The following is a 72,089-nucleotide window of genomic DNA, read 5'->3' as shown; positions in this document are numbered from 1 at the left end:
TATTTTGAGCTGAAACTTCACAGACACATTCAGGAGACACCTTAGACTTATATTACATCTTGTGAAAAAGCATTCTTGGGCACCTTTAAAGCTCTTCATAGCTTTTATTGGTTACTGACTCAGGAGACTCAGCAATTCTTATGCTTTCAGACATCTGCTTTTGACACCGTTGATCATAATATCTTACTTTCCCAACATTTTGTTGGTATTAATGGTACTGCTCTGAAGTGGTTTAGGTCATACTTATCAGACAGGACTTTTTCTGTCCACCTTGGTGACCATGTTTCCCCATCAGCACCCCTTCCATTTGGAGTTCCTCAAGGCTCTATTCTCAGCCCAATGCTGTTCTCCTTGTATATTCTCCCATTAGGGTCAATTCTCAGGAAATATGACATTTCGTTTCACTGTTATGCAGATGACAGACAAATTGATCTGCCACTAAAACGGAAAAATGCCAGTCCTTTAAAACTTCTTTTTGACTGTCTCAAAGACATTAAAGATTGGATGGCCTTAAATCTTTTACATTTTAATGAGAACAAGACTAAAATCATTATATTTGGTCCAAACTGTACTAATAAGACCTCTAGCATTGATTTGGGCCCCTTGTTTCCCTATGTTAAATCCACTGTTAAAAACCTGGGGGTAATAATGGATACAGATTTTAAACTTGACAAACAGATAAACTCAGTAGTCAGGTCAAGTTTTTGTCAGTTAAGGCTTTTATCTAAAGTTAAGCCTTTTTTGTCATTTAATGATTTTGAAAGGCTTATACATGTTTTTATTTCATCACTTTTAGACTATTGTAATGCTCTCTATGTTGGTGTCAACCAGGCCTCTCTCTCACACCTGTAGTTTACGGTGGCCGAGAGAGCTCAACGCGCTGCAAATGAGAAAACATCTTCATCAGTTTGACAACACATGCGCTGCAAACTCCACAACACTTACAAATAGTAAACGCGCTGCAAATAAAGAAAACATCTTCATCAGTTTGACAACACATATGCGCTGCAAACTCCACAACACTTACAAATGGTGAAACGCGCTGCAAATAAAGAAAACATCTTCATCAGTTTGACAACACATGCGCTGCAAACTCCACAACACTTACAAATGGTGAAACGCGCTGCAAATAAAGAAAACATCTTCATCAGTTTGACAACACATGCGCTGCAAACTCCACAACACTTACAAATAGTGAAACGCGCTGCAAATAAAGAAAACATCTTCATCAGTTTGACAACACATGCGCTGCAAACTCCACAACACTTACAAATAGTAAACGCGCTGCAAATAAAGAAAACATCTTCATCAGTTTGACAACACATATGCGCTGCAAACTCCACAACACTTACAAATGGTGAAACGCGCTGCAAATAAAGAAAACATCTTCATCAGTTTGACAACACATGCGCTGCAAACTCCACAACACTTACAAATGGTGAAACGCGCTGCAAATAAAGAAAACATCTTCATCAGTTTGACAACACACGCGCTGCAAACTCCACATGTTTTCTTTATTTGCAGCGCGTTTCACTATTTGTAAGTGTTGTGGAGTTTGCAGCGCATGTGTTGTCAAACTGATGAAGATGTTTTCTTTATTTGCAGCGCGTTTTTCTTTTTGTAAGTGTTGTGGAGTTTGCAGCGCATGTGTTGTCAAACTGATGAAGATGTTTTCTTTATTTGCAGCGCGTTTACTATTTGTAAGTGTTGTGGAGTTTGCAGCGCATGTGTTGTCAAACTGATGAAGATGTTTTCTTTATTTGCAGCGCGTTTACTATTTGTAAGTGTTGTGGAGTTTGCAGCGCGTGTGTTGTCAAACTGATGAAGATGTTTTCTTTATTTGCAGCGCGTTTCACTATTTGTAAGTGTTGTGGAGTTTGCAGCGCATATGTGTTGTCAAACTGATGAAGATGTTTTCTTTATTTGCAGCGCGTTTACTATTTGTAAGTGTTGTGGAGTTTGCAGCGCGTGTGTTGTCAAACTGATGAAGATGTTTTCTTTATTTGCAGCGCGTTTCACTATTTGTAAGTGTTGTGGAGTTTGCAGCGCATATGTGTTGTCAAACTGATGAAGATGTTTTCTTTATCTGCAGCGCGTTTTTCTTTTTGTAAGTGTTGTGGAGTTTGCAGCGCATATGTGTTGTCAAACTGATGAAGATGTTTTCTTTATTTGCAGCGCGTTTTTCTTTTTGTAAGTGTTGTGGAGTTTGCAGCGCATGTGTTGTCAAACTGATGAAGATGTTTTCTTTATTTGCAGCGCGTTTACTATTTGTAAGTGTTGTGGAGTTTGCAGCGCATGTGTTGTCAAACTGATGAAGATGTTTTCTTTATTTGCAGCGCGTTTACTATTTGTAAGTGTTGTGGAGTTTGCAGCGCGTGTGTTGTCAAACTGATGAAGATGTTTTCTTTATTTGCAGCGCGTTTCACTATTTGTAAGTGTTGTGGAGTTTGCAGCGCATATGTGTTGTCAAACTGATGAAGATGTTTTCTTTATCTGCAGCGCGTTTTTCTTTTTGTAAGTGTTGTGGAGTTTGCAGCGCATATGTGTTGTCAAACTGATGAAGATGTTTTCTTTATTTGCAGCGCGTTTTTCTTTTTGTAAGTGTTGTGGAGTTTGCAGCGCATGTGTTGTCAAACTGATGAAGATGTTTTCTTTATTTGCAGCGCGTTTCACTATTTGTAAGTGTTGTGGAGTTTGCAGCGCGTGTGTTGTCAAACTGATGAAGATGTTTTCTTTATTTGCAGCGCGTTGAGCTCTCTCGGCCACCGTAGTAGTTAGTGCAAAATGCAGCAGCTCGACTTTAAACGGGAACATATTTCGCCCATATTGTCTTCGCTACATTGGCTTCCGGCTCATTTTAGGATTGATTTTAAGGTTTTAATGCTTGCTTATAAATCTTTAAATGGCCTAGCAACTTACCTTTCTGACCTTATACAATTGCACATTCCATCAAGGTCTTTGAGGTCTGCTGATCATATGCTGATGAAAGTTCCTAGAGTAAGACTAAAGCACAGGTGTGATCGTGCCTTTGCAGTAGCTGCACCTAAACTCTGAAACTCACTACCTTTGTCTGTGAGGATGGCCCCTAATTTAACTGCTTTTAAAAATAGTCTTAAAACATATTTTTATTCTTTGGCGTTTAATACAGTCTGAGAGCTGTGGGGATGTTGTTTCCAAATTTGTAATGTTTTGTATATTGCCCTTTTTATTGTTGTTGTTTGTTTTATGACCCTTTAATATGTATAGCACTAGGTCAACTACTGTTGTTTTTAAATGTGCTTTAGAAATTAATTAAACTTGAAACTTGAAGGTAGTGTTTCAAAAATGAATATTAAAAAGGGAAAAATGACCAAGGTTATAAAATAGATGATAACTGCAGATTGACCTGGTAGCAAAAGAAATTCGGGCTTGCGCTGTACTTGTACACAGTAAAATCTCCAGAGTTAAATCAACTCTGCTCAGAGTACATAAGGTCCCTCTATAAATAGTGTTAAAGTAACACTGAAGCAGAGTTAAAGTTAATGAGATAATTAAGTGATTAATAAAGCTCTTCTTGTGTTTCTCTTTTCTTTAGCGATTCTGCTTGTTAACAGCAGGTGTTCATCACTAATGCACAATTATCACTTAATTAATTGCTTAATTATCTCATTAACTTTAACTCTGCTTCAGTGTTATTTTAACACTATTTAGAGAGGGACCATATGTACTCTGAGCAGATTTGATTTAACTCTGGAGATGTTGCTGTGTACGCAGTAAATTATGTCTGTTGTTCACACAGCCATTAGCTTTGATAGGCAAGGCATACAAGTGCCTAAACCTGAGAGTTTTGGGGATAAGTGGACAAAGCAAAGTGAATGAAATGCTTTTTTCCCTCTTATACTTTTTGACACTAAATGTCACGGAAGTCAACAAATATGGACTAACATAACAGATGACAAGCAATGTCCATTTCAGCTGCTGTTGGAACATGGACTGGAAAACACCTGTAGAGGCACCAGAACTGAACCATGCAAAATAAATGGGGTTGGGTGTGACCCAGTTTCTAAGGTCACTGAGGAAGTCTATAAAATATCTGCAGTCTGAAGTCATCAGTTAGCATTCACGTTCATCTCAACGGTCTGGTGCAGGACCCTGCAGATTTGAAATCTCCCATCTTTGCTCATGGCGGCTCATGAGCAATAAAAGTTTTGAGCCAACAACCTGAATCAAAATGTCAGATGACTGACTCTGGAAAAAAACAAGTGACAATCCTGAGCTGCAGCAGAAAAATATAAGTCCATTATATTAGTGGCAAACTGTGTCGATTAAAGCATACAAGCAAATATTATACGCTTAACATTACAGGATTAATCTAAGCAAAATAATAATAACAGGATAATTGTCATTTCTGTTCTTTCATCAGGAGTTTTGTTCTATATGCAGCAGTGCATGTCTGTATTTTTACTCTGAATGGTGACAACTGATGCGTTGTCCTACTCTCGGGAAATGGATTCCCGAAGAACTGTACAAATTTTAATATTGGAGGAATTTATCACCATTAGCAGCATGACTGACACAATGCCAGCCGTACTTGTTTAGATGACAACCAGGTCTCTTGAGATATTTGTGTGTGTGTAATTCTTAGCGAAAAGAGAAAATTCATATCCATTGTAAATTTGCCAACTTAGGTCTTCAGCATACAGGCTGTGGGCTTTTTATATATTTATTTATTTCGGTTAGAGGGTAAATCCCAACATGTTATACCAAAAACAAACAGCTATGACCACAATACATTTAATAAACAAAATCCATCAATGTGACATTCAAACCTTTCATTATACCTCAGATCTTCTTCCCTCCTTTTTCTTCATTCCAGATCTCTCTATTGCAGTCATATTCTCACAGCAGCAGAATACTGTGTTAAAGAGCTAAATACAGCTCTTTTCATGCTTATTTTAGTCAAGGGCTATGACTGTCAGTCCAAATCTGATTTTTGTTCATATCTGATTAAAATCAGATTTAGCAAGTGTGAATGTCAGAAAATGAAATGGCATGAAATCCACTTCAAGCTACATTCATATGTGGTTTAAAATAAAATGCATTTCTGAAAATCTGTTTCAGTCTGACTGCTCTGATCATATTTCTCATGGTTTATGTGACTTTCTCATGCCATGTAAAACATAAACATCAGACATTGTTATAGGAAACAAGCTGATTGTTGTTGTTTTTGGCGTATGCCTGCCAATGCCATTGCCATAGAAACCAATGCAGATATTCTCGAAAATAAAAGAGCGGCATGGACACACAAAGCTGATCTGAACAGTTGTGATACACAGTGCAGACAGTCAACCATTTCAGATCAGATTCCAATCGGATACTTACATAATCGGATTTGGACTGACAGTGTGAACAGCCAAAGAGAGTGACAACCACATTCTATACAAACAAAGTAAAGTGGTCTTGAATTCAGTTTAAACGTGCTGTATGAATGAAGCTGGAGTCAAAAACTAGTTGTCTGTTGAGTTGTTGACATATGTATGATAATGTATCATATAATTATTTATTTACTGCCAATATTGGAATTATTATTATTATTATTTATCAAAGAATACAGACTCTGTTGCTATGAGAACAGAATTATTTACCTGTTTGTTTTGTGACAAAAAAGCACAGGTCATTGTGTCCATCGAAATGATTCAGTCTCCATCTGAAATTTCAAAATTACACGTCACCATTTGTTAAGATCCAATGTGATTTTCTTCCTCCTTTTATTGTTGTGGCTTTATGTGAGGGATATTCTTGGATATAAAAACTTCAATCATCCTAGATAAACTCTGGATGGTAAAAGTTCATAGTCGTCACAGATATGTTCTTTAATAGACAGTTTGGATGTCTGTTTTGAATTACATTAACAAGAGTCAGATTATTATTATTATTATTATTTTTATTTATTTTTTTTTCCAATGTTACCAGCCAACTTGTATAATTCTGTCTTCACCAAAACTAAATTTTGATTCTCATTTGGTGCTTGGCGAGTGCTAATTTTGGACCCTTCCAACAAGGTCCCCTTAATTTAGACTCTCAAAAAGTGTGTTCGTTAAAAAAGAGAGCAGCCTCTCACTCACATATGCACTTTCTCTTTCTCCCTCGAGCCGAAAAGTTCACAAATACAGTTGGAGGAACTCTGTGGTTACCAGGCTTGTTGTAAATTGGAATTGAATCCCATTAATAAAAGCAATTGGATTTAAGGTGAGCCACTTGAGTGGACGGATCGTGATTTAGACACTAATTAATCAGAGAAATAAGTTTGAAGATTATGCTAGAAGATAAGATCATTAATTCTGGGACGTGAGAGTTGTGGGTGAAGTCTGCAAAGGTCACACATGACAGCGTTTTAAGGCTCTGACTTTAATGAGAGAGAAATGGATGAGAGACCGTGTGGACACAGCATTTATTAATACAATGGGAATGAGGCCAGAGCTTTATTACAGCACCATGTTTGTGAGTGAGAATCGAAGTGCGTATGTGTGAGTGTTCATTACGTCAAGTATAAGCGTGTGTGTGTGAATAAAAAGAACAGGAGTTTGTGTGGGTGAGAGAGAGAAAGTCGCAATTGTGGACACGAAACTTCAGCTTGTGACCTTTACGTTTCCCCATCTGTGATCCATGCTTCATTTGAGTGGGGGTAGAATGGGCCGTTACTCTCACCGACACTAATATTGCTCGCTCTCTGAGTGTTTCATCTAAAGCAACTGGTTCGTCTTGTGCACCCTGCGGCTGTGGATGAGCACTTATCACTCATGACACATTTCCTGTATCACAGCCACATGTGAAACATGAAATATATTAGGGTGAGTTACCTTTGCAACCTGAGAGAGAGAGAGAAAGAGAGAGAGCTTGAGGGGTGTGCGTGAGGGCTTGTGTCAAACAGAAAATGCTGGGTAAACGTTCTGTCACACCTGTCTGATATGGAAGAGAGAAAGAAGAGATATCATGCTTTCTTTCCCATTTAAACTTTTGTAAACTGAGGCACAAAAACAGAGGGTTTAAATACACAAGGGCTAACAATCTAACAAAATACACCTGGGAACAACCAAGACTAATGAACAGGGGAGCCAATGAACAAAAGGGCTAAAGGACTACAAACATGGCACAAGAAACACTTAAATCCAGGGGCAAACACAGCGCTGTAAAAAATAATTGTTGGTTTAACTTAACCCTTAAATCCATGACTGTTTCAATCATTCTTACATATTCGGGTCTTTATCGACCCGGATCTATATCTAACACGGAAGGATCTCTACCTGTCGCGATAATATAAAACTCCTCTGATATTAGAGTAACAATTACAGAAGAATTAAATAAAGCGTATTTTGTTACCTTTTGGAGCTTGAAAGGGCTCCGTTTGTGCAAATGTTTTATGCCATCGTCACTGTCCTCGTCAGAGCTCATTTCCCAGTAAATTTAGCAAATAATGGGCTTGTTTTATGTTTGAGGTCACGAATATGAGTCCATTCGTGATCTCAAACATATTCTCAAAACTATATAATTTTCAACATCTTCAAAATCAATATTTCGATCGCTAACAGCTTCACCAGATCAATCCAGTAACAGTTACAGTCATATTTGATTGCGTTCAGTACTTGCTCTGCAGTAAATCACTGAGCCATTTCATGTTTTTCTTATTATTTCGTTTTCTGTCTAAATGAGTTGTCACCTCAGCATTGTGTATCAGACATTGCCACCTTGTGGAATAAAGGTGAATTGCACTTATTCCGTCATCTAAGATTCAATTATTGTTGTGCAGAAAAAAATATACGTACACTCATACACACCTCGGGTCGTTAGCGACCCTATACAATTTTTACAAAAAATAAATACAAAAATAGGCATTCTTTTATAATTTTATGATTTTTCTCTTGTTATATTCTTTATAATGAATTGATTGAGGAATACCAAGAAGGTTGATGTCTAACTTTAAAAAATGAACGAGGAGGAGGGTAGTGAATGAAGTCCCGGGTCACTAAAGACCCGAGATATGCATTTAAGGGTTAAAAAAGTAAGTTACCTGGTTGCCTTAAACTTTTGATTTCATTGAAATTAAAAATTTGAGTTAATACAATGAAGGCGATTGGTTTAATCAACAGAAACTCAAAATATTATGTTATCTGAGCCACATTAATTATCTAAGATGACTTGACAAAAGAAAAAATGTTGTGATAACAAAACATTAAAATATTTTTTACAGTGAGGGGACCGGTAACACTGGCATAACTTCACTGCAATCTAGACCTGAATTGTTTAATTAAAATATAGAGAGTGTCTGAAAATATAGTTTAAATATATTTTAATTCTTTTTAACTTAAATGATGATAAATTAAATAATTTTATCAATTTATAAAATATTTGTATACTATTGTAAAGAAAATATATACACAAACATCTATTTAAAATAAAGTGTTCAAAGTTTTGATAGTGAGAGAAGTCAGGGGAATGTATCCGAGCAATATACGCTTGACTCAAATACCCTTGTGAGCACCTCACTTTCACTGTAAAAATAAAAAATTAAATAATAATAATAAAATGTTGTTTCAACTTTAAAAAATATTTGCTCATGCTGCCCTAAAAATTTAAGTTTAGTCAACTAAGTTTTAATAAGTGACAACTTGGATATTTGAGTTGACTAAACTTACAGTTTTAAGGCAGCACAAATACTTTTTTTTAAAGCTGCAGTCCGTAAGTTTTGCCTCTTTGGCGCCATCTCTGTTTGAAACCTGCAATTGCAGTTTGTAGAATAATTATCTTTACGTGGGTTGTGCATTGACAGGGCTCCTCAGTGTGGATGAATCTAATGTTTGCTGTCAATCACCATACTTCGGAATCACAGATTGTAGTCTTGGAAGTATGATCAAAATAAGAATTTTCACCTGAAAATGTCATCTGAACAAATCTACCACTTTTGTTCTGACTAACTAAGGGGGAGAAAGCATTACAGTAAATCGCACTGCCAATGGTGATTAAATCTAAAAATCGCTTAGCTCAGATCACGTCAAATCGTGCAAATTATTATTATTTTTATCCTTTGTTCTCAAATTGTTAATGTTAACAACATCAGCATTGCGAGACTATGTGTATTTAGTATTAGCGTTACCTGTAGATTTCAAGTCTAATCTCTAACGTTAATTTGTCATATCATACAATCCGCCATCAAAATAATAAGTTTAATTACTGCAGCTGCTGTGAGAAAAGGCTATAAATGATCCGCCTCACATAGCCTACTAGCTGGGACTCGTTCTATATGTATACAGTTGTGACACGATGCAAAGACAAATGGCGACATGCTCGAATTTCCCGCGAAAACTCACCAGTATCACCTGAATTCTAAAACATTATTACAAGCTTACCGTTGTGAATCAGGCTAAGGTAAGGAGAACGCTGGCTGGTTATGTACATGCTAAAAAATTGATTTTGGATCATTTTTAACCAAAAAAAAAAAAAGATACGGACAGCAGCTTTAAACTTTTTTTTTTTTCTTTTTTTTTTTTGTAAGCTTAAGAAGATAGTAGAAACCAATGGTCCTAATGATCTACTTAGGCTTGCATAACTTTTTGGGAAATTCAACTCATGAAGCACAAGAGTTTTGGAAAGGATGTTTACCACTCTCAGTGCATTAAAAGCATTTAAATAGTCAGACTTTAATAGAATAGTCAGAACAGTCCTTGACCTTTTGAATTTTGTAATTCTTGAGAATGTGTGGCGTCTTCCTGAAGGCTGTATTTACTGGAGTTTACTAAGGGTGCATTGCCACGTTTGATCGACTGTGACCTGCAACTGTTTGTCTTTTGTGCTTTTGCATAAATGTGTGTTCTGAATGTGGAGTCAAATGCCCAAAGGATTTATTTGGTCAAAAACATCACATTTCCTCAGCAGGAGATGTATTATATTTAATACAGTGACCTGATGCATTTGCACAATTGAAATTATTAGGTCAAATTACAATGTTTAGGGCTATCTTATGAATATTCAACAACGTTCTATGCTGTCAGAATACACAATGAGAGTGTTCATAATAGGATTGATGCTTGACTTTATTTACAAAGACACAATTATGGGCCCTACAGTCTTTGCATTTGTGTTGGGCTGTGTTTTTCCTCTCTCTCTTCTCTACATGCATACACACACAAACACACACAAATCTCTTATCTGCCTGAGTCTTCAAACAACTGGTCTCATCCATCACTACATATCATACTGACAAACTAATAAAATAAATAATATACCGAAAAATATGTTACACAAATTACACCTCAACAGACAAATAAAGCAGACTGAACATCTCTGAAAAGAATTTCCTGGTATTTTATCAGCAACACAATCTTATAGAAAAAAAGTGTATGCTTTTTTGTAATTTTAAAAAGGCATCGGGCTTAGCTCTCTTCTTCTTCTTCTTTTTTTTTCTTTTTTTTTTTTTTTTTCAAGCTAGACTGCCTACAATGTTGGTGTAAGTAATTATGGCTGTCAAATGCAATTTGTTCCCTCTATTATTTTAGCAGAGAAAATAACGTGTGATATGATGGCCTAGATGAGCTGTTTTGCTTCCATAAAGCTCGGAAAATCCAAAGGGACTGAGGTTTCATGGAAGGGACTTGTGATGCTTTAGCTGTCTTACCTATTTCATAAGATTACCCTCCGGAGCTACCATTTCAGAGAGCATGATTTCCACACGGTCTCTATTTGCTGGATTTATCTTCCTTCTCTGATGTGGCTAGAAGTTTGACACCTTAGATAACTTTATTTCAATTTTTTTAGGAAAGCAGAGGACACATTCTCCTTGAAATCTTGTTTGATATTTAACACGTTAAAAAAGTCTTTAAAAGGCAAGATGTGTAATATTTTTGATGTTGAAATACTTTCTGCTATCCCAGATTAATGTGCAGTGACATAATAAACTGTTTATTGGATGAATTGCACATAAAAGTGTAAATTGGATGGATGGAGAAGGAAGGAATACACAGGCATAACATTATGACCACCTTCCTAATATTGTGTTTGTCCCCCTTTTGCTGCCAAAACAGCCCTGACCCAACGAGGCATGGACTCCACTAGACCCCTGAAGGTGTGCTGTGGTATCTAGAACCAAGACATTAGCAGCAGATCCGTTAAGTCCTGTAAGTTGAGAGGTGGGGCCTCCATTGATTGAACTTGTTTGTTCAGCACATCCCACAGATGCTCAACTGGATTGAGATCTGGGGAATTTGGAGGCCAAGTCAACACCTCAACCTCATTGATGTCCTTCACAAACCATTCCTGAATCATTTTTGCTTTGTGGCATGGCGCATTATCCTGCTGAAAGTGGCCACAGCCACCAGGGAATACCGTTTCCATGCAAGGGTGTACATGGTCTGCAACAATGCTTAGGTAGGTGGTACGTTTCAAAGTAACATCCACATGGATGCCATGACCCAAGGTTTCAGACACATGCACCTGGCCATCCACGTGATGTAGAAGAAAACATGATTCATCAGACCAGGCCACCTTCTTCCATTACTCCGTGGTCCAGTTTTGATGCCCACTGTTGCCGCTTTCGGTGGTGGACAGGGTCAGGGCACCCTGACTGGTCTGCGGCTATGCAGCCCCATATGCATCAAACTGTGATGAACTGTGTATTCTGACACCTTTCTATCAGAACCAGTATTAACTTCTTGAGCAATTTGAGCTACAGTAGCTCGTTTGTTGGATCGGAACACACGTGAATCAATGGCCCTTCACCACAATTCCTTCCTTGGACCACTTTTGATAGATAGCTGCAGTTTTGGAGATGCTCTGACCCAGTCATCTAGCCATCACAATTTGGCCCTTGTCAAACTTGCTCAAATCCAAACGCTTGCCCATTTTTCCTGCTTCTAACACATCAACTTTGAGGACAAAATGTTCACTTGCTGCCTAATATATCCCACCCACTAACAGGTGCCGTGATGAAGAGATAATCAGTGTTATTCACTACACCTGTCAGTGGTCATAATGTTATGCCTGATCGATGTAATTGTCATTATTTATCCAATGAATGAAAACCACTTGAGGCATTAATCTCATGTGACTAGTTACTCTGAAGACAGTAAAATGACATAATCAAAATGATGACAAATTTCGCTAGCTTCCATTTACTTACTGTGCCTGTGGTGCAGAAATTCCGCACTTCAAATACCTTCAAACTGGTGAATCTAGTAAACATCAACTTTTACTGCAGGGAATGCATTGTGTGGAGCAAGACAGAGTATTTTTGTGTTGTAAATCAGCCATTTAAATTCATTGTGGTTCTTAATCGGTTCCGGTCTTGAGAATGAGAACTTAAAGCACATGGACAGATGTTGATGCACGTTCACACCCCCTCCTCAGACCCGGTGCGTTGTTGCTGGCAGGACGAGGTGGAGGTAGACACTCATTCCATTAGTGCTGCCTCTGCAAATTCCAGCTAATTTCATACACATCAATACACATTAGCATACCACTCTGGCACCGGCATTCAGGAAAACACTGCACTCAAGAAAGAGACCATGAGGAATGGGAAGGTGTAATGGGGAAACAGAGAGAGAGGCAGGATAATATAAACTGATGATGCTTTTACAGTCTCTTTCATTAAATGCGTAAATAGACTGAAAACACATGATTGTAAATAACACGCCGGTAAAGAGACAGCTAATTAAGAGAGACTGCAATGAGGACGGAGAACAGGAGAGGAAGGGTGACTGATAAAACAGCTCGATTATCTTCACACATATCAAAGTGAACAGCTCATCTTCTCTGTTTACCTCCATTAATATACATGCATTTGCAAATACACAGCATCCATTTAAGAACTTGCAAGCATACATACTTTATTTACTAAATCAATGTAACCTTAAAGTAACCCTAAATTTGCTCTCCATTTTGCATTCTCTATGGAGAATTACTTTGAGAGAAACATTTTCAAAACATCACTTGCATGCTTTACTGATGATTTTGCAGAACAGAAGGATGGCAGCTTCTGTGTCACACTTCTCTCATGGCCACCATCTCAGTGGGAACTCTACAGTGTTGTTAGCAGTTTCTCAGTTTATCTAACCAGCATCCATCATAATCATGCTGACATAAAGTTTCGAAGCAACTGTTGAAAAGAAGGTTGAATCTGCACACAATGATTTATGCTTTATCGGAGCTATTTTGCTGCTGATCAATCTATCAAAAGTCAGCAATAATAAAAGAAAAAAATTATAAAAATGAAATTATGAATCAATAATAACTATTATATTTTGTTGCGCCAAAAATGTACAGCTAAATTTAAAATGGTGACCATTAAGTTGTTATTGTTGTTTTTCATTATGATTTATGAACCTAAGGTATTTGAAATGTCAAATTATACTGTGTTTTTGAAAAGAAATATGTCAGATTCTTTCACCAGTAGGTATTACTGTTCCCAATATAACAGGACATGATAGCAATTTTGTTTTAATTATTTGTGAATCCGATTGGAATCTGCACTAAATTATTGACTGTCCAGACTGATATGTGTATCCTGTGGTGCTCTTTTGTTTTCTGGAATATTTAGAGCCCGAGCACCGATGCTATGTAGGACCCTATTGTAATTGCTCAGTCAATTCTTCTTCTTCTCTGGAATGAATCGCATTTTTGAGGGCCTAAACGTGCTTGAAAACTCATGAAACTTTGCACATGTGTCTGAAGTGGTGATAATTTACGTCTGATATGGGTTTCAGAAATAGGTGTGGCAAAATGGCTCAATAGCGCCACCTACAAAATTGCAATTAAGTGCCCTTTGCGCTACGTTTCACGTACAGGTATGAAATTCAGTAGACACGTGTAACAGCCCAATACCTACAAAAAAGTCCCTGGGGTGCAAAATCTGTAAACCCAACAGGAAGTGAGATATTTTGAATTGTCTCTGTAAAATTTTTGCAGTTTTTGCCATTTCCAGATGTTAAACAAACTCCTCCTAGAGATTTTATCACATAAACATCATATTTGGTCAGTCTAATCTAAAGGCCTTTGTGACGTTAAATTGCGAAGAGTTTTGCTATAGGGTGTGTTCGTGGCGGCCTGACAAAATGCGATGTTTTGCCATGAAACAGGAAGTTGTTGTTACTCGGGCATACAATGTCCGATCTGCCCAAACTTTACATGATTTATTAGAGTCCTGGCCTGAAGACATCTATTTGACAATATTCAGTTACAGTCATAGCGCCACCTGTGGGTAACAGAAAATTACATGTTTTACACTGTGATTAACTCCTCATAGAGATTAAACCAGATAAACATCATATGTTATCAGTCTAATCTAAAGGCCTTACTGATGTTAAATTGCAAAGATCTTGAGTTTTTGCTGAAGGGCGTGTTCGTGGCGGCCTGACAAAGCTGTTGTAACTCAGGCATACAGTGTCCGATCTACCCCAAGCTTCACATGTGTGATAAGAGTCCTGGCCTAAAGACATCTATCATGACAATATTCAGTTAGTCATAATGCCACCTGCTGGCAACAGGAAATGGCATGTAATTCACTCCAAGAAACACATTTAAACATGCCATGAAGTAGCAAACATGCTAGAAACACGTTAAATAATGCAACCCTTGGTTAAGTGCTAAAGTATGTGATTAACGCCATGAAACAGGAAGTTGTTGCAACTCAGGCATACAATGTCTGATCTGCTGCTCCAAACTTCACATGTTTGATAACAGTCAATATGCAGTAATAGTTAAAGTGCCACCTGTTGTCAACAGGAAGTGTGGCACGTCGAAATGACTTTGCCATATTTCTCCTGTATTTACGCGCTTACATGCATGTCGCCCACTATTCACTGTTTTACTAAGGCCACCGGGTGGCAGTGACTCCAGGTGTGAGGGCCCTTTTTATTGCTTTTTTATGGCAATGATGTTGTGTTGGTAGGCATATGGCAAAAAAACAACAAGAACATCAGCAACAAATGTGTAGCCGCCACGCTGGACTACTACATCATCTTGGGCAGCGGCAGAAACGCAGGAAGCTGGTATGCGCGGCTTTATTCCGTGCTGTCTTCACCGGTCTCAAAATTCAACGTCTCCATTATATTGTAATTTTCTGCTCGACCGGTACTTTGCAACAACAAAAGCTTGTTTCTGCAGCGATAAACATAAACCACATGAAATCCGAATACTGGGTCAAACTGAAGTGAATTTCCAGAATACTTTAATTTGAATAGGATTGATATATAAATGTAGCTCAAAACGGATTTGAAAAAAAAAATTGCATTTCAAGTGATTTTTTTTTTTTTTTTTTGACATTCACACTTGCTAAATATGATCAGATTCCAATTGGATATGCACAAAAACTAATTTAGACTGACAATCTGAACTGAAGTATAGAAGTATTGCAAACATAAAGCCTTGCTTCCTGTTCCTCAACTTAACACTCATTGGCTGCGTCCGAAATCACATACTCTCTTGAGTAGGTACTAGTAAAGTGTCTCGCCGGATGTATTAGGTCATCCAGGTACTTATTGCCTACTTCTGGGTACCTTTTGTCATATAGTGTTTTTCGCCTGCTATATAGTAGGGAAGTATGCTATATAGTAGGGAAGTATGCTATTTTGGATGCAGCCATTGATATGTTGCACATAAATGGGTAGCAATCAAAAATCTGTGTGTATCTAATAACCAAGAAGAATTCAACTAGAATGACTGAAAAAAAAAAAAAAATCAAATTTCAAAATGGCAGAAACTACTCAGGTGGATATTCAATTTTTATTATTACAGCCAATGCCACAGTTTTGTTTTAGATACATTAATCCAACCATGGCAATGATAAGTCATCAATGGTTCTAACTGTTTTTTTTTATTATTTGTTTGTTTTACTAATACCATAACTAAAGAATAGTTACTTTTCTTAAACTATGATAAATGTATGTAAGGGCAAGCAAAGTAAAAAGTGCGTTGACACAGCAGTTGTAATTATGGCAAGCTAATGTTAAATTGAGTTCCAGCCATCGACTTGGCAAACTGTACAACAGGTCAAGCACGGTGGTGCTGAGCAGGTGCTGTAGTGACAAAACGACTGATCTGCCATTATTCCACCTCGCCATGATGGAACTCTAGAACTTTCCACTAACAATCATGCTCCTGAGCAGCTACAGAAGGCCGGCTAGTGATTTGCCTAAGTGATATTGTCAGTATATTAGCAGTGGATGAAAAGGCAGACGGGAAATCGTTGAAGAGCGTGACGTGCAGGGCGATGGATGGCTAACGTAAGTTTGCGGCTTCCTTACTTTGCTGCTTTAAATTACAGCCACCCCTTAAAACAAGCCAGCCAGAACACATATCCATTAGCATAACAGCTTTGCACAAGTCAACACCTGGCAAGGTTTAAATATTCAGACTGTATGATGAATTTCAAGCGTGAAGGCTGCTTGCATGCTATTTCAGTATATCATTACCATAAGTGATAGCATTGTAAGGGAAAAATCCATATCACTAACAGTTAAGGTGATGGAAACAGGCAGGCATGAAGATAGGCAGCTTCAAGCATTTTGAGCGATGGAAAGAGATGCCTAAAACACAGAAACCTTCTGACTGCACAGATTTTAGAATACTCCTCGAGTCATTTTTCCATATGCCATGGATTACATTAGAACTCGCTCTAAAAGAACTGGCTTTTAATGGGGAAATACAGTGGGGAATTTTTTTAGTGCATTTGTGTGCTGTGATTGCTTATAAAACTACTTATTTGGCTTTTGTTAAAGTTGAGGTGGAATGGAAGTAGCAACAGGTCTTTTCTTCCATATGTTTAACGGATTATCTGGAAAAAAAAATGTAGGCAGGGGACTTGCTTCTATGCTTCAGATTTTGACATGTGTGTGTTTCAGTGGAAGGTTCAGTTGTGACATTTTGATTAATTTTTTATTCATGCCAACTTTAAAGTAAAATCCTCAACACACAGGCGATTTGGGCACACACTCAATATTTACTGTTTTTGCACAAACTGTTTTTGATTTCTTTCTTTTTTGTCGTATAGTCACAGTCATAATGCTCTCTTACTGATACTCAGAATTCAAGGCTAAGGCTTATAATTAAAAAAGACATTTCAAACTGTATCAACCTTTTCCCTTTATAACGTGTGGTTAATGAAAGAGAACGTTTGAATAATCCAAACAGACTTCGAGGTCCAAACAGTCAGAGAGCTCTCTCGGGAATCAGCACTTCAAATAGCAGCTTGCCACAAATGGAGAAAATCTTATTGACGGACACTTTAAAACAGGCAAAGCACTCTCTGAGCTCCATGTTTACAATGTGAAATGCCTGGGGAGACAGAACGCTGCAGGAAGATAGACTTTTATTCTACAATGCACCGTTTCCCATGAGATAGCCGTCCACACATTCAAAAGGGTGAGAAGGAGAGCAAAAGAGAGTGTGAGCTTTTGCACACAATGTGTTATTAAATGTGTGGGAGAGCCCACTAGCGAGCCAGTGTAGGAGGTACGAAACAAAAAAACAAGCTCATTCAAATGCTTGATATAAATACATGGACACTGTCTTTTAAATGGAACTGCTGACATTGGCATGTGTCAAAAGAATATAGCAACGAATGAGGATGTACAAGACATACATTAGCGAACCACGCGAGGAACATTCCTGAACGTGAGGCGGAGCCGAGATTAGCAGGCGACCGCTTACCGCCTAATGCAAAGTTTAATTATAAAGCAGCTCCATTTGTTCCGTGTTCCCTGCTTTGCGTTCCACTCATTAGCCAGGTAGATGAAGCTAAATTAATGGAACGATAAACAGGCACAAACATGCCAGTAAACATCCCTAGCCTGAGCATATTTTAATGGAGTCCCAAGAAGAGTAAAGCAGACAGGAAAAGTGCCATTGGAAGCCCTCCAAACAGAGTTTAGTCACCATGGTGATTCCGTAAAGCGCTCTGATTGAGGAGTGTGAATTTTTAAACGAGACAGCGGATGGTTGCTGTTAAAAACTGGGTTTTGTGCCACTCATCACCATGGCACCCGGCTAAAATGGGTTTACCTGACACATCTGTTCCAAATAAACCTGGCAGGGTCGACTTCCTGAAACAGATGCATTGGTACTACTCTTCCAGAGCTAATTGTAGACTAAGATGATTGGGTTTAATGAACACAGAGAAGAAAGTGTGCATGCTGCGAAAGTTGAGGTTAGACTGTTGAATATTTTTTATTTTATTATAACAACAGCTTTACTAGTATGATGAGTTTTATTTGTTTTGTTGCATGCACAACCCATTGTAAAACTACATACACTATATTGCCAAAAGTATTGGAACACCCCTCCAAATCATTGAATTCAGGTGTTCCTATTACTTCCATGGCTGCAGGTGTATAAAATCAAACACCTAGGCATGTAGACTGCTTCTACAAACATTTGTAAAGGCGAATGGGTCGCTCTCAGGAGCTCAGTGAATTCAAGCGTGATACTGTGATAGGTTGCCACCTGTGCAATAAGTCCATTTGTGAAATTTCCTCACTACTAAATATACAAACAGTCAACTGTTAATGGTATCAACTCCAAGCCATGGAGTTGGAGGCCACGTAAAATCACAGAGCGGGGTCAGTGCATGCTGAGGCGCACAGTTTTCAGAAGTTGCCAACTTTCTGCAGAGTCAATAGCTACAGACCTCCAAACGTGGCCTTCGTGTGGCCTTCAGATTAGCTCAAGAACAGTGCACAAAGAGCTTCATGGAATGGGTTTCCATGGCCGAGCAGCTGCATCCAAGCCTTACATCACCAAATGATGTTTTATTAACAAAATTCGGGAGGAGCAACGTAATCTGACTAATCATCAAGTCATTTCAGCCAGCTGTTAGCAATCAGTAATCAACATATCTACCCAATCAGGATGAGTAAAAGCATATATATAGACACAGTCGACTCACCCATATTCCTCGACAGTTTTACAGCATCCCTCCACCATCCTGTCTCCTCACACTTGCCTGGTTACTTTCCTAACCAGAATACGGGGGGAGTACTTTGAGTTCGGGCCAAAATACAGAGCACGGAGCCCTCTCCTCGGACAGCACGCCAAATACGCATACTACTATGCAAACTAATTACTATCTGACTATTTGTAAGTGTGAACTCGTGAAGTGCAATGCAAAGCGTCGGATGCAGTGGTGTAAAGCACTGGACTCTAGAGCAGTGGAGACGTGTTCTCTGGAGTGACGGATCATGCTTCTCTGTCTGGCAATCCGATGGACGAGTCTGGGTTTGGTGGTTGCCAGGAGAACAGTACTTGCCTGTCTGCATTGTGCCAAGTGTAAAGTTTGGTGGAGGGGGGATTATGGTGTGGGGTTGTTTTTCAGGGGTTGGGCTTGGCCCCTTAGTTCCAGTGAAAGGAACTCTTAATGCCTCAGCATACCAAGACATTTTGGACAATTTCATGCTCCCAACTTTGTGGGAACAGTTTGGGGATGGCCCCTTTCTGTTCCAACATGACTGCGCACCAGTGCACAAAGCAAGGTCCGTAAAAACATGGATGAGTGAGTTTGGTGTGGAGGAACTTGACTGGCCTACACAGAATCATTACCTCAAAATGATAGAACACCTTTGGGATGAACAGAGCAGAGACTGCGGGCCAGGCCTTCTCGCCAACATCACTGCCTGACCTCTCAAATGCGCTTCTGGAAGAATGGTCAAAAATTTCCATAAAAACACTCCTAAACCTTGTGGAAAAAGCCTTCCCAAAAGAGTTGAGGCTGTTATAGCTGCAAAGGGTGGGTCAACTCCATATTAAACCTTATGGATTCATGTGCACGTAAAGGCAGACGTCCCAAAATTGTTGGCAATATAGGATACATTTTTTGCAAAACTCCAAAAACATACCCTTACAATTCAATGCAAATCCCAGCTAAAATAAACCCTAGTGGGAGTAAAATACCAACAGGTTTTATTCCTTTTCACACAAATTATGATTACATGGCCAGATTGTCGATTAATAAAGAGTTATTTTTTGTGCGGTTCCTTGCACAATACTGTTATCCAGAAAAGTTTTAAGCCAAAGTTGTGCATGCACTAGCTGATGTGCCACAATCTGTGCTAGTAGTAAAATGGGTTGTACTGAGAGTACCTAAAATGTAACATTATAGTATAGTTACAATACACTAGGCTATACATAGGCATTAAGTTAGTGTTCTGACGTAGAACCTGAAAGTGCTGCACTGTGTTTACTACATCAACAGCACAGGAGAATGACAGCGAAAAGAAGAAACTGTTGAATACAGTCATTAATTTGTTTTGTTTTTGTGCACAAAAAGTATTCTTGTTGCTTCATAACATTAAGGTTTAATCACTGTATTTACGTGGACTATTTTAACAATGTCTTTACTCCCTGTCTGGGCCTTGAAAGGTGCAATGACGTTGCTGTCTATGGGTCATTCAGAAACCTCTTGGATTTCATCAAAAATACCTTGATTTGTGTTCCGAAGATGAACAAAGATCTTGAGGTTGAGTATTTAATGACACACATTTATTTTTTGGGTGAACTAACCCTTTAAAACTGCAGATTGCCAAAGACTTCAATAACAAACATGTAACCAATCCCGGTAACATGTGGCGCGGCCTGGCCAGGGCTTTTCTCCACTGACTTTAAAATGTTCAAAGCGTTTCTGAGGATACTGATTTTTAGAAGTAGCTGTCTGACTCAGAACAGGGACATGGTTTGTGTAACATTAGCAACACATTATTAGCTGTTTGATAACATAGTCAAGCCAAAGGCTAGTCATATCAATTACCATTATGTGTCCGACGCTGTGTAGAGCTATACAAAACTCATTACCATTCTACATTGACTTGTAGATGATCCTGCAATTCACTCTTCCTATTCTTCTTCTGAATTAGTTTCTGGTTCAAACATATATGCCTGAATTAAACCAATATTTCCACTTGCCATTGTGTAGCGTTTACTACAGTTGACTGAATGGAACAGGTAGTCAGAGCTGGTGTGATTGAGTGGAGGCGGGACTAATTTGCATATTCATAGATCCACACATATTAAAAAAAGCAAGCATGTAGAGTTACATTCAAGCTATTTAAAAAAAAAAAAAGCAAGCATGAAGAAATTATTTTAACAGGGAAGAGTTTGAATATGTCATTCCAACACTCTTTATTGGCATCTATGGTTCCATGATGAACTTTTAACAAGAACTTTTAGTTCTTTTAAGAACTGATCACTGAAAGGTCTTGGGCAACCAAAAATGGTTTTTCTGTGGCATTGCTGTGAAAACCCCCTTTTGGAACCTTTATTTTTTCCTGACTGTACAGGATCTTTACACTGCCTCTCTATTGTGTCAATCAGCTTGCACCATGTATTTGCTCTGCTGTGCAAGTAAATCAATAATCAACACTGACCATGTGATACATTGTTTCCCGCTTCTGTGATTCCTCTGCAAATTAATTTATCCCAGCCGTAAACACACTGTATATTTGCTGCTTTGTTGCGGCTTCTTTGTGGAGTAAAATAGCTCCAAGTTGGCAAATGTAACCATAATTAGATCAAAACACATTGAGGGGGCCCCTACGCACCACAGGGATCCTGTACACCAGTAGAGTGTGAGTTTTGAAGGGACTGGGGCCTGACTAATTCAGCAATTAAGTCTAGTGAAAGTTGGCAAAATGGCTAATACCTTTAATTGTTTTTATTATGCTAAACTGCAGGTTAAAGAAGCTACAGTATGTTGAATATGTGTGAATGTAAAGAAAGCTATGATTTCAGACCTTGAAAATGCATAAAGTGAATCTCTCGTATCTCTCAGCCACATCCTTTTAGTCCAGCTATCCATACAACTTTCAAAAGCTGTGGTTCCCCCCTCCCCCTCCACCTGCCTCTCCCTCCTTCATTATTAGTATGAAAGGAGTAAACGGCTTGTGGGCGGTAGCACTCCAGGCTAGCATCTGCTCATGCTCGACCAAGTCTGATGACAAAAAGAAAGGGAAAAAAAAAAAAAAAAACAGACAGCACACATGTGTGAAGATTGATGTGCTCCTTACAGGTCTCTGGTTTCAAAATGTGGATGCTGACAGCAATTTATGCGACTAAAATATGCAAAGGGAAAAACATCATTAAAAACAAAGTCATATACTGGAGTGTGTCGACTTTGTCCACCACAAAATATGCCATTGTTGTTAAAGAGATGTCCTCCAGATGCATGTTATCAGTACAAACACAAAGAAAAATATGTTTTGTATATATATATTATATATAACAGACTTATTCTACTTGTTTTGCTAGCTTTGGCTCATTTGGCATAAACAACAACAGTCGCTCACTTGGCATGAACAAAACTTCATTTCTGTTAAAATCAAGCTATTCACAGCTGTGTTCAGACTCCCTGTTGTCACACATAGCGCTGCTGGAGGACATGATAGTCATGCATCAATAAGACGATACTGATCATTTGGCCACAAATTATTTCTATATACTGTAAGCACATATATTTATATCCAAAGTGACGCATATAAGAAGGACTACTCTTGCAATAACCAGATTATTCTAATAAAAATGGGGGGCCAAACATTTTTAGAGTAACACACTTTTATTTAAAGTCTAATACATTAATATCAAAAACTACAAACCCTTGATGGGATAGTTCACCCAAAATGAAAATTTCTGTTTGTGGTTCCAAACCCAGGCTAATTTTAAGGCTAATCTTCCCCTATCCGAAAGATTGCCTACGTTACTGCCTGGCATTTGACTAATGAAGAACTTTTAGAAGATGAAACATCCACAATATTAACTCACATTAGTTAAAAAAATAGAACTATAACATAATGGATGTAAAACTGAACAAAGACATTTTTCTGGCTTTCCCTTTTAGATTATCATTCAGTGAAAAAAAAACCTTTCTTGATTTGAGTAGATGGTCACTGCTAGAACAGAGAAAACTTGAGAATTCTGAAGCGCGTCTACACAGAAACAAACACAGGATGTAAGCAGTTCAGAGGCACTTTTAAGAGCAATTTATTTAATGCTTAAATAAGAGAATATGCTGTCCATTTTTCTTTGAAGTTAGATAGCTGCTCCTACTGGCAGACCACATATAAACAACATGTGACAGAAAGAAAGAAAGAAAGAAAGAAAGAAAGAAAGAAAGAAAGAAAGAAAGAAAGAAAGAAAGAAAGAAAGAAAGAAAGAAAGAAAGAAAGAAAGAAAGAAAGAAAGAAAGAAAGAAAGAAAGAAAGGCATGTTATTTCTTTAGACATATTTAAACTTTTTTTTTCCTGTGAAAAAAAGAAAACAATTCCTTAAAATAGCTTCAATGTAACTACACCCTTGTCTCATTTAGTATATATGGATCAATGAATATGCAAATTAGCCCCACCTCCACCCACTTACACCAGCTCAGAGATGAACTCGCTCAACTTTCTGAGGTAAACGCTGCACAATGGTATCGCTCTTTACAACATCGGACACATAACGATAATTAATATGATTATGCTTGTGTTGCTAATGTTACACAAACCATTTTCCCGTTCAGCATGTCAGAGTCAGACAGCTGCCTTCTAACAAATCAGTATGACGTGATTGGTTACAAGGTAGTTTGTGATGTCACAGACACCAGCGATTTCAAACCGCGGGTTTGAGACTGTCTATTTTTCACTGCAGGGAAATATTCAACAATGGTGTTGACATATGAATTTGCACATGGTTTGACTTAAAGCATATTAAAAACACCACATAGACGTATAAACAACATTAAAAACTTGACTTTCACCACAAGGGGTCTTCAAAATGTTTCTTCCTTTCTTTTAATGATAATAAAAAAATATATAATATATGAAAAGGAGAGAACATAAACTTGACACTGAGTGAGCTTGATTGCACACAAGTAAACCTTTTTTGCTGTTTTAAATCTGAATCATGTTCAAAGAAAATCTGCTGTGCCGCAATTTCTGTCCCTTTAGAGATGTGCAATATATTTTGTACACTCTTGGCAAGTCCACAAAGGCAACACAGCCTAATCTTAAATATTCCAGCTTGCCGTAGCTCGCGCTTTGCTTAACCGTCAGCCTCCATAACAGTTTCCATACATCAAAAGTGCCCATTGGACATGTTTACTTACGCAGTTTATGCTAATTTAATCTTTCATTCCACAGAAAACCAAAACTATAGCCCTATCTATAACCTTAAAAAAACACAATCACAATTTATGGCTTGAATCAGCTGGAAAAGCCGCCCATGCTACAGAAAACAACCCATCAAATGCAACGGTAGCTATAATAACCTTGTGTGCTTGTGCATAATTTTGCTTACAATATAGAATTTTTTTAAAGCTACACATATAGGCCTTTTCTGCTTCTGTGATGATGTGATCTGCTGTTTTGAATCTAAGTTACAGACATTTTAACCTCAATTGGGTCAGTTCTGGTATTTCTTAAGTTAGCATTTCTTGATTGATCAAAAACAGATGGTCAAGTACATATCTGACAGGGTCACTGTACACAGATGGTGAGATACATTGATTCAGATATTATTTATTAATTTCTTTAACATGCAGACTATTGCCCGAGGCCATAACGTTGCTCTGAGTGAGTTTGATGCAGGGCGTCAGAGTTTAGCCGTGTGTGTTGGTTTGCATGCAGAAGCAGTCGGACATTTGCTTGCTGTTTGTCTCTCACTTTGGATGTCTCTGCAATTCATCAGCCTCTCACATCTGCTCACTGTCACCTAGCCATTCATCACAAAACACATACACGCACAGGCTCACAAAAGCTTCCTATCAAAACGTTCAAGCACACAATTGTATTGCATCTACATACATCCATTGCATAACCTACAAGGTTTCAGATAAATTCGAGGCTTTTTTGAATTCTATAGCACTCCAACGTAAAGCATAAGCCACAATATAGTAAACACAAAACAAATATAGATGACTAAGTATGCAAGTCATGTAGGCCCTACATGAATTGAAGTTGAGCTTCATACGCTAATGCAATATATTGTAAAAGTGTATTTCACTAAAAATGACAAAAGTACTAAATTTTATGCATTAAATATCAAAAGGAAGTGTGCTAGAACATTGTCAGTACCATCACTGCACAACATTTTTTAAGAAGAGAGGCATCTAATGTCCTAGACACAAAAAAGGATACAGCCTGGTATGATCTCAGTCTGCCATTATTATAAATTGGCAACATTCAAGCATTTCATACAAAGAGCGTAAACAGCTCATATATATACAGTATATACGCATTTAGTGAGTTGTTAATTGTAGACTCACTATGATCAGATCATTGAAGTGAGTTGTTTACTTGAACAGCTGCAAATGAATCGGTCCAATTTTCAAATTGCTCAAACCAATTCAACAGGGTCATAGAAGAAAAATCAGTTCAAAAGAATGAATCGTTCATGAGTCAGACATGATTATCATGTCAGCTCAAAGTAATATAGAAAGATTCCCCTTGTGGTGAAAATCAAATATGTCTCAAGAGAAGCCAGGTTATCCCGGTATATTTTTCTGTTGATATGAAAAATTGTGTAGATTTAGCAGGGTGTATGATATATGTTATGATGAACTTTGTGTCCTTCTCCACTTAGTTGTTCAAAGCATTTGTAAGGATATTGATTGTTTGAAGGCAGCTGTCTGACTCTGACATGGCAAACGGGAACATGGTTTGTGTAACATTAGCAACACATTATTAGCTGTTTGATGACATAGTCAAGCAAAAGGCTTATCATATTAATTACCGTTATGTGTCCGATGTTGTATAGAGTGATACCATTGTGCAGCGTTTACCTCAGAAAGTTGACCGAGTGGATCTCTGAGGTGGCAGTGAGTGAGTGGAGGCGGGGCTAATTTTCATATTTATTGATCCACATATGCTAAATGAGTCAAGGGTGTAGAGTTACATTCAAACTATTTAAGGCATGAAGTTTTTTTCACAGGAAAAATACATAATTTTGGTGATCAAAGATGAGTTTTAAGGGATGGAAATTATTGATTTAAGGAGGACTTTAAATGAAGTAAAACAAATTTTAAAAATATACACAGATACAGATCAAAAATGTAAAGCACAGACACAATAGGTGTCTTCTTAGGCATCAAGACGAATCATTCCATACAGCTAACATGATTCAGCATTGAGCTGAAGTACAGTTTGTCAACCACTGTCAATAGTCCTATTCTGACGGGACTAGTTTTACAGGGGTTGTTAGAGAGATTTGCGTTTCACACACGTACTTCGAGATTTTAATCCCATCCGAATCTGCCATGTCTGTGTTTTTCTCACACAACCTTTGTAAAAATTCCAGAGCAAATTACCTACTGTTTTTCTGCAAACTCAGTGGTCTTCCGAGAAATCTAATCCCGTCCGAATGTGAATGTATGTGATTGCCCATATTGTATTATACGAACGCTTCACCTCATGAGGTTTTTGACCTACACAAGCTACCGTATGTGTACCGATCTTCTGTATGCTATACTTTCATTTAATTTCAATAGGCCTATCGGATGAAAGAATAAGTGATGAAACTAACAAATAGAGCCAAATTGCGGAAATTGTAAAGGCGGCTCATTTTAATTTCGGTGTCAAATAAGAAAGAGAAAGATAGCCTACTAGATTCCGCTGTTTACATGTGGGTTTATTATAAACAGCCACTTGTACAACTTGTGAAGTTTGCATAAATAGGGTTTTTAAAATCATATCAGTATCAGCAGCAGCAGTGATAGGAGATCAACAATATGGCATTCGAATTCAGGACCAAGGCTCTATTTTCACAGCTGAGGCTTGAGCATTACTTCTGGAAAATATTGAAGGGTCAAGAACGGGACTTTTTAATTGCCTCTGACTCAAGATCATGTGTTAGGGTTAGGGTTGAATCCATAAAGACTGATAATAATTGTTGAAATCTTAAAGGGTTAGTTCACCCAAAAATGAAAATAATGTCATTTATTACTCACCCTCATGCTGTTCCACACCCTTAAGACCTTTGTTAATCTTCGGAACACAAATTAAGATATTTTTGTTGAAATCCAGTGGCTCAGTGTGGCTTGCATAGCCAGCAATGACATTTCCATAAATGTACTAAAAACATATTTAAATCAATTCAGTACAGTGGCTCAATATATTATAAAGCGACAAGAATTTTTTTTGTTGCACCAAAAAAATAAAATAAAAAAAATAACGACTTATATATCGGTGATTGCCGATTTCAAAACACTGCTTCAGGAAGCTTCAGAGCGTTATGAATCTTTTGTGTAGAATGAGCGGTTCGGATCACCAAAGTCACATGATTTCAGGAGTTTGGCAGGTTGACACGTGATCTAAAACATAATTCGACACAAAAGATTCATAACGCTCCGAAGCTTACTGAAGCAGTGTTTCGAAATCGGCCATCACTATATAAGTTGTTATTTTGTTTTTTTGGCGCACCAAAAATATTCTTGTCGCTTTATAATATTAATATTGAACAACTGTACTCACATGAACTGATTTAAATCTGTTTTTTAGTACATTAATTAATCTTGATGTCATTGCTGGCTATGCAGGCCTCACTGAGCCATCAGATTTCAACAAAAATTCTTAATCTTAATTTGTCTTCTGAAGATGAACAAAGGTCTTACGGGTGTAGAACGGCATAAGGGTGAGTAATAAATGACATTATTTTCATTTTTGGGTGAACTAACCCTTTAACTAAATTCGATATTTTAAAGAAGGAAAACTTTTAATATTATTTTTTGCTGGGTTCCAAGTCGCACTGGACTTAATAAGAGAGGGGACACGGCTGCCAGGGATGCGCTTGACCTGGAAATATCTGACTGTCAAATACCACCTTCTGATTTTAAACCAGTAATTAATTTATATATCGCTAACAAGTGGCATAAAGAATGGGATGGAAATAAAAATAATAAGCTTAATAAGTATTAAATAAACCCTAATTTAACAAGAAGTACCTTTCATATCTTCAAATCAAGACATGATCAAGTCGTCTTCACTAGGTGTAGACTGGGGCACTCAAGACTTACCCATGGGTTTTTATTAATAGGCAAATTTCCTCCTTTATGTCTCTCATGTAAAGTTCCTTTAACTATTAATCATGCTCTGTTGAATTGTCATTGTTATGATGATGCTAGAAAAAGCTTTTATTCAGAAACATGCTTGCATGGAATATTTCAAAATGTATCACCTGCTTTATTTTAGTTTTTCTATCTTATGTTATGTTGAAAAGTTTTATATAATAATGTAAATTTTGTGGATGATATTGACCTTTTTGTTTGCCATGTAAATAGCCATGATGCTAACATGGTGTAAAAACTTAATAAACAAACAAACATTTTACATTTTATAAAAATTATATCAATAAATAATCGATTAAAAGTTATATACTTCATAAATGATGCATGTAAATACAGCACGTGAGCTTCTGTAATGCCCACATCCACATCACTCACACTCCCATCTCTGTAATAAACACGGAGATGTTAGTCCAACATGAAATGACAGACCTCGAGTGATAAGAATTGTAATTCAAATGTTGTTTAGAAAACTAGGCCCATCCGAATAGGGCTATTGATTCTTATTATCTACTTTTTTTAACGAGATGGATGTTTTAAGACCGCCACTCCTTACCCCTTTTCTTTAATTGAATTAGCTAATAGATATAGATTAATGGCAATTCTCACGGGTCTGAAGCATCATGGGAAACTGGAATGGAAAACAAGTGAGGTCGCATAAAGGTTATGCCTCACAGTGGATATGAACCAAAGCAGCAGTGCATGCAGTGCAAACCTGTGACCAATATACAATATGAGTCACTGAATGTTGCTCCACACACAAAGCGATTTGATGTTTATCTGCCTGGCCTTCAGATACAGTTGACATGGGGCAGCTGTGCTCCGAATGTCCAATGGTGGAAAGGTTTGTTAGCTCAATTCAATTCAATTCAATTCAATTCAATTCAATTCAATTCAATTCAATTCAATGCACATTTATTTGTATAGAGCTTTTCACGGTAACACTTTACAATAACAGTACATGAATAATCATGAACTAATACCTGAATTAATAGTTACTTCAACATGAACTCAAGATTTGTCATGATCATTACTGGGAGTGCCCTTGTCTGCCCTTTCCTTATCATTAGAGGGCACTCCAACCTGGACTTTTGGTTTTCTTCACTTGGACTTCATTTCCTATAACCCGCTTCCCGGACTCATTATTCCGTTATTGCATCCAGCTGTCTTGTGTTATGTCATTAATCTCTTTCTATTTATACTGAGTTGGTTTCTGCTTTTGTTCATCGAGGTTTTGTTTTATGTCACTGGCGTTTGTTTATTTTCCCTGTTTCTGTTATGGACTGTTCGATGGATTTATGACCTTTGCTTGGACGACTATGATCTTGGAATTGTTTATTAAAAGCTGCACTTGGATCTACTTGCCAGTTTCCATGTTTGTACGTGACAGAAAATTCCTTCATGTACAGATCCAGCAGCAGGAGAGATCGGCCTGTCACTAGCGGCTGGAGAAGTCGGGGCTGTCCTCAGGATCTGTCGACGATGAGGCAGCGATGTATGGAGGTGCGGGCGTTCACACAGAAGTTCTGGTCGCAGGCTGAGAGGTTTAGTCACCCAGATGTGGTCCTCAAAGACATTTTTAGACATGTGTTTAGATGACCCTCTGCTGTGGTGGGAAATGGACCTGGTCAAGACCCTTACATGCTGGAATTTTGCCCATTATTTGTATTTCCGGAGAAACGGTTTGACATGTATACTTCCAGCACCTGCTTCTGAATCAGCTCTTTCCAGCCCGTGAGTCCATTCCAAAGCCCGCTCCAGCCCGTGAGTTCACTCCTGAGTCCGCTCCAGCCTGTGAGTCCGCTTCTGAGCCCGCTCCAACCCGTGAGTCCGCTCCAGAGCCCGCTCCAGCCTGTGAGTCCGCTTCCGACCCCGTCCCTGCCCGTGAGTCCACTCCAGCCTGTGAGTCCACTCCAGCCTGTGAGTCCGCTCCAGAGTCCGTTCCGGCCCGTGAGTCCACTCCAGAGACCGCTCCAGTCCGTGAGTCCGCTCCAGAGCCCGTTCTGGCCAGTGAGTCCACTCCAGAGTCTGCTCCAGAGCCCGTTCCGGCCCGTGAGTCCGCTCTAGAGTCCACAGAGGAAGTGGGCACTGAATCTCTGCCTCATCCTTGGAAATGGAGGAGGAGGAGAAGGAAGGCTTCCTCCATCCTTGAAGGCCCGGAGGCCTTTTCAGAGTCTGCTCCAGCCCCGCAGGCGCTTCCTATCAGTCCCGATGTAGCCAGAAGGACTGTTTTCTCGTTTTATGTTCTAGCTGTCATGCTGGCCTGGAGGATGCATTCAGGTTCCTTTGATTGCGGACCTGTTTGCTGCCTGAACCCGCGGTCGTCCCGGAGGAGCCTGCAGTCGTCCCAGAACAGTCCATTGTTGTCCCAGAACAGCCTGTAGTCGTCCCAGAGCAGCCCGCTGTTGTTCCAGAGCAACCTGCTGTCGTTCCAGAGCAGCCCGCTCTCCTTGTCGGTCCTGTCATGGCCAAGAGGGCTGTCTTCACTATTTATGTTCTGGCTGTCCTGCATCCGTGGAGGATGCACTCGAGCGCAATTGACTTTGAAACAGTCTGCCAGCCCGAGCTCGCTGTTGTCCCGGAGCAGCCTGCTGTTGTCCCGGAGCAGCCTGCTGTCGACCCAGAGCAGCTCACTGTCGTTATTAAGCGGCCAGCTCTCCCTGATTTGGTCGCTGAACACCCTTGGCCAGTTCCTCCAGCACCGCCCTGGCATTCAGCTAGGACTTCAGACCTGCTGGAACCTGTCTGGTCAGTTCCTCCAGCACCGCCCTGACACTCAGCCAGGACTCCAGACCCGCTGAAGCCCAAGCTGCACTTGGATCTACTTGCCTGTTTCCGTGTTTGTATGTGACAAGATTAGTTAAGATATGAACTAATCATGAACTAATGAAGAGTGATACTTAACTACGACAGGAGTCATAAGGATTCATGCATGAAAACAGAAACCTTAAATACGTGTTAATATATGTTTGATAATTAATGCATTAATTAACATTTAGGGTAAACTAAATCAAACAGTCTCTAAAAGAAGGAATAATAAATATTTGGACTTTGAAATAAATTAAAAAATGCATTATTGTCACAATTTAAACTACTGACATCAGCAGCTTCATTATAAACATTACTGAAAGGCACAGGATTAGTTTGTCATTTTCACTGATCCTTCTTATCAAACATATAAAATACTAAATACACTAATCCTAATATGTTAATATGTTTTGTGACATTCTTTCCTACCAAACTAAACTACTGTGACTTACAACAGTTCCTGAGGAATCGGTTCCCAAAAAAATAACCAAACAGGAAACATGAACTAAGGTCAGGGAGCGTTTTCTGGGATCAGATTCAGAAGTTCACTTTTGAAAAGTCATCACTTAACTGGGCTGAATACTTATATAGTTGTGCTAGTACATGTGTATTTGATAGTAAGTTAATGATAATCATGAGCTGAATTTGGTAAGTAGTTAACAGTGAATTAACTATGATGTGCCCCCTCAAAGTCATGACATAATTATGCATTAACAAATCATTAGTTGATGTTAGTATATGGTTAGTTAATAATGAGTTAATTATGATTGTGCCCCCTCAAGTAAAGTCATGACACAATGCACTTACAAATCATGAACTAATATATGAATAAACACTAAGAGTGCCATCTTTATTCCTTTACACCCCGGTACAAAAATTATTTATATAATTAAACATATATGGACTTGAAAGCAAGCCATAAACATACCTGTAAAGACACACATAAGGCACATACATGTAAAATTGCGCGCGTCCACAAGCTAATGCTAATCAAAGCATATACATTTAAATGACAAAAATACAAATACAGTTAATAACTACACATAACCTCCTGAAAATCCCAATAAAACATACATGTAAATATGTCTTTAATTATTAATTCGGTTTACCAAAGCAGTCAACATTTATTAGTTTAAAATGCCAGCAACATAACAAACGCGCCAAGAGAACACCTAGCGTGCGCCACTAATGAGTGTCCCACCAGAAACAAACCCTACATACTTTAGTTCCGGGAATAAACTATGACTATTTAGCTATGACTAAATATAAATGAACTATAAAATTCAGAAAATGGTTTAGATCAAATTAAATTTATTAGTGGTAGTTAGTATATTTTCCACATTTGATTAGACAGATCTATGTAATTAATGGCTAAATAATCATGTGCCATTCCAATTATTTGTCACAAAGCTGCAGATGGCAGATTATGATATTACAGTGTAAATTATGACAGTATTAAATCACGTTTAATTCAAATTCAGAGTATTTCTTGTTTACTCTTATGGAGCCTGATTTATTTAGTTTACCCCTAAATGTTTATTAATGAATTAATTATCAAACATGTATTAACGCGTAGTTAAGGCTGCTGTTTTCATGAATCCTTATGACTCCAGTCGAAGTTAAGGATCACTCTTCATTAGTTCATGATTAGTTAATATCTTAACTAATCATGAGTTCATGTTGAGGTAACTATTAATTTAGGTATTAGTCCATGATTATTCATGTACTGTTTTTGTGAAGTGTTACCCTTTTCACAATACATATAGTTTCAAAGCAGCTTTACAAAGAATGCATGTCAACATGTCAACATTTAGAGAATCTGGTATTGGAGGTGACTGTCCGATGTAGTTTGCTAACAATGTAATAATTTAGGCAATTTAATTTACAATCACTGTTAGCAGATTAATTGAATTTAGAAGCAATGAGCTCCTGGAAATGGAATGTGCATGTTGATCCAGATGGTGCATCATCTGAAGTCCTCGCAGGAGTTGTCGTCGCCTCTTCAAAGGTGTTGGTCATCTGAGGTCTTTTAGCTGAATGATGGTCACACTGGACTGATAATATTTTGTTGTTGTTGTTGTTTGTTTGTTTGTTTTAATTGAGATCATTATGTTTTCTTAAAGGCACAAAATGTAATTTTACGATTTCATGGAATCATGGGAGGTGTTGTCTTCACGTCCACAGCCGGTGGAAAAGAATCTGAGACTCGGGCAGCTCATATATGAGACACTTGTTGCACACTGCACTAAGCTAAATCAATATTAGGCATGGTAAAACATGTGGAAGACTTACTGTGTTGAGCTATATAACAATAATTAGTTTTCTGTCGACAAATGTATCCAAAAAGTTGCTCACCTGTCTAATTAAACACATAATATATTAAAGCGTCTTTGGTGTTTCCATGGTTTCTACAAAATAAAGCTGGAAATCGAGGGTAGTGTGGGTATGATGTCATTGATAGGTTAAAATTGCTTATTTCTGTAGATTTAAACATTATTGGAAACATTTGGGATAGTGTAAGTAACAAGTCAACAAAATGTAACATTGTTCTTGTGGTTTTTATTAAAATATCCAAAATATCCTAAAATATTAAAAATCTTACATATTGTGCCTTTAACACAAGTGTTATTATTGTTGACCAAATCTAAAACTAATCATTAAATTATCCGATATTAGATATTTAGATATTAGATGAAAAATAAAAATTATAACTGAAATAAACAAGACATGTCAAGAAAGTCACATTTATTTAAATAGCGCTTTATACAATACAGATTGTTTCAAAGCAGCTTTACAGTGATAACAGGAAAAATGATTTAATGATGCAAACATGGTTTATTTCAGCTGGCAGCTCTAAAAGAAAATTGTCATTTTTCAGCTGAAGTCAGTTCAATATTGATTTGGTTCTGTTATGATGATCTTTTTTAAAGATCATCAGTTATTAAATTAGTTCATTTCATAAAGCAGTTATGAAAAACAGTGATGTTGTCATCCAGCTCAGTTCATTTCTCATCCAATAGTGTCAATGCAGTCAAATCAATAAAATTGTTGAATATTAAGTGCCCCCAGCAAGCCAGAGGCCAACTAAAATGGAAATAAAAATTTAAAATATATAGAAAATTATTTAAAAAAAAAGAAAGAAAATTGACAAAATCACATAAAAAATAAAATTAAAAACTGAAAACATGAAAATAAAAGCTAATTCAAATTAGTAAAAAAAAATATATAATAGTATATAAATAATACACAATAAAACGTGGATGCAACACAATACTGTCTGTCTTTAATTCAGTATGCTTCACCTTTACTGAGAATCGATACAATGCTGGCATCAAGGATTGGAGCAAACAGAGATGCCCTTTAAATCTAAAGTATATATGAATGAGGAAGACACTGTATGAGCTGATAAGTTATTTATGAATGCGTTGAGAGCCTGCCATAATTATTATCAAACCACAGATCACTTTAAATTAAAACGAGACTACTGATCAAACCAGTTTTGGCTTTTCTCTCCAAAAGATTACGATCTCAATTGTACTAGACAAAGTTGATCTTGTAACAAAAGCATTATTATACTTCAGAGAAAGAGCATTTGTTAATTTGTTACTCCTTTTTTTTTATCAAAACCTATAGCTCCACTGTGCAACCATATTAAGAGTGTTAAATCACCTATTAAGTTATAATGAGGTGTGAATAGCTTATTTTCTAAGGGGTTGACTCCCATTGGGGCAACCTCATGGCTCAGTGATTGACAGGTGAGGTGAGTGACAGCTTGACTGTCTTAATTAATGTGCAGGTGCGGGCAGGCACAGGTGCATCTTTCTCACCCTGCGAAAACAGATATCATGGCTAAGACTTCAGGTCTCATTTGACATCCTTTACAGGTGCTATGAAAATAAGCAACTGTAGCATACTTTGATATAAAAATAACATATTAGCTTGTCTTTAAATTCATTAATAGTACTTTATTTACAAAGTGAGATAGCATAGGAAGGGGAAAAAATGTTAAATGTCAAATGAGATTTTTCCTACTTAATATTTATAGGATTAGTTCACTTTAGAATGAAAATTTCCTGATAATTTACTCACCCCTATGCCATCCAAGATGTTTGTTTTTCTTTCTTTAGTCGAAAAGTAATTAAGGTTCTTGAGAAAAACATTCCAGGATTTTTCTCCTTATAGTAGACTTTAACAGCTACCAATGGGTTGAAGGCCAAATCGCAGTTTAAATGCAGCTTCAAAAGGGCTTTTGGCACAAATGCTTGTCTTGCATTGCTCTGCGGTGCGCCGCGTATTACGTAATCATGTTGGAAAGGTCACGCGTGACGTAGGCGGACGTACCACGGTAGGGTGAAAACTCCTTCTCATTTTTTTCCTCCATCTTCAAAATCGTCCGAGACTGTTGTTTTACCTTTTTTGGTAAAGGCCGTTTGACTAAGTCTTTGCACTTTTGCTTTGTAAACACTTGCTCGGTATTTCCACCTACATCATGCGTGACCTTTCCAACGTGATGATCGCATCGCAGGGCTATTGCAAGATGAAAATTTTAGTTAAAAAGTATATAATTTTAACATTTTTTTTTAGAAAATGTCTGATCATTTTGCTGGATAAGAACCTTATTCCTCAGCTGGGATTGCGTAGAACCCTTTGAAGCTGCATTTAAACTGTAATTTGGACCTTCAACACGTTGGTAGCTGTTGAAGTCCACTATGTGGAGAAAAATCCTGGAATGTTTTCCTCAAAAACCTTAAAGGGATAGTTCACCCAAAAATGAAAATGTGATGTTTATCTGCTTACCCCCAGTGCATCCAAGATGTAGGTGACTTTGTTTCTTCAGTCGAACGCAAATGATGATTTTTAACTGCAACCGTTGCAGTCTGTCATTCAAATAATAGCAGTGATTGGGAACTTCAACTATAACAGTATATAAAACTTGCTTAGACAAATCCAAATTAAACCCTGCAGCTCGTGACGACACATTAATGTCCTAAGACACGAAACGATCAGTTTGTGCAAGAAACCGAACATTATTTATCTAATACACCACTATATCCAACTTCGTTCAGCTTCCTGTTAGTGAGGTCAAAAAACACGTTGTGATGACGGAAGTGATGTCTCGCCCATATACTTCAATGAACGCGAGACATCACTTCCGTTGTCAGAGCGCGATCAGACCTCACTAGCCGGAAGCTGAACGCAGTTGGACATAGTGGTGTATTAGAGGTAAAAAATTATATAAATACTGTTCGGTTTCTCGCACAAACCGATCGTTTTGTGTCTTAGGACATCAATGTGTCGTCACGAGCCGCAGGGTTTAATTTGGATTTGTCTATGGAAGTTTTTTCGACTCGTATTGTTCAATTTCCCAATCACTGCTATTATTTGACTGACAGACGGCAGCGGTTGCAGTTAAAAATCATAATTTGCGTTCGACTGAAGAAAAAAAAGTCCTCTACATCTTGGATGCCCTGGGGGTAAGCAGATAAACATCAAATTTTCATTTTTGGGTGAACTATGCCTTTAATTTCTTTTTGACTGAAGAGAGAAAGACATAAACATACTGGATGACATAGGGGTCGAGAAAATTACCAAGACATTTTAATTCTGAAGTGAGCCTTTACGAAATAATATGCCAAATAAACCTCAAAAAGACAAAACTTAATACAATAGACCAAATAGCAGCAAAAAGCAAATAAATAAACAACATTAATCTAAAGAAACATTAAAAAAAGAAATTAAATGTATTTAAGATATTTAAGATATTTAAGAATGTAAGATATTACACAAGGGGGTTATATCATCAAAAATTACCTTCAAAAGTTTATATAGTTTAAGGGCTTTTTTGTTACCCTTGAGTTTAAACTATTTGAAGAAGATCATTAAATCTTCATGGAAAAGTAAGAATGTGGAAGCATTATCAAATAATCTGCATTTATGTATGAAGTAGTTGGCCAACAGCACAATATTGAACTTTTTTTTTTTTGTTTTTTTTTTTTTGAATTTGCATAAATAAAATAAGTGTTCTGATGATTCTATTTCTGCTTCACAAAAGGTACACTCTTTGCAACCTAAATTAAATCTGTGTCTGAGGAAGTCATTAGAAGGATAAATATCATTCATAATTTTAAACTGAACCTCTTTTACCTTTGGTAGAAGTAGGAAAGTGAGAAATCTTGTTCTAATTTGAACCAATTTATCTTTAGGAAAATCAAAAACCAGAGGTCTCTTTCTAACTTTAGGGAAAGTCTCTGTATTTACAAATGTTCTGAAAACTTTAAGACCAGAAATAATTAAATTACTTAGACTTGGAATCACAGGTGAATAACACAATGCACCTTATAGCTGAACCAAACCAGCAGGAATGGCTTTTAACAATGACACATAATTTTTGAGTACAAATAATGTATTTTTCACAAAAATTGTCATAAGGAAATTTCCTTTTCCATCCATAATGTGTATGATGGACCAGACACCTTTATCCATCCAGCCCTGAAAGAACACAGATTTCCTGTTAATAAGGATACATTTATTATTCCACAAAGAACAACTATGGATAAAATTATGTTTGTACATCAGTCTCCAATATAATAAAACTATGAAAAGATGACAAATTATACTTTCATTTTGATGGCTCAAAATCACACCTCAAAAGGAAATAAATGCCTCCAAAAAAAAAAAAAAAAAAAAAAAAAAGACAATGTTCAAGCCTTCCTCACTAATTGGCTTGACTACATCTGACTTTCTTATGTAATGGTGTTTGTTTTTCCAAATACATTTATACTGAATTTGGTTATTCTCGTAATAACAATTCCTAAATATTTTACCTCATTCTTTAATGGAATATTTAACAATTGAGAATCAGTCAGATTATGCAGTACCATTAACTCTTTACTATTTTTCAAATAGATTGCCAAAAATTCAGCTATTACAATACATAAATGCAGACTTGTCAGATCCCCTTGCCTAATACCTAATGTCTAATACTGTTAAAGGGTTAGTTCAACCAAAAATGAAATTTCTGTCATTAAGTGCTGACCCTCATATCGTTCCAAACCCAAAAGACCTTTGTTCATCTTCGGAATATATTTTTTGATGAAATCCAAGAGGTATCTGAACCACACATAGAGGCACCTTTCAAGGCCCAGAAAGGTAGCAAAGACATTGTTAAAATATAGTCCTTGTGACTACAGTGGTTCAACCTTTGTGTTATGAAGCGATGAGAATACTTTTTGTGTGCAAAAACAAGACAAAAATAATAACTTTATTCAACGATTTCTTCTCTTTCCTGTCATTCTCCCTATGCTGTTTTACATTGTAGAGATGTAGTGCAGTGCTTCCAGGTTCCAAATCATTATTTTTGTTTTGCTCTGGAGCAGGTTATGCTCAGAGAGTAAGCTGCTAGGCCTACTTACATACCCTGAATTTGACCTTCAGTTTTAGAACAGAAAGTTGAGGTAATCCGTTTACTTACACTTAAACATACCCGGTTAAGTCACATAACCTGCTTTCTGGAGTATCTTGGCTACTTACATACCTTGAAAGTTACCTCCATTTTTGGAACCAAAAGCTGAGATTATCTGCTTACTTACTCTTAAACATACCTGGGTATGTCACATAACCTACTTTCTGGAATACCCCCCAGGTCTCAAAATTCAAAGAGGTGTGTAGGCCAGCAGTTTATTATCATTTTTGCACTTCGCAACAACACAGCTTTATTTTTACAAAGACATTCAACATTTACGTTTTACGTGGCATGAGAAAATGGCATAGGCAAAAAAGCTACACAAAATCCAATCTGGGATGTCTTTCCCGTACAATGACGTAACTTGCTGCTTAAAGGGTTAATTAACCCAAAAATGAAATTTCTGTCATAAATTACTCACCGTCATGTTGTTCTACACCCGTAAGATCTTCGTTCATCTTTGGAACACAAATTAAGATATTTTTGATGAAATCCTCCATAGACAGCAATTTAACCACTGCTTTCAAGGTCCAGAAAGGTACTAAAGACATTGTTAAAATAGTCCACATGACTGCAGTGGTTCAACCTTAATGTTATGAAGTGACAAGAATACTTTTTGCATGCAAAAAACAAAACAAAAATAACAAATTTATTCAACAATATCTTCTCTTCAGTTTACGTTCAGCACTTCCAGGTTCTACCAAGTGTTGACCAACGCGGTTCACGTGAGCAGCACAATGCTTGCGTGTGATGCTGATGCAGGATCCGACCAATAATGAGTCTATTTTAATGATGTCTTTAGATACCTTTCTGGACCTTGAAAGTGGTCCAGAATATCTTAATTTGATTTCCGAAGATGAACGAAGGTCTTACGGGTGTGGTACAACATGAGTGTGAGTAATTAATGACAGAATTAACTACCTTAATACAATGCATCATTAAAAAAATCAACTAGCTAGTCAGGACTGTTTCCCAAAACCATATTGTCGAAAATTTGTTGTTCAACCAAGTTGGTTAATGATGTCATGCAGGTGGTGGGTAACTTCTTTTAATGAATCTGTTTGAGATTGAATTAATGCTATGTTGTACTGAATGTGAGCTTGCATATTTTGCTTAAGATAAGGATTTATTAAGCCCACATGTCATGCAAACAAGAAACTATGCGTCTAACCACAGCTTGAGAGCTGTCGCTCCAACCATACATCTTTGCGATGCTATTTACGAATATTCGTTGGAAACATGGTTTCAGGAAACACTGACTCATTGAACTATGCAGATAATGACAGAACTTGCGCTCATAGTGAATGGCTAATGATGCTTTCGGGAAACGCACCCCAGAGCGATCAGACTAAAATGGATTTCAAGAAATGCTATTTGAATAGGATTTTTTAAACCTATGTGACCATATGTGACACTGGACCACAAAACCAGTCATAAGTCACACAGGTATATTTGTAGCAATAGCCAACAATACATTGTATGGGTGAAAATTATAGATTTTTCTTTTATGCCAAAAATCATTAGGATATTACGTAAAGATCATGTTTCATGAAGATATTTTGTAAATTTCTTATTGTAAATATACCAAAAAAATATTTTTGTGAGTGGATATGTATAGCTAAGGACTTAATTTGGACAACTTTAAAGGCAATTTTCTCAATATTTTGATTTTTTTTGGACCCTCAGATTCAAGATTCTCAAATAGTTGTATCTCATATATTGTCTTATCCTAACAAACTTTATCCTAACAAAATTGATTCAGCTTTCAGATGATGTATAAATCTCAATTTAAAAAAAAATAACCCTTATGACTGGTTTTGTGGTCCTTCATGTGATTTTTTTTGCTGCTCACACTTGCTAAATATGATCAGATTCCAATTGGATTTTCACAAAAATCAGATTTGGACTGAGAGTCTGAACAAGGCTAAACCGTTCACTGATTTTCCAAGATACAATTAAAAATCTGAGATTTTTAAAGGCCAAATTATTTTAGTGATGATATCCACATTCATTAACTCCATACAAACATAAACTGCACAGGTAAACAAATGTCTCATATGAGTTTATACTTGAATGAAATGTAACAACCAAACCTCCATTAAGTCTCCCAGGTTACAAAAGAGAAACCTCAGAACAACAACAATTTGCTTGCAAAGTAGTGAAAAAGATTTAAGTGATGCCAAGAAATGCTTTGTGTATGACATGCATTTTAAGATTGCCTTGCTGGGGCTGCTTGTTTACTTGAGTGCCACATTCAACTTTGCTCAGATTTTTTTCTCTGTATGTGATCATTCCTGCTTGTGTAGTTATGCTCCATATGGGATGCCCGATTGGTGCTTTCTTTGTTCAAGCTCACAACTGAACAGCAGTAATCTGACTACCGGCATCTGCTCAAGCCACCACTTTCTGTCCCTACTCACCTGCAGCTGCTGATGTGTGCGCACTGTGTATGATTCTCTTTGTGCGCATGTGTGTGTTTATGTTTGTCAGATACATTTACATTTGAAAGAGCTTCGATGTTATCATCCATGCGGAGTCTCAAGAAAATTGGCCATCATCAGTGGGCCTTGTAGCTCTCCCACAAGGATGGATCGTGCACATCTACACACATACACACATGTATACAAAGATGGGCATCTCTGGGTGAGTGCTTCCAAATCAATGAGATATCAGTTCAGTTCCTTTCATCATGTGCTTTCAATTAACATCTGTCCACAAACACATCCACACAACTTATCCTGCAAAACCAATAAGTCCATCGACATGCATGTGCTCTTTTTGGGCATGCAAGACTCTAGAAATAAAAGAAGTATGATTAGCAGTATAGAAGGATATATTTTAGATCCTATCAGTCTTTGGCAGTGCCTTTTAAACTTTTTTTTTTTTTTTCTTAACGAATATGCCTCACATGTTATAACGTGTTATAATGAGAAAAAAAGACACACTAAACATTTCGAAATATGTTTTAGTCAAGCTGTTAAATATTGCCAACACAAAGAGCAGAATGTAAGTAAGTCACTGAGGGACTGACAGTTAGTTTGCATAAACATGTCAGCTGTTGATACTGTTATGCTAATTTCTGTAATTTTATCAAACAGGAATGAGTGAAACCAATTAATACCACAAAATAGAAACTAATATCACAGAAATAATAGAAAACATTGCTAATACATACTGATGTTTGTGTTGTTTCCCTCCAAAATGACATGACTTCCTAAATGATGATGTCATTGAGGACCTTTGGCTTTTGTTATTTAAAAGAATATAGTCCTATAAATTGAATAACAAGTACAAAATAAACAAATAAATAAATAGGGCTGCATGATTTATCGCACAATACAAAAAAATAACATTGAACTTAACCCTTAAATGCATTTCTCAGGTCTTTAGTGACCCGGGACGTCATTCGCTACCCTCCTCCTCGTTTATTTTTTAAAGTTAGAAATCAGCCTTCTTGGTATTCCTCAATCAATTCATTATAAAGAATATAACAAGAAAAAAGTCATAAAATTATAAAATAATGCCTGTTTTTTATGCATTTTTTGTAAAAATTGTATAGGGTCGCTATCGACCCGAGGTGTGTATGAGTGTACGTATATTTTTTCTGCACAACAATAATTGAATCTTAGTTGACGGAATAAGTGCAATTCACCTTTATTCAACAAGGTGGCAATGTCTGATACACAATGATGAAGTGACGTTTCATTCAGACAGAAAACAAAAGAATAAGCAAAACATGAAATGACTCAGCGATTTACTGCAGAGCAAGTACTAAACCCAATGAAATATGACTGTAACTGGATTGATCTGGAGAAGCTGTTAGCGATCGAAATATTGATTTTGAAGATGCTGAAAAATATTTTTGAGATCGCAAATGGGCTCATATTCGTGACCTCAAACATAAAACTAGCCTATTATTTGCTGAATTCACTGGGAAATGAGCTCTGACGAGGACAGTGACGATGGTATAAAACATCTAATCAAACTGAGCCCTTTCAAGCTCCAAAAGGTAACAAAATATGATTTATTTTATTCTTCTGTAATTGTTACTCTAATATCAGAGGAGTTTTATATTATCGTGACAGGTAGAGATCCATCCGTGTTAGATATAGATCCGGGTCAATAAAGACCCGAATATGTAAGAATGATTGGCGAAACAGTCATGCATTTAAGGGTTGAAAGCGATTATCCCTTAAATGCGATTCTTAGTGCGATGACATCGCAAAGGCTGCGATTGTTTTTTTTGTGCACAGCTTGTCAATGAAGTATGTCTCCAAATGCTAGCCCATCTGAAAGCACTGCGAGTTTGAGTCGCTTATAATGTACATTTGAAAAAGCAACACACGTCAAACATCTTTCCAGACATGAGAAGCATTTATTAACATCTTGTCCAACAAAAGGTAACATTTAATAACATGTTTTTACTCCAAACTTACTTCATAACGACAGTTGAGCATCCTTCTGTGAGATGATGTGGCTTCTTACACAGACTAAAGCAGTCGTGTGTTTATTAGTCATGTTTAATCAATCAAAGCGTTTCAGCTATAGCTATAGTATATGATGCCCATAGCGATTTCTTGGAATGACAAGTGTTATCTGCTTCTACTGCAGGGCATATTTGTTTATTATATTAGTTTCTGCGCAGACGGAGAAGCATTTACTACTGATCATAGAGCCGTACAGCTCTGACAAGCTGCACATAAAATAATCACAGCCTTTGCCAAATCGCGTGAGGTTTAATCGCGATAAATCGTGCAGTCCTATAAATAAAGCATGTAAACAAGTGCATTATATCAACTTAACATTAAACCTTAAACCTTTAGCATCACCCCAAACACAGCTTCTATGTAATGGGAATCCTAAACAAAGATGTATATATATATTTTTTGGTTTTACCCAAAATGATTACTAAAACATTTTTTTGAGATGTTGCAGGATGTAGTGGTTTAGTTAGCATTTCTTGTTTGTATTTATTTTTATTGTGTGTGTGTGTGTGTGTGTTATTGTCTTTGTCTTTCATGTCTTTTATTTTGGAGTTACATGTTATGTCTTTTATTTTGAAGATTCTTTCTTTTTCTGTATTATTGTTTCCGCTTTACCAATTACTCTTGTCTTTAGGCCTGGTAGTGGATTATACTGAACATTTGGTGAGTTGTACTTGTTATTTTATTTTTGGCTTTATTTGTAACTCTAATTCTTGTTTTTATTTAGATTCTGGTTGTGATTCGGGTTCTGGTTTATGTTCAAGGTCCCTTTTCCTCATCAAGTTATGTTATTGCAGTTACGTTTTTCTACTATAATTGTTGAATTAAAATTAATTGATTCAGTTTGCTTGGTTTTTGTTGTGTAACCTTGATGCATTATGCCCTCCCTTCATCACACCTCGCTGAATTTGTTGCTTAGGGCACCTTATAAAATAAGCATTCTGAAGAAATGTTGTAAAACACCTTTCCCACTGTTATTTGATTATTTTGATTGATCATATAGAGATAATGACTTTGTTTTTGTGTGTGTGCGCATGTGTTATTGGGTAAGATTGGTATTATTGTTTGGTGTTACTAATATTTTAAATACAGAGAAGAAAAAGTAAAGCACCTTTCATGCTGATCATAAATTTTATAATTTCATACTTGAGTGCTATAAGCATATGTACTGTAGACACACAAACAGAGACATCAATTTGAGCCAAGAACCAAAGGAGCCAGTTGTCTTCAATACGTTGAAACATTTTTCATACAGGCAGTCAGACAAGCCAAATAAATTATGATGTGAAGTAAGGTTTTTAACATGTGTATAAAAGATGTTTAGCACACCTTAATGCATGAGCTGCTATTTTTTAACCTCCGCTTATTCAGAACTGAGAGAGTGAATGTTTTCACTGTGCCTGTGTTTGTATGTTAGAGGCTGAGAATGAATGTTTAGAGACACACATTTCCTGTAAAGCTGTTAAATTTGTTCACCTTAAGTAGAATCATTCAGTATTTATTAACCATTTCCGAGAGCTGGGAAGAGCATTCATGATTCAGAAGAAAACATAGAGCACCTTTCTCCTTCCCATTCAAGGTGTATGGACAGCCTTGGACAGGCTGATAAATCACAGCCTTTTATGAGAAACTTATGATCGATTTTTCCCTATATTGTTCAGTTCTAGAATATTGAGATTTTCTGGTAGCCAATACGGCATGTGTTGAATTCATTTCATACTTTATACTGTAGTTTAAAACTTAATTTTAGACTAAAATGTGGATTCAAATGATCATAGAGGGAAAAAAAAAAGTGGTGTTTTGTGAGAGAGAAACTGAATATGCCTAGATTAATTTGAATAATAATAATAAGTATTGTTTATATTATTATTATACTAATATTTATTAAAATAGGTTTCCACTGCACTGTTCAGTAGGAGTTCATGCATCGAGAAGGTAATACTAAATTCAAAATGAGATTGCATTCCTTGAAAACAAATGCTTATTCACACAGCTCTCTGTCTCTCCCACTCCTACACATTTATTTATTTTCTCTGTAACACAGATAAAGGACTGAACCGAGGCTGAACCACTAAACCTCTCTCATTTGCTCTGTAATTTAATGACAACTTAAAGTTCATAGAAAACAATATATGCCTCCCAAACATTTTCAATTTCTTCCTAATTAAAAATAGATTATCTTGGAGTCTGACATTTATTATAATCATCATCACTGACTTAAATAAACTAATGTAAAAATCCATAAACCTTTATGACACAACAGTGATTTGTTTATGGGCAAGTATATGAGCTGGAGGCTGGCTGATCAATAAGAGAGAATCAGAGCAAGAAGGTTGCCACGTTTAATGTGTTTTTTTTTTTGTTGTTTTTTTTTGTTTTTTCACTTTTCATCCTGTAGTAAACTAGCAAAACTGGACACACAAAAAAATACTACTAATCCACAAATCAAAAATAAATTCCTTCTTTGATCACAACTTTTTCTAAATCTTTCCATTAGCAAGTAAATGTGTCTTTCACAACAAAAAGAAGTCTATTTGTTTTTCTCTTTCTTTTGTTTTGTGGTTATTAAAGTATGATTCTCATTTTTAAAAATGTAGCTAAACAGCCAGAACATATCAAATAAATATTATTTGTCTTAATGCCTTATTGATGAGTGTCACTTAAGAGACACATAACGAGAGATTTATGCTGAACGTAGTTTTGATTTCCATTGTATGTGTGTGTTTGGACCCATATAGAGCATCTCAGGCTTTGCCCGGAAAACCTCATTAAGCTTTAATTCATCTGCGTATCCTATTTCTAAAATAGAGGATTGATTTTTACTTAGTGCGGCAGACCATAAATAATTCTATTTCAGATTTTTTTTTTTCTTTCTTTCTTTTTTGAGTGAGTGAGAGAGAGAAAGACTGTTTGTCTAAGTGTACAACTTTTGCTTAGCATAAAAACTAGAAACACTATTTTGAAATATCTTTTCAAAGTCTTTGTCATTGTGTGCTGCATCTCCTTGAACGCAGCAAGAGCCCGCAAGCTCATCTTCTATTTGTCTGGCTATTAACAGCTGTCAATCATCTGTGCTTGGACGAACAGGCAGATCTCAGAGATGGGACAGTGGGGTCAAGGTTAACTGTCTTACTGTAACGCTTTTGTTTAAAGCGAAGCCGAAGAGAATTTCCCCCATTTTACCGACATTCTGTAAATCTACCCTGGCTCCTTAGTTCTCGTCTCTTTGCCCTCATTAATTTCTTATGAGTTGAAGTTGGAATAGCGCGTGTGTGTGTGTGTGTGTGCATGCACATTTCTGTATATGTGTATAGTGTAAATGAAAAATATGCTGAACGCATCATGTGAGGCCGGTTCTTTTCATTTTTCAAGGTAGGATAAATTCATAATTCATTTGCCGTAACTGCAGAAAGACTGTTTCAACAGGAAAACAGATTACCTTTATGAAATCATGGTTTAACAGTAAAATTACCCAGTTGATGTCATTTGCCTTATCAGGCCAGTGCTGAATTGTCACGACATCTTACATTTGATTTGTAACATTTATACTGTTATTATGAGTTGCAAACATTTAATTTTGTTTATGTTTGCAACACACAGGCTTACCCTAAGCTTACGCTACTCCTATATCCTACATCGGGTCAGAGGTCGCTCTTCCGCCCAAACTAGACTCGCACAGCCGTTGCCGAAAGCCAGTGATTATGGTTTATAAAGTTTTAAATATGGATATTTTTTTCTTACAAAACCGATCACTTGCTTCAGAAGGCATTTATTAACCCACTGGAGTTGTATGGATTACTTTTATGATAGATAGATGTGCTTTTTGAGGTTCAAAAACAGGCACCATTCAATCCCATTAAAGGATTTTTAAAAAATAAATATTTCTGACTGTATTCAGCTGAAAGAAGAAAATCATATACACCTAGGATGGAATGAGGCTGAGTATATTGTGGGATAATGTTCATTTTTGGGTGAACTATCCCTTTAAGAATGATTGCTGATAGTCTTGGAATTATCAGTTAGAATAAGAAAAATATCATAAACGGATATCATAAATCGCCATATTGTTTTCCAAAACTAGCTATAGGAATTTATAGTTCCCATGCAGATACATTATAGCTAATATAATAGCTATTCATTTACTTTATTAATTCTTTCATATATTCAAGGGAACTTAATTTACTTGCAATACAGTAACATTAAAGCAGTATAAATTCCATCAAAATTTATTTAAATTTAAAATAAATGTTAATTTATTTGTTTGTTAAGGAATCTTTATTTACTTGCAATGCAGTAACATTAAAGCTGTGTAAATTCATTCTTTCTTTCTTTTTCTCTTTCTTTCTTTCTTTCTTTCTTTCTTTCTTTCTTTCTTTCTTTCTTTCTTTCTTTCTTTCTTTCTTTCTTTCTTTCTTTCTTTCTTTCTTTCTTTCTTTCTTTCTTTCTCCAGTGCTAATATTTCACTATACTATAGTTGATTTAAATTTAAATTAAACTTAATTTACTTTCAATGCAGCAACATTATGCTGTATAAATAAATAAATAAATAAATAAAAATAGTTTAAGTAAACTTACTCGCAATGCAGTGACATTATAGTTGTATAAATCATTTAAATATTTAAGTTATTTATTGAGGAAACTTAATTTATTTGCAATGCAGTAACATTATAGATGAATAAATTAATAATGTTTTTTGTTTAAGGAAACTTAATTGCAATGTATTAACATTTAAAACTGGATAAAAAAAACATTCATTCAGTTATTCAACTCCTTTTTTAATGGAAAGTATATGTTCTTTTCTAGTATAGAAAAAAAAAAAAAAAAAAGGCTAAAAAAATGCAGTAGCTCATCACTGAAGAACTTGAGATCCAGGATTCAGATCCAGGGGGTGGAGACAGGTAGGTTTAGGGAAATGTCAATTGAGAGGCGTTGGATCCAGATCCAAGGGGTGGAGATGGGTAGGTTTAGGGATAAAGGGGTGGAGAAGGGTAGATATGTAAAGTGGGAGGAGTTGGATCTGGATCCAACCTCACCCCCTGGATTGCATATTCTCAAAAACTGAAAATATGGGCATAACCAGTAGCCTACAAATCTGAAATTTTGAACTAGCTCCGGTGTTTGTTTTGATTATTGTCCATTTATGCAGATAAGTAATCAAAATGAGCTCCATCTGCAACAGCACTGTGTCCATTATGTTGGCTAAAGACACATGATATCAGACAATCAGTTAGAGTTGGAGTTTGATTGATTTTTACTCACTCCGTCTGTTATCTAAAGTTCACTCATTTTTTCCCCACTGCCACTGAGATTCTGCCTCTTCTCTTTTATTAACGGTGAACTGCTCACCTCTTGTCGTACCAACCTCCTCGACCGCGGACCTCTCTGCCTTTATCGGCGCCAAATCCAACACTTCATCCTCGGGTGAACGCCAAGCAATAACGGCAGGGGGAAATAACGGCGTAATCAAATCCTGTGCGAGAAGCGATCTGCCTCCTGTAACCCCGATGATTCCTTAATTTATTAGAATGGAGCTAAAGTGAAGGCAAGCCGAGAGCTGGAGAAGCCTCGAGAGATGTGCAAGGCGTTATAGTGTTTTATTGCTTCAAGTTACCTTTGAAAAGACCCTCATCCTTTTGCACTTAAAGTATAAAAGGCAACTATTTCAAATGAAAACTATTCCTTTTTTTTGAGCTTCTGCCACTGTTGTGCTGTGGCCTGATTTATAGGGTTTTGTATGTTGTGGATCGATGAGTGAGACCTGTGTGCTGTATGGAATGTATTAAAATAAAGACTGAGGTTCCAAGTGTGTTTGGAGATATACTTCATATACACAGGCCCACATGTTTGCACGCTTATGGGATTACACATGTAATATATTATAGGACCCTGGGTATTGCGTTTAAGATATTGAGTTGTGCTTATGGGCAGCAGATTGCACAAAGAACATAAAAATAGGCAATGATCTCAGCAATCTCTAATGGTCTCATGTACTTTTATGTCTTCCCTGAGTCTTATAGACTTTGTGTCAATTTTAAGATGAAAGGAGTGACAGATCTTTGCAAATTCACATAACGCTGTCTTGAATTCCTATATATGCTTGCAATGTCTCCAAATACACTTTAGCGTATTCTGTGTTGGTTGCTGATCTTTAGTCGAGTGTAGGCTCTGAATACCCTGCTCCATACATCATGCAGACCCAAGAGGGAGACTTATTGAGTGGGTGTAATGACCAAACTCTGGATAATATCACAGCTAATTAGGTTTACTGTTAGTCTCAGGCCCAGAGCACCTTATGGGTCAGGGTCAGACTGGTCCTGAGAGAGGGAGAGAGACTAACGGGAGACTTGAATAATGAATTATTTAGCTGAGTCTGAGCATCTTCAGGTGTGCCATGTGCGTAGCAAACCACGACAATAAGTCTTAGCCTAGGTGTGAAAAGAGCCTCCATTCATCCTTACTCATCTGGTCCAGTCTCAGTCTCCACGGACCGCCCACATTCACTGCTCTGATGTGAAATGCACACAAAAAGTCTTAAGGTGATGATACACAGGGCAATGGACAGTTGGCAGCAAGTAATCAGAGAGGAGCAAATCTATTGCCAACCCAATAAATACTTTATTATAAACCCTTGTTAGGCACTTTATTTCATATCTTTTATTTTTTTTTCTTTGTTTTTATTAAATATAAATGCCTTTCTGATCTGATTTGTGATAGGAAAAGGAAGAAGAGCGAGTTTGGCAAAAGGCAGATTCGAACCCGTGTCAATCGCGTCAAAAGCTACTTTCACGTGCCATAACTGAAAAAAATTGATGGCTTAATTAGAGCCTATGCACATTAAATTGGACACCGTTTGGTATTTTAAGCATTAAATGAGGTAAATGAGGTAAATTCCCTGTTTTGGGTTGACACACAACAACTTACCGGCGTAAAAAGATATAAGTTCACTCTCCTTTCTTCTCTCCACTGCCATCCAGGCTGCCATCTTGTTTGATTTTTTTTTTTTTTCTCTCTGAAATCTCCAAGCTGATCACGTGATCGGCTGCTAGCATTCTGATTGGAGGATCTTAAAAAAATTGCCCACGACCGATCTAAAGCATCTTAAAATATCCAGGGGTGCGTTTCCCAAAGCGAACTATGGTCGCAAGTTCCATCGTTACCAATAGAGTTCAATGGGACTTACGACCATGGTTCACCAACGATGCTTTCGGGAAGCGCACCCCAGATTGGTTTCCCATTGAGAATGAGCAGATTCGTTGCTCATTCTCAATGGGAAAGTGCCCAAGCAACATTTCCCCGGCAACATTGCTTAAAACGTTGCCCCGTGTATCATCACCTTTACTGAATCTTTCTCCATTCAAATTTATTTATTTATTTATTTATTTATTTATTTGCAAACAACATTTTATAGCGCTTAATGTCATTATACAATAGATGTTTTACCAGATTTATTTATTTATTTATTTACAGATGTTGTTTATTTTTTTATTTGCAGTCATTTTATTGTGATAGTTTCACTATACTATAGTAGATGTTTTAACACATTGATAGATTTTCAAACATTTTACAGTACTAATATTTTATTATACTAGATGTATTACCACATCTTTGTATACCAGATGTATTTACCACATTATTTGTTTTTAATTATTTTTAGTGCTATTTATATTATATATTTATTTATTTTCTGTATTACCAGATGTTTTTGTTTTATTTAGCTGTTTTATTTAGCTATTTTATAGTGTTAGTTTATTTTTAATAATATTTCACTATTTATTTATTTGCAAACATTTTGCATTATGCAGTATAGATGTTTTACCAGATTTATTTATTTAGCCTTTCTTTTTTTCTTTTTTCTTTCTTTCTTTCTTTCTTTCTTTCTTTCTTTCTTTCTTTCTTTCTTTCTTTCTTTCTTTCTTTCTTTCTTTCTTTCTTTCTTTCTTTCTTTCTTTCTTTCAAACAACATTTTAAAGTGCTAATATTTCAATAAATTATTGTAGATGTTTTACCTGATTGTTATTTTCAGGTTTGTGGCATCATCATGTCTTTTGAAGTTTAATTTGAGACTCTTAAAGGCAAGCAGATCAGTCTACAGGCAGAATTGTACAGTCTCAGAAAAGAAACCAGAATATGTTGGTGAAATAATCTATATTTATTACTTTTGGAGTAAAGTCTGGAGTTCTATACTGCTGTTTGTGGCAACTGCGGCACCATTATTTTTATTTTTTATTTTATTTTTTTTATTTTCTAATATTGTGGGATCTTCTATTTCAGATTATCAAGCCCCTAAATGGAAACATGAACTGTGGTTTGTCACGTGACTTGTCAGAGTCTCTTCCTGTCTAAGTGGGCATTTTAAGCAGCAAAAGTCTGGTTATGCAAAACTAATTCCAGTTTGACCTTTGTCAAGTTTACAGGCAAATGGTTACGCAAACCTGTGTAAAAAAAAAAAAAAAAAAAAAATCCCATCTATTAAGCATATACGACCGGTTTGACTGCACACTCCACATGAGATGTATCTCAATGACAGTCAAAGGATTTTATATGACTCACAAAGCACAGATGGTATGATGATAGCTTTTGTTTATTGGCTATATAAAAGCAGGTACCCAAGTCTGCTAATGTGTATTTAATCCAGAGTGAACGCTAGTGCATAAACCGTTTCATATATTTTTCCAGACCAAAGTGTATTATTACCCGCTCTCACACTCCCGGCATTACTAGAAAACTGCATTTTACTCAGATTGCTTCCAATTAATTGTTTCAGAAGTTGCAGTAATATAAGCAATTAAAGGAGAGCATTTGAGGAGAGCACTCTCGCTGAGACTGGAAGAGAGCTTAATTACTCTGACTCTTTTGATCAGATGCTCATAGAAAACATCTCTCTCGCTCTCTTTCTCTGAATACCAGTCTTCATATGCTGCATTGAAAAGCTGTTTTCTGAGTGTTGGAAGCAGCTAAATCGATGTGAAATGTTAATAATCTCCATTCATTTGGCAGATATGAAACATCAATTCTTAATACAAGCAAGTAGAAAATCAGATGAGCTGGTCAGTAACTCATTCTCTGGCCTCCACTGTTTTTCTTCTTCAACAAACAAACATGTACAGAAAGTCTAAGATACGCCTTTTCTGTGTTGTTTACCTGCCCATTTTCATTCAGCTGAGTGGTATGTGTGTGTGTTTGTTTTTATGTCTGAATGTGGGTCACTGGTGTTCTCAGGCTCTCAGCCCTCCCCCTGTTTACATCACATTAGGTCACTGCATTTTCTGTTTTTATCCTCGATTGATCTGAATGTGACGAACATTACAGAGCTGGAACAATTCAATAATGGAGGGAATGGTCACTGTAATACTTCATGACAAGAACAAAATGAATGTTTTAGCCTTTTGCTTGAATTGACAATATCTTTGTCCGTAATATATATATTTTAAAGCTGCAGTCTGCAATTTTTCCTCTTTGTCGCCATCTCTTGTTTAAAACCTGCAATTGCAGTCATATGCGGAACAGTTATCTGTACGTGCGTTGTGCCTCGGCGTGACTATGTGTATATTAGCCTTACTTTTAGATTTCAATTTCTGTATCCACTCCACAGTCCAAAGTCTTTTGCTTTTTGACTATGGCTGAATCTCCAGTTGTCACTGATGACTGTCATTTGGATCTTTCTGGGTTACAATCCGACATCAAAATGATAAGTTTAATTATTTAAGCTGCTGTTTGAAAAAGCTATAAATGATCCGCTACAAGCAGCGTCCTCACATGATAAAACTGACTAGCCTGAACGGGACTCCTTCCTTTCTGTTTACGGATGTCCACCAGGTCGCTCTTATTATAAAACATTATTACAAGCTTACCGCTGTGAATCAAGACAAGAAAATTAGATAGTTTTGAACACTGGCTGGTTATGTACTTGCTCAAAAATTGATTTTGGATCATTTTTAACCAAAAAAAGTTGCGGACTGCAGCTTTCATTTTTTATTTTGAAAAAAAAAAAAGTAATTTTACAGTTGTTTTTTTCTAATCTAATACTTTTTACAAGCACACACATCAATGTGTATTACGTATCTTAAATGTAAAGGTAATTCTGTCATGACAACTCTCAGAGTGTTTGGCATGGTAATGGATATGACTATGTGAATATTTATGACAATGTTAATATTTATGACAATAAGCAGCTACTGCTGCTGTTGATTATTGCTGCTGCAGAGCAAGGAACTCGCTACTGCCAATACAGTATGTACAAAATATGCTGCTGTGAGCAAGTAAGACATGCAGCTGCGATAGCATACATGAATTACCCGTAGCTGATCTATACAGGTGGAGCTGGGGAAGGTGATGGATTTCTGAAAGGATGCTGCAAACTGAAAGTTGAACAGCAAGTTCATTAGCTGCTGATACAGCAGTAACCAATCAGCTGTGCCCTATAGAGAATGATGTGATTGCAAGCAGACTGAGTTAAGGGATTAGTTCACATAAAAATTAAAATTCTGTCATTAATTTCTCATCCTCATGTCATTCCAAACCCGTAAGACACAAATTGAGATATCTTTGATGAAATCCAAGAGCTCTCTGACTTCTCCATAAACAGCAATTTAATTACCACATTCAAGGCCCAGAAAGTTAGTAAAGACATTGTTAAAAAAGTCCACGTGACTACAGTGGTTCAAACTTAATTTTGTGAAGCGAAGAGAATACGCAAAAACAAACAAAAATAACAACTTTATTCAACAAATTCACCTCTTCAGTGTCATTCTGCTATGCTATTTACGTTCAGCGCATTCAGGTTCTACGTCAGAAACCCGGTTCAGTATTGGTCAGCTCATGCGTCAGCATCACATGCATGCGTCCTTCTGATCACGTTCACGATCACAACAGCGTCGGAAATACTGAGCTGGCGTTCTGCCGTAGGACCTTGAAGCACTGAACGTGTTTTGTGTTCTGAGCGCTTTGTGCTCTGAAGATGAATGAAGGTCTTACGGGTTTGGAATGACATGATGGTGAGTAATTAATGACAGATCTTTCATTATGGGTGAACTAACCCTTTAAGGACCAGCTTGTGCCATCTTTCTATTTATGTATTTATGTTATTGTAGCACAGTTCGTATGTACGGGAAAGAGGAGGCGGGAACCGGCGAACATTCAACATAACTTTAATATAAAATAAACAAAGAAGAAAACAAAAGTAATGCCACACAAACATAATAAAACATAAAATAATATCCAGGCCTGGTCCTCTCTCATCCTTCACTGTCGTCGCTCCTCCTTTTATGCTCCCGGAGCTCCTCCGTGAGGGACTCAAGGCCGGTGCGCCTCCCAAGTGTAGCTCGTTAACTCTCGCGCCACCGGCCTCGCGCCGTTCCCTCACGGCTCTCGCCCACCCTGGTCGCCACATACCCCCATCGCCCCTCGCAGGCGGGGGGGTACTCCCAACTGCGCTCTACTCCCCTGAGTAGAGCGAAAGGAGACGGAAGCAAGGGGAGCAACAGGACGAGAGAGGGGAGAGAGGAAAAAGAAAGAGAAAAAAATTCTGGGTCCGGTTCCCAGACACACTGCCGCTCGGTCCACAGCCTGCCGAGAGGCTTTTCCTCGCGGTGCTATGCGATGGCACTGGATGCTTGGTGGACGGCCCGATCCTCGAACACCTCCTGGTGGCCGGCGATGGCTCCTCCGGCTGAGGGCAGCTGGCAGCGAGTCCCCCGCCCCCTGCTCCTCCCCTTCATGGCGGATGGCAGCAGGCTCTGGCCCACAGCGGACGGCAGAAACTCCTCTGCTCCCTCCTGGACGGCAGCCACCCCACCTCATCCAAAGAGCATGGCATCCGGGTCTCCGTCCCACCTTACATAAGGTTCCAGTACCACCGCCTCGGGCAGCCTCTCGCGGTCTTTACACTCTCACGCTGCCCGAACTCCGCAGCACCGCGATCCCCCTCAGCAGCGAGGGCTCTCCGACAGCATGTCCCTCCTTGCTCCTGGGTTTCGGCACCAATGTAACACAGTTTGTATGTACGGGAAGAAGGAGGCGGGAACTGGCGAACATTCAACAAAACTTTAATTCAAAATAAACAAAGAACAAAACGAAAGTAATGCCGGCAGACCCTCGCGGATGTCTGCTGGCCACACAAACATAATGAAACATAAAATAATATCCAGGCCTGGTCCTCTCTCGTCCTTCAATGTCGTCGCTCCTCCTTTTATGCTCCCGGAGCTCCTCCGTGAAAGACTCGTTCCCTCACGGCTCTCACCCACCCTGGTCACCACAATTATATTTATATTATAGTAAAATTAAATTTTTACCATTTTGAATCTAAATAGAAAGTCAAAGAAATCTATATACCTTTGTTTTGTTTTGTTTTTTTAAATCAGAAAAGCAAAGTTTATCAAAACAAACTTTGAACGTTAGCTTGAAATAAGTCCGGATGGAGGAATGGATGGTTGCTAACAGCTATATGTGAAGTATTTCAATCCCCTTTATAAAAAGACTTCATAAAAAGGTCATAATAGTCTTGTAGGTCAGGTATTTATAAAGGGTTTTCACGTGGCTTGAATAGCAAATGTTGAATGTCATTTGGCACTAATGACTCACTTATTAGAGTATGATTATAGATATTTTTGAGTATCTAACCATATATAATGTAAATATATTAGATGCTATCAATACACAGGGTTTCAGCACAATATTTTGTCTTCTATATTAGTGGTGCTTTTTATCAGTTCTGTGTGTAGTGTGTTTTACATAAAAAGAACCATTGGAAAACGTCTCAGGTTACAGATGTAACCCTGGTTCCCTGAGTAGGGAACGAGACACTGCGTGGTAACGCATTGGGAACCTTCTGCGTGATGTCGTCACTGAAGCACTCATGTATCTAGCCAATCGCGAAGCGAGACGTCAGAGACGGGTGACGTCACGGACCAGGAAACTATAAAGCACACTCGGATGCAGAGCACGCCAGCTTCTAAGTAAGTCTGAAGCAAGCACTTGCAAGTGTGCAGGGGTACGGCAAGAGACGCAGCGTCTCGTTCCCTACTCAGGGAACCAGGGTTACATCTGTAACCTGAGACGTTCCCTTTCGTGGGAACTGTCGACGCTGCGTGGTAACGCATTGGGAACGCAATCCCAACTGAGCCATAGCTCAAGCACTTGCCAAGGTTATCTTGACAGGACAGAGGACCCCGGAATGGAGCCAACATCAAGGTTATAATATTTAATAAATGTGTGCTGGCATGACCATCCAGCTGCATCACATATATCACTCATGGAGACTCCTGACATCAGAGCTTTTGATGCCGCCATACCCCTGGTAGAATGGGCGCGAACATTCAAGGGAGAGGGCTGTCCGGCCGCTTCGTATGCAAGTGAGATGGCCTCGACCACCCACTTGCTCATTCTCTGTTTTGATGCTGGGCCCCCTTTTCTAGGGGACCCATAACAGACAAACAACTGATCTGACTTACGCCACAGGGCAGCTCTGTGGACATAAGTATCCAAAGCCCTTACTGGGCATAACAGATTCAATTTTTCCTGATCCGCAGATTCAAATGGAGGAGGATAGAAAGACTGAAGCACAATGGGGCCTGGGACATTGGTAGGGACCTTTGGGACATACCCCGGTTTAGGATACAGGAATGCTTTCACCATTCCTGGAGCAAATTCAAGGAAAGAGGGAGCAACAGAAAGTGCTTGTAAATCTCCTATCCGCTTCAGAGAAGTGATAGCTAATAAAAGAATCGTTTTCAGAGTGAGGAACCTCTCAGGAACCTCCTCTAATGGTTCAAAGGGAGCCTCAGCTAACCCTTGTAAGACCACAGCCAAGTCCCAGGTTGGCACCCTTGTGCGCACTGGAGGCCTCAACCTCAGTGTGCCACGGAGGAAGCGTGTGACGAGGGGGTCTCGACCTACCGAGATATTCCCCTCAAGAGGAGCATGATATGCTGAAATTGCTGCAACATAAACCTTTAAGGTTGAGTGAGATAGGCCCTCCGAGAATTTTTTCTGGAGGAATTTTAGCACAAAGCTAACAGAAGAAAGGACAGGGTCCGTATTATTGTGTCTGCACCAGGTAGAAAACAAATTCCATTTGTAGGCATACAACTTCCTCGTGGCGGGAGCTCTGGAGTTAAGAATGGTCTCCACAACCTCGGTTGGGAGACCAGCATTTATGAGTCTGGCCCCCTCAGAGGCCAGGCCCATAGTTTCAGTCGTTCTGGGCGGGGATGTATAATCATGCCGCCCGCTTGAGACAGGAGGTCCTGTCTGAGAGGAAGCTCCATTGGGGAGCCGTTGAGTAACGACACTAGGTCTGAGAACCATATCCTGGTTGGCCAGAATGGGGCTACCAGTATTAGATTGGCCCCTTCTCGGCGTACTTTTTCCAGAACTCCCGGGAGCAGGGCGATCGGGGGAAATGCGTACAGGCGCAGCCTCGGCCACGTCTGTACCATAGCATCCAGACCCAGAGGTGCTGGATGTGTTAGGGAGTACCAGAGCGGACACTGGGTTGACTCTCCCGAGGCGAACAGGTCGACTTCCGCTCGACCGAAATTTTTCCATAGGAGACTCACCACTTCTGGGTGGAGTTTCCACTCCCCGGGCCTTGGCCCCTGCCTCGACAGGGCATCTGCTCCCACATTTTGATGTCCCGGGATGTAAGCTGCCCTCAGCGAGAGCAGCTTCCCTTGGGACCACAGGAGGATCTGACGGGCCAAGTAATATAGTCGGCGAGACCGCAGACCCCCCTGATGATTTATATATGCAACCACTGCAGTGTTGTCCGTACGAACCAACACATGGTAACCTCTCAGGTCTGGGAGAAAGTGTTTCAGAGCTAGGAACACTGCCATCATCTCTAGCCGATTTATGTGCCAAGAGAGCTGATGGTCTTCCCAAAGACCCTGAGCTGAGCGACCACTCATGATCGCTCCCCAGCCCGTGAGGGAGGCGTCCGTCGTAAGCATTACTCGACGAGTAGTGGCCCCCAACACGGGTCCCTGGGACAGGAACCGGGGGTCTTTCCACATGGTCAGAGAACGAAGACATCGTTTTGAGACTTTGATCATGCGAAAGGGATTTCCCCTCGGGGAGAACCCCCTGGTCCTGAGCCACCACTGTAGGGGCCTCATGTGCAGAAGGCCAAAAGGTATCACGTTGGACGCAGCTGCCATCAGACCCAGCAGTTTCTGGAACTGTTTTACAGTGAGTGACTGGCCTAACTTCACCCCTTTCATAGCCATAAGAATGGCACTCACCCGAGCGGGAGACAAATGTGCCCGCATCGTGGTGGAGTCCCACACTACACCCAGATAGTTGGTGGATTGAGCTGGAACTAGCACACTCTTTTTGGCATTGAGCCTCAGCCCAAGCCTCTTCATATGGGACAGAACAGCATCTCGATGCTGAACTGCTAGTTGCTCTGACTGAGCTAGAATCAACCAATCGTCGATATAATTCAGTATGCGAATGCCCTGGATCCTCAGCGGAGCCAGAGCTGCGTCCACGCATTTCGTGAATGTGCGGGGTGATAATGATAGGCCGAACGGAAGAACCCTGTACTGGTAAGCTTCGCCCCCGAAAGCAAACCTGAGGAACTTCCTGTGAGAAGGATGGATGGACACATGAAAGTAAGCATCTTTCAGGTCTATTGCCACAAACCAGTCCTCGGACCTGATCTGTGGTATAATCTGTTTGAGTGTCAGCATCTTGAACTTGAGCTTTTGTATTGAGCGATTTAGCACATGTAAATCTATAATAGGTCGTAGACCTCCATCCTTCTTTGGAACAATGAAGTAACGGCTGTAGAACCCTGACTGATTGCTGGGAGGAGGAACCCTTTCTATAGCTCCTTTTCGCAAAAGTGTCGCAACTTCTTGTTCCATAACCAGAGACTGCTCGGGGGTTACCACTGTGGGAAGAACCCCGTTGAATCTGGGCGGGCGAGACCCGAACTGGATCTTGTAACCCTCTTTTATAGTGAGCAGCACCCATTTTGATATATTCGGAAGAAGTTTCCATTCTACCAGAAAATTTACTAAGGGAACCAGTCTCTCGAGACTGGCCTCTGGTGTTTTTTGAGCACCTGATTCGACGCTCTGAAGCGGCGCACCGGCAGAGAACAATCGAATCAAGTGGCCGGCCCTCCTCGGAGGGTCGGTGGAGACCGCTGCGCCCTGACGCACCCTGGGTGGCAGGGTTGGCATAACGATCCCCTGAGGGCGCCGAAGGGAAGCGGCTTTTAGATGTATTTTTCGCCGGCTCCCTTCGGAGGGGGCCGCCCTCATCGGTTCCTGACCCACAGACATCAGGACCGCTTCGAAGCCTTCCGGGCCAGGATAACGGCGCGCAGGTCCGTTCTGCCCCTAGAAGGCTTCGGCTGAGCGGGCCGACCCGATCCCCAAGCTCTCTGCGGGGGAGCACGGGCGGCCACGCTAATCTTTTGTTGCGCTCTGTGGTGCGCTGAGGAGCTCGTTGACGGCCGAGGCTGATCCCGCTCATCAGCCTCGGGGGGAGGGATTCTTGGTTTGCGGGGGATGAACCTCTGGAACGCCGCAGATTGTTTCTTAGCCTCCTGGAACCTCTCGACGACTGTTGTAACGGCGTCGCCGAAGAGGCCCGCAGGAGACAGCGGCGCGTCCATAAGGGAGGCTTTGTCACGCTCCCTTATGTCCGAGAGGTTCAGCCACAAGTGCCTCTCCGTAGCCACCAATGCTGCCATAGAGCGGCCGATTTCTTTTGCCGTCTCTTTGGTGGCACGGAGAGCCAGGTCAGTTGCCATCCTGATTTCCTGGATGCACTCATACGTGGCCTCCCCGCTATTCTCCACTTCCCCCAGCAGGTCGGCTTGATATGCCTGTAGGAGCGACATGGTATGTAGACATGCCGCTGCCTGACCTGCTGCCGCATAAGCCTTGCCCACCAAGCCTGATGTAGTTTTTAATGGCTTGGTGGGCAACGTCGGGGTTTTCAGCGACGATGCAGACTCGGGGGAGAGATAGCCCGCAAGCGTCTCTTCCACCCGAGGCATCGCCGCATAGCCTTGCTGCTTCAGCCCCACGATGTTACTATACATTGAGGTCTGGGGGCTGAAGACACGATATGATGCCGGCTTCTTCCAAGACCTCGAGACCTCGGTGTGGAGGTCCGGAAAGAAGGGCAAACCCCGACGCTGGGGTAGTGACCGAGCGGGCAGAAAGCGCTCATCCAGCTTACTCTTTGGTCTAGTATCTGCCCGCTCTGCTGGCCAGTCAATTTTTAATTTGGCAACAGCCCTGGTCACTACCTCCAGGAGCTCCTCATGTGCTGGGGAAGAGGATGGCGGTTCCTCTTCCCCCACGCTCATCACATCAACCTCCTCAGAGGAAGAGAGATGAAGCGCGGGTGCCTCTCTCTGGGGGGAAGAAACCGCAGCGCGTGCTTCCGCCGCCTGAGAAGAGGCACTGGGGCTGGCAGGTAAAGGGCGAGATAAGGCTGGGCCCGTCTCAACCCCCTCTGCCAGCTCCATTTGCGAACCCCACGAATGAAGCCGCCGCTGCGCCTCAGCAACAGCGGGACCCGATCCGCGGGGAACGCCGACCGGAGCACTCTCTTTATCGTGAAAGAGTGCCCGGCGTGATCTTAAAACTCTGAGGGTGAGCTTCTCACAATGAACACAGACAGCCCCCTCGAGAGCTGCCTGTGCATGCTCAACCCCCAGGCAGACAACACACATCTCATGAGTGTCCCCATCTGGAATAAACCGTGTGCATGGGTGAACACATTTTTTAAATTGTCTGCCTTCCGCCATTTCACTCGTGTCTTTATTCACTATATATATATATGTGTGGTGCACAATAACACTCTTGTCCTCAGACGAAGAGATAATGTTTTCCAAAAATAAGCAGGACAAACAACACCAAATAAGACACACAAGATAACATAGAGCGCTTGCTGAAGACACAGAAGCTGGCGTGCTCTGCATCCGAGTGTGCTTTATAGTTTCCTGGTCCGTGACGTCACCCGTCTCTGACGTCTCGCTTCGCGATTGGCTAGATACATGAGTGCTTCAGTGACGACATCACGCAGAAGGTTCCCAATGCGTTACCACGCAGCGTCGACAGTTCCCACGAAAGGGAACAAAAATGACCAGGGTTGTTTTTCACTTTAAATTTTACTCAGCTGATTGTGTAACGAATGGGACTCACAGGCAGGGGATCCAAATGCAGCATTTATTAGAAGTAAGAGTGGTCGTACAGGCAGGGTCAAAACAGGAACAAACTGGAACAGTGAGGAACAGGCAGAGTCGTAGTCAAGGGACAGGCAATGATCAGGACAGGCAGCGACGGGTCAAAAACAAGAAACAGGCAGGAACGATAACAAGCAGGCAGACAGGATAGAAACGCTCGGAAATGACACAATGGTAATCAAGACTTCGCAAACTGGTGGTGTGAGTGTGAGTCCTTTATAGTCCTGTTAATGTACTGCAGCTGGGTGTGGTGATTAGTGATAGTGATTGATGGAGTGAGTGCAGGTGATTGGCAGAGAGGATTATGGGTAATGTAGTCCGGGAACTGACAGGAACAGACGGTGATCATAACAGATTGAGTTTTTTTTTTTTTAAGAACACTTGATTGTGAAAAAAAGCACATACAGACCTCACAGTTGTCTGCATTTTAATGTGCATGTATGTTGTTCAATTCCATTTAAATAGTGAGTTATTTCATATTTACAATGGCTGGTAAAACAAAAGTTTGTTAGTTTGCTAGTGGTCACTAGTGGTCATAAAAAGTACATTTTCCGCAATGAGGATTTGTTTTCATTACATTCACACCTTGTACATTTACACATTAACTGTTATGGTGTGGTTTAGTACTTTTTACTATTATCTAGTTTTATTTGTATCATTATTATGATTATTATTATTTAATTGATATGGCTTCTGTTGCAACTTTTGATCACTTGTTTTAAAAGGTTTAGAGGTTTGTTTGTTTTTTGTATATGTGGAATTGTTTGATTTCCATTGTTTAGTTTTCTATACTGAGTGCTGATATCTGTTTATGCCTAGTTGACAACTTAACTTTAAAGTTCACAAGAAAAAAACAACAACTCACCATAATAGCTGCAAACACCCACATCCTCTTAATTGTTTACAAAAGATGATATTATGTTTTGTAATGTAAATACATTATTGCCACATTCAGTGTTAGAATTATTGTGTTTTACAGTGTACACAGCAGGTGCTGCAAAAAAGCAAAGCAAACAAAACTGCTACTTTTATCTGATCTAAGAGAGGTGTCAAAGACAATGAAAGATACTGATGCTTGATGGAGAGATAACAACATTTAAAGTTTTTACAGATGCAAAAAGGAACTCTAAAAGGGAGGGTGAACAACATATATTTTCTGTATTCTGAATTATTTGTTTTGCAAAACATGAATTGCCTTTAGTGTTGGCATTTAAAATAGTGCAGGGGTGGCAAACTCCGGTCCTGGAGAGCCTCAGTCCTGCAGAGTTCAGCTCCAACCCTGATCAAAATTCAGCTGCCTACAGCTTTCTAGCAACCCTTCAGACCTTGATTAGCTTTTTCAGGTGTGTTTGATTAGGGTTAGAGCTGAACTCTGCAGGACTGCGGCTCTCCAGGACTGCCGTTAGCCAACCCTGTCATAGCGCACAATGCTGTATAAAGTACAGGGTTGTGCGCTACTCAGTCCTTTTCAGGTTGTGCGCTATTCTCAATTGAATTAAGAATTCTTGGATTTTAATTGAGGTATCAAAATTGTTGCCAATGCAGACTTGCAACTTGAATTTAAGTAGAAGTTCAAATAAGTCTATGTGTCTGTATTTTAAACGGAAAAGTGTAAAGCTTAAAATTAGCTTAAAAAAGTTAACAAGCTTGGGCCCGGTTTCACAGACAGGGCTTAGACTAAGCCAGGATTAGGCCTTAGTTCATTTAGGACATTTAAGTAGCTTTTATAAATTTACCCTAGAAAAAAACTTTACTGGTGTGCATCTTGAGACAAAACAATAACACTGGCGTATTTTAAGATATGTCAGTACAAGTTGCTTTCGGTTGAAACAGCTCAAACATGCATTTTAGTCTAGGACTAGCTTAAGCCTTGTCTGTGAAACCGGGGGTTGAAGTTTTAAAGTTTATAAGCATGGATGGATGGAAGACTTGACGAGTGAATGGATGGATGAGTTGATGAGTAGATGGATAGATGGATGGATGGACGGACGGATGGAAGGAAGGATGGATGGATGAGTTGGCAGGTGGATGGATGGATGGATGGATGAGTTGAGTGAATGGATGGGTAGATGGATGATAGATGGATAGATGAGCTGACGAGTGAGTGAGTGAGTGAGTGAGTGAGTGAGTGAGTGAGTGAGTGAGTTAGTGGATGGATGGATGGAAGAGTTGAGTGAATGGATGGGTAGATGGATGATAGAGGGATGGATGAGTTGACAAGTGGATGGATGAGGGAGTGAGTGAGTGGATGGATGGATGGATGGATGGATGGAAGAGTTGAGTGAATGGATGGGTAGATGGATGATAGAGGGATGGATGAGTTGACAAGTGGATGGATGAGTGAGTGTGTGAGAGTGAGTGAGTGAGTGAGTGAGTGAGTGAGTGAGTGGATGGATGGATGGATGGAAGAGTTGAGTGAATGGATGGGTAGATGGAAGATAGATTGATGGATGATTTGACGGATGGATGGATGGATGGATGATGGATGAGTTAGCAGATGGATGGATGGATACATGGATGGATGGATGAGTTGGGTGGATGGATGGATATATGTATATGAGTTGACGAGTGGATTGATTGATTGATTGATTGATTGATTGATTGATTGATGTTTGCATTTATTTTATATATTTCATCATATTTATTAATTAATTTATTTTTTCCACAGCGGAAGAACATCATTTTCCAAAATGCATTACCTATGTTCTGCAAGATGTTAGTGTAAGAAATACGACAATATGATGGGAGGTAGGGTTTGAAACAAGAAAAAAAAAAAGAATATATTTAATATTTAATAACAACTAACAGCTATATGTGAGGTATTACAATCACCTTCATAAAAAAGACTTCATAAAAAGGTAATAGTGTCTTGTAAATCAGGTATTCATAAATGTCTGTCACATGACTTGAGTAGCAAATGTTGAAGGTCAATCGGCACTAATGACTCACTTATTAGAGTATGATGACGTTTCATAATTGACCTTTGTACAGTTTTTGTCTTTTTTTTTCCCCATAATGAACCCCGAAAGCTGCCTCTCAGGTACTTTTATCAAGATATTGATATCTGCATAAGTACTTTTATCACAATATCGATTTAGACACAATTGAAGTGCTTATCGACCCTTTTTAAATGAGGCCTTTTTAAATTTGAGGCATTTGCACAAATTTTCGTGGGACATTATGTTCTCACAACCCAATATATAAGTGCTGTGACACACAGCTTCAGAATCTGATCCACAAAACCATTGTTTTGTGGATCAGGGACTGCAAAGCACTTTGTCTATGATAAAGGAATTGCATGATCTGCAAATTGCCATCTTCGGCAACATCCATTCCACAGGTATGTCATGGACAGTCAGGAATAATGTCTGTCATCCATTCCTGTTCCCTTCTCTTCTTCCCTGGAAGTTTTAAGAACATTAAGAATGGCCAGAACAACCACTATAACCTTTTCATTTTAGTCAATTTTGAGACACCAGTTCAGTGAGGTTCAAAAAGTGACGTTTATTTTAAATCCAAGCTGGTCTCAGATGTTGTAAATGTATTGTACACGTAAAAAGACACATTTTCTCATTTCTGCATTACAATTCAAATTTGATTGTTTCAACTCGTTCCCCTCTTCCGCATATAGATAAATGACGGGCAGATATTCGTTACACACTTGATCCGTTTCCATGCCTTTTGCTTTATTAACGATTTTTTAGAATAAAACAATCTCTCTCACGCCCAGAATAAAATGCACAGATAACTCACTTTAATTAGCACTGTCATGCCGCACCATCCGTCACAGACATCTCTTAACGGGGGTCTAATTTTAAACTTTATCGCCACAGAAACCAACGGGAGTGATGAATATGCGGGTAAAATAATTTTATGTTTCGTGTCTATTACTTTTGTCCCTGTTGAAAGTGAAACATGTATTAATCTGGCAATTATGATTTCATTAAAATCTATAAATGGCCAAGCATTAACAGTAGATAAATTAGCTCATTCGTTTCAGCCCCGGAGCTTAGGGAACATTAGGGCACGCCCTTTCTGTTCCACAGACTGTTCATGTGGGCATATATATGCGCGATCATGCACTTTATGAACCTTTAGACCGTACAATAAAGATTTAAATGCTGTTTCGTGTTCGAGAAGGTAGAACTTCTTATGGCTGGGGCAAAAACGGTCATTTTTTGATAGAAGACTTCATATTTAGATGAATTGTTCTGTGTGGACTCACTGCTCCCATTTGTTATTGCAGCCTAAAGTTATATTTATAACCTGTGTGCATATATCTATTAAGTATAATATAAATGATATTAGCTGTGTGTTTATGCCCCCCCCCCCCACACACACACACACACACACGCACCTGCCCCTAGATGTTATCAGTTTACTCCATCATATTGAACCAAATCCATCTTGGCGCCACTTACTTCTCGGAATCACCAATACATCAGCAAAAAGGATCGTGCGTATGCCACAAACAGACACACACGATATACACACAAATAGGAAAACAAGCACACACACACACACACTCTCACCCACACACACACTGGAGACATCCAGCTGCCACCACAGACCTCAAAACAAACCTCAGGATTAATATTTAACAATCCTCTCCCTCTTCTCTGACCACTACATACCAGAAATACACACACACACTTACACACGCACTTCAGCTTCTGAGATGCATATAGAGGCATACGGAAAAGTACATATCTTGATACATGAAAGATCAAAGTAGAAGAAAAGACAGCAAATCAAAGAAATACTACCTCTGTGATTTTTTTTTTTTTTTGGTGACATTCAAAATGTGCATGACCATGACAGCCTATGAAGTCTATGTTCTAAGTAAGCCTTAAATTCACACATGCGCCCATACTTAAAGAAATGTTGACAGATTGTCTGTCCAATAAGCTGTCAGTTTAAGAATGTAACTATCACCATGTCTCATATAATTGGCTTCTGTGCAACATTTAAATGTGTTAGTGTGTATTTGCACGTGCGTGTGTGTGTGTAAATAGGCTGACAAGGCTGAGGGAGTGTGTTTCACACCTTCAGTAGCTCTGTCAGATCCATCTGCTCAAAGAACAGCTTATCATGTTCTTGACATTTACCACACACGCACACACACACACGCACGCACACATACACTGATTTGTAATATCATCTTTCTTAGACCAATTCAGTCCCTCGACCATAAGCCTGTATCTTGTCTCACATCCTGTCAGCATGAGTTCCGTTGTGTCGCCTGGACATCATCTAATTGCATCGTGTTCTGGTAATGTTATGTTTTCTGACTACGCTCAGTAACAACCTACTGTAAATACCACCCAATGTTCAGCTTCACAAAGCGTCTGTTTCTCAAATGTCCTTTTCAGTAATTAGTGAAGGCCAAGGGTTTCGCTGCTTTGACTTGAAAGAAACAACAATTATAATGGAACTTAATGGTTAACTCAAAAATGAAAATTATTATTTGCTTACTTTAATGTCATTCCAAATCTGTATGCTACTATTAATCTATATTTGGAACACAAAATGGGAACATTTAAATATTATTATTACTATTATTATTATTATTTCTATGATGCTCTTTTCTATATAATGACAACACAAACCTCTCAACCCACCACACTGAGCACTCAACCGTTTTCTAAAGAGGCTAAAGATCCTATCCATCCTCACTGGTTTCTACGGATGCATTTTTGGGAGTATACTAACCAGCTGTATCAGCTTCTTGTATGGAAACTGCTCAGCATCTGACAGGGCCCTGCAGCAGATGGTGAAGATGACACAGTGCATCACCTGTGCCAACCTTCTTGCCACCGTACACATTTACATCAATAGGTATGTAAAGAAGGCAGCCTCCATCGTGAAGGACTCATCTCACCATTCCCACAACTGGTTTAAGCCTAGGTCTGGCTTAAGTCTGGGAAGAAGCTAAGAAGCATTCAGTCCAGAACATCTAGACTCAACAATTTCTTTCTGCAAGCAGTCAGATACACGGACAATTAGGTTAAGCCAGGTTATTGGTTTGCTGAAGTACCGATTTCAGTACCAATCGGTACTGAAATTTAAAAAATGTGACGCTTTGAGCGGATTCGTAAACACCTCTAGCCATTGTGTTGATACGCTCATCTGTGATTGGCTACAATGATCAATGCATGGGAGTGTTGCTTTCAAATGCTCCCGTGTATATCTGTGTAAGCACTCGGTGAAGAGTGTCATTGATGACTATTTACAACATTTTTGAAGCATTGATCATTGAAGTCAAATACAGACATATCTGATGAGCGTGTCAACACAATGGATAATCAGAGGTGTTTATAAATGCGCTTAACAGCGCTCAAAGTCACATTTTTAAAATTTCAGTACCAACTAAGTACTTTTGACAATTAGCATGTAAACTAGGACAACAGGTTAATTCAGTAGGCTGATTTTAGGGAGTTACCAGTGAGTATGTAAACATGCTCACTGTTGTTTCCTGAATGAATTGTTTAATTTTTATCCATTGTCATGTGCTGTGCTAAAAATGACTTTAAAGTTGACTTTGACTTTGAAATGAAAAGCCATCTCCAGACTATAAAAATACTTGTGGATAATTTGATTGCTGTTACATCACATTTGAATTAAAATGTCATAAAAAGAGGGGCTTAACCCATGTTGTGATCCAGGTGATCCTATACTTGGCTGAAAATGAAAGTCGTCCGGGGTTCAGTGAGATTGGGATAAAGTTGCATGTAATAATACCAAGAATGTCCTTCAACCGGAAGTGTGAAGAACGCCAGAGATTTTTCAATTCTTCATATCTGCGGGATCACTCCCTCGCTCTTTCTCCAAGCCATGCTTTTTCACATTCGATAGCTACGCTACTCAAAATCTCTCTGACAAGTTTCAATCACAACTTCCTTCTTCCCATCAAGCCCCTTCAGGGTTTGCAGTGGACTGTATCTTTCTGATTTTGTCTGACAATTGTTACTGTGGCACATCAGCGAAGCTGCTAGGGATCAAAATGAATCACAAGACAGAACCAGTCTGGATTCTTAAGCTGTTTTAGATCATGGGTGAAAAAAAAAAGAAAAAAAGGCTGGAATTAATCCAAACCTCTTCTAGTAATACATCAATAGTTAATCAAATGCTTAAATGTCACATTAACATTAACCATTGCTCTCTGCAAACGTGTCAGAATGACAGATATAATGGTATTAAATATGTTGCTAAGTTGAAAATATGTTAAGATGATATATAAACTGCTCTATGGAACAGCATCTGACTAGAGAGATTAAAGGGATAGTTCACCCAAAAATGAAAATTTGATGTTTATCTGCTTACCCCCAGGGCATCCAAGATGTAGGTGACTTTTTTTCTTCAGTAGAACGCACATGATGATTTTCAACTCCAACCGTTGCTGTCTGTCAGTCAAGTAATGGGAGTGAATGGGAACTTCTACAATAAGAGTAAATAAAACTTGCATAGACAAGTCCAAATTAAACCCTGCGGCTCGTGACAACACATTGAAGTCCTATGACACGAAACGATCAGTTTGTGCGAGAAACCGAACAGTATTTATATAATTTTTTACCTCTAAAACACCACTATGTCCAACTGTGTTCAGCATTTGCTTAGTGAGGTCTGATCGCGCTCTGACAACTGCAGTGATGTCTCGCGCGTATACTTCAACGAGTGCTAGACATCACTGCCGTTGTCAGAGCGTGATCAGACATCACTAACCGAATGCTGAACACAGTTGGACATAGAAATACTGTTCAGTTTCTGACACAAACCGATCGTTTCATGTCTTAGGACATCAATGTGTCGATACGAGCCGCAGGGTTTAATTTGGACTTGTCTATGCAAGTTTTATTTACTCTTATAGTAGAAGTTCCCATCCACTAGCATTATTTGACTGACAGACGGCAACGGTTGGAGTTAAAAATCATCATTTGTGTTTTACTGAAGAAACCTACATCTTGGATGTGCTGGGGGTAAGCAGATAAACATCAAATTTTCATTTTTGGGTGAACTATCCCTTTAAACACTTTTATTCTAGTGACTCTAGTGCTCAAGTTTAGCTATACAGGCTTTTATTTTAAAGGTAAACAGAGGTAAAGTACATCCAAACACATATGGTGGTACCATGGTACAGTGATGATATGAAGGGGTAATATCATGGTACTTTGATATGTAGCATAGTGCAAATGATTGCAGTATTCATAAGTGTGTGCAGTACTATGGTACCATTTACAAGCCCATGTTACTTCAAAGAAGAAGAAACCAAAACATTGTATAACCACACTCTTAGAAAAAAAATGTTCTTTGGAGTTCTATATAGAACCCTAGGGTTCTTTAACCAACTTTATAGAACCCTTTCTGCCAAAAAGGTTCTAATATAAGGAGAAAGAACCCTTTTGGCACAAAGGGTTCTTTGGGCTTAATGTATATAAAGCACATAGCCCAAAGAACCCTTTGTTCCAAAAGGGTTCTTTCTCCTTATATAGAACCTTAATATTAATACAGGATAATGCAGCAATTATTATTTTCTAATAAACCTATAAAACTTTAAAATAATAATTGTAATGGAAAAAAAAAAAAAATCTAAATTAAATATAAGTTGTTTCTGGATCTAGGTGCTAGGGGGCAGAATTCTACCATCTGCTGGTTAAAGAAAATCCTGTAGGAATTACTTAGATTCTGAAAGTCAATTCTTATAACTCAACCCTCCAAACAGACATAAACAGTAAATAACTTGCATGTGTATGCGCTGATCAGTTATGTACTGTCTGCACGCGCAGTGTTGTATTTCAGCCGCGAGCGTCTTGCGCGAGTAATTAGAATGCACGTGAACGCAGCATTTTTAAACTTCAACCGTTACGGAGGTCTGTTTGAGCTCAGAGGTCGAGAGGACGACGATTAAATTGTTAAGTTAGAAAATTAATATCTCTTACGTTATTTTAATTACATTTGGCTAAATCCTTGATATTTTTACACACCTTACGTGTTTTTTTTTTTGTTTTTTTTTCTTTTCAAGAAGCAAAAAGAAGAATTGTGGTTTACGGTGCTGTCCGGGCCTGCGCTGTTCCGCCAGGAGGTTTGTCATTTCTTACATGAATTCCTAAAATCTCTTTTAAAAACGGTTGTGGACTGATCAATAATGGTGGCGAAAGAGTTCATGTTATATCATAATACACCTTTCTTTGTACTTTTGGACCTAGTGACGGGAATACGGTGGCATTCTTTTTAACTAATGACAGCAGTTTTGTAATGAAAGCATCACAGAACAGGTTTGTCAGGGTTTAGATAATATGCAATAGATGAGCCGATGAGTGGTGGGTGCTTGCGAGGTGTGTTGAGGAGTGTTCTCTGTATATTTATTACTGAGTTATCTAAATATAACTGATTTTTGACATGATCCTGAAATGTTCTGTTCTTTGAAGTTTATCTTTGAGCTGTCTTGATAGCAATAGCTCCGTAAACCCAAACTTCTAAATGTGTGGAACAGGTTGTAACTGTAAACAAGATTAGATCTTGGGTTTAAGATATAAGAGCTGTCTGCCATGCCTTTTAGAAAAGTATACCTGTCCTTTTGTAAAATGTATCTTGAATTTCACTAGAAACAATGTAACAAGTAAACACTTACAAATTAAATTAATCCTCAACTATATGCCAGCTCCTTCTCCTCATTCCTAAGGTCCAGTAATTGTTAAAAGCCTTTTTTTTAAGCAAAACATTTTTTAATCATTCCACTTTACAGAAATTCAAAAATACAGTAAAACAGTAATTTTGCAAAATACCATTGCAATTAAAAAAACTGCTATTTTATATTTTTGCAACAATATAAAAGTTGTCACTTTTGATAATTTTGTTCACTTTTTAGAAGAAAAAAAAAAAACTGAACCCAGACTTTTGAATGGTAGTGATAAATTATGAATTATGTACATTTATAAAAATATTTTACAAACAATTTCACATACATTTCTACAAATTTTTCAAGTGTATATTAAGTCATCACATTACATTGGTTAACATCTTTGCCAGTGTTGATATATAGCTCTGTCTTTCCAGTAAACACAAGAATAGGTAATTATCTGCAGCAAGTCAATCCAGCTTTCCTAATCAAATCTACATGTGTGATTGAAGAACCAAATTAGCCAGAGAGGAATTAGTACGATTAGTGGAATCTGGCGCATTATCTCGGATGTATTAAACGACTCACAAAGAACAGGGCCCGGGATTCGTAGAGGCAGGGTAATAACAGAGAGACGCAGTTTTTACATAATCTGTTGTGTTTAGAGCAGTCTGTCAGATCTGGCACATTCAAAATGTCCAAGCCGGCTTTCTTTGAACTGCTTTCAGTTCGTACAACTTTATCAACACTGAATTAAATGCAAATAGCTCCCTCCCTCTTTCTCACTCGTGCGCTTTCTCTCGCTGACTCACAATAACAAACAAACAAAGCAGTATGGAAGAGAACAAAGCTGAGGTATTGTCTCAAAGGACAGAGAGGGATACAACATTTATAAGCATTCTGTTGATGTACGCCCTATCCTCTCAGCAGTCAAGGCTTTTAACTCCGACTGTATGACCGCGCTGATGGGCCGCGCGCACTCACGTACGCCTCCGGATGCATAATGTTTAAAAAAGAAACGCGGTTCACGTTTTAACCTCAAACGCACACGGTTTAGCACAAGATGCATGTATAAGACTGTTAAAATGGCACAAATTCTCTCTATCCCTGTGTGTGTGTGTGTATGAACGCACAGCTTTTTGAAGCAGACTGAGATCTGACAGAATGTTTCCAGTTCCTCTGTATCTGATCTCCCTCTGTGTGTGTATTGATTCGGTTCTGTGGTATATTCCGTCAGCCCTTCGAGCTAACTGACCCTTTGATCCTGTCAGACAACGCGGCACAAACATTTTGTTACATCACATTTGAAAGTTTTTGGGTGCATTTGAAGTTGGTCTCACAAACATGGACGCTTCCTTGAAGGTCCACTTCTATTTCAAGCAACATTTAGATTATATGAAGATAGATAATAAACTGGCAGAAATTGAATTGATGTGCTTGTTAGCTGACTGATTTCTCTTATCCATATTTAG

This window comes from Chanodichthys erythropterus, chromosome 1, assembly GCF_024489055.1.
Source record: "Chanodichthys erythropterus isolate Z2021 chromosome 1, ASM2448905v1, whole genome shotgun sequence".
NCBI classification, from domain to species: Eukaryota; Metazoa; Chordata; class Actinopteri; order Cypriniformes; family Xenocyprididae; genus Chanodichthys; species Chanodichthys erythropterus.
This window is presented reverse-complemented; position numbering follows the sequence as displayed.